Genomic DNA, 71,474 nt, shown 5'->3' with positions numbered 1-71,474 from the left:
ACTTTGGATCAGCTGTGAACTCTTGGATTCCTGGACTGTTCTGGCCTGCTGTTTTCCCCACACCTGGATTGGCCTCCTGTATATTCTCTGAGGCTGCAGCATCTGGGACACTCTGGGCAGCGCCATCCCATCGGCTGGATCTCACCTCTTTAAAAGAAGATGGACTGAACTGTCAAACCAGGTAAGTGGCTCACTCTGATAATCACCTCTTGTCAGATGATTGCGGTCACTTACCTGTGTTTCTTTCCTCCAGAGAGTGTCAGTGAATGGGCTGTGCCCTTCCCATGCTGCAGCCGCCGTGAGTCAAAGATCCACAGCAGCGTCCTTCTGTTCTTTCTGTTTATGTTTTTATTTTAATAAACATTTTGAACTTTCCTACTGACTGTCTCACCTTGAATACTGGGTCCATCTGCCCCACTTTATGACAAGTTGCCTGTACAGTTAAATAAAAAAAAAATATTCTACTTTTACTTGTAGTAGTTTAAGCTAACTTTAAAATGATTAAGGCTTCAAACAGAAGTTCAAGTCACCTTTCAGCCACCCATAGAAGTTGCCTTTCACAACATCTTCTTCCTTCTCCCTCTTTTGTTTCCTGTCATGAGCTTCTTACAGCTTCCTTTTATAAGAATCCATCTTTAGCACAAGACATGTAAAAACATGGTCCAGCTCAAACAGTTGCGCACACTCGAGGGAGTGCATGCTGGATCATCCTGAGGAAGGCAGATAGAGGTTGAAAGACGGAGAAGTGGGGTGTGTGTGTTAGTGTGTAATGTGACAGGCACCTCTTACATTTTGTATTGGTGCCTGCCATAGCAATGCATAGCATTGCTTCACAATGGCATCCTATGCCCCAAGCAATGCATGGAGACATATATTGTTGCCAAAAGAACTCACTCTTTGTTTATCAAGTGAAAATGCATTAAAGGAAAACGCCGTTTTTTTTACATTGGGCCCTTGATTTTACGTTATTACATCATGTTCTACTGACTCATATGATTTTTTTGTCATTTTGAGCTGTTCTGAAGATATTCGGTTAGGTTATATCCAAGTAACGTCTTCCTATGGGCAAACGATTTGAAGGCACAAACTAAACTGTTCTTCCTATGTAGGTTATCTTTGAGTCGCAAGACCCTAGGAACGGCTGTGCTTGCATCTAACTCTCTTTGCGACATAAGACAGGATATTTAGCCTCATGACCAAAGATTTCTAAACAGTTTCTAAACAGCTGTGGTATTTTGTCTGTGACAGCCAAAGAATTGCAGTGTGTACCTAGCATTAAGGGCTGAAGAGTTGACAAGAAGACGTCACTGGTTGTTGTGCAGGTGAGAAGCAGGTTGTTACAAAAGGAGCCTTCTCATACAGACACCCCTCTGGAGGATATAAGTCACAAAATGAGTCCAATACGGGTATTGCACTTTCTATAAGTTTTATAGGAGCCCCATCTGGAGGCCTTTAAAAGCTCAATGTGGAGGTTGTAAGTTGGCACTTTGGAAATAATACAGAAGCCATCTGGATGTTTTACAGTAGTGGTCTGTATATGATTACATCATCCTCACAAAGGAGGTCATAAATGAGCTAAAGGCTAAGTAGGGGAGGGAGGTTCAATACAATCAATTATTGAAGGATTTCAACAATCACAAACCATGAAAGGCACAAACAATACCGCAAAACAAAACAAAAACTGACTATGAGGGACTTTTGAGGATGTGGCATTCAGAGAGAAACATGCCCAGCAGAAGATCGTTTTATGGACTTAAGGTTCCCTTTAGAACAGAACATGGCACTGAAATGGATATCTTTATTACTTTCACTGGTTTCAATTAGGATTGAGCTGATGTTTCTTGTCTGTGGTCTGTTGTTCCTGACTAAAAAGAGAACAAGTTGGTTCTCTAGAAACTGGTACTATTTTTTGTCTTTATACTGATAACCATGCATCCCGTGGGAGATGAGTACTTTCGCCGATGATGTTGTAAAACCTTCCATGATTTTCTCAGTGTTAGCAGCTAGCTTGAGGATAGGAAAAATGTGACTTGTTTTGTCAGTGAACAGGTTAACAAGCTGCTGGTGTGGATGAAAGCAGGTGCTGAAAGCCTCCTATCCTCATTGTTAACCCTTTCAAAGAGGCTTTGTGTATGTGTCATACAACCATAGGCTGAGTCTGCACTATAATAAACAAAGCCATCAACCTCACTCAGGTGTATAAAAGCTGGTAACTCACAGGTATGACTGCATTGAGCCTCCTCCAGCTGCACACCGACAACATGGCCCCCACTGACATGAACATGATGAGCAGGGTAAGTCCACACAGGTGTCAGCCCTAGTAATTTTTTAGGTTTTAGGGTTGATAAGAGCACCAATGATTCTAGATCAGTCCAAAAATATTGTTAAAATATATTCTAAAATCTTAAATGTGAAAAAATACAGACCAGTGTCTCTGTACCAAAAAATCTGGTTGAGCAAAACCATTAAGCCAGATTTGTGTCAGTAGTTTGTATTACACTATTCCAATCAATAGTTTTAATGATTGTTTCCCAAGATTTGTTATTGACAAAATTTATTATGAGACATTTCCTGTGTTTCTCAGGATAAAGTCGTTATTTTCCCTATAGAAAGAGCTAAACTATATACACAGTCGAATCTTTTGGTCCAGAAACTGCATTACATAAAGTCAGCAGAAACAATTTCATTTCAGTAAATTGGAGCGGCATCTTAAGTTTAGACAACCTTAACTTTGCCTAATTTCTGCTCAGATCACCTTCTACGAGGACAGGAACTTCCAGGGACGTTCCTATGACTGCAGCAGTGACTGTGCCGATTTGTCCACCTACCTGAGCAGGTGTCACTCCTGCAGAGTGGAGAGAGGTTGTGTCATGGTCTACGATCGCACCAACTACATGGGTAACCAGTTCTTCATGAGGAGGGGAGAGTACGCCGACTACATGAGCATGATGGGAATGAGCGATGGCATCAGGTCCTGCCGTATGATCCCTATGGTAACCATGCATTTTACCAACATACACTATCCTCAAACTAATGAATTGGACTAATCTCATATTAAAGCGATCTTGGTTAGAATTAGACAACTTCCTGATCTTTAACTGAACACTGTACAAACATAAACTGATAGATTATTATCTGTATCTTCTAGTACCGTGGCTCCTACAGGATGAGGATCTATGAGAGGGAGAACTTTGGAGGCCAGATGTATGAGCTGATGGACGACTGTGACAACATCATGGATCGTTACCGCATGTCCAGCTGCATGTCCTGTCACGTGATGGATGGACACTGGCTGATGTACGAGCACCCCCACTATAGAGGCAGGATGATGTACATGAGGCCTGGAGAGTACAGGAACTTCATGAACATGGGCATGAGCAACATGAGGTTCATGAGCATGAGGCGCATCATGGACTCCTACTACTGAAAAAATTCACAAAACAAAGCTGAGAAACATTAAAGATCTGTTAGTTTCTTTAAAAATGTGTCTGTTTTTCTTTAATATGTGTACTTAACATGATTTAGCCAAGAAGGGGTCAATATAACAAACATGATTTATTCAGAAACACCTGCCAACCTATTTTTTTAAACATAGCTGTTCAGTCAAAGCAGATCATCAAATAATATCCTGTACTGTCTAAATATACAACTCCAGAAACATTTCAAGACATATTTAGCAAATCACGGGAGTAAAACTAATAGTTCTTTCACAGTAATTCTTATAATGTAATAAAGATCTATAGTTACTTCAAACATTACAGGACCAGATAATTTTGTGCTGCACAAAATAAATGAAAAAGTATTTTTATCATTATCTTTCAGGCATCCTGAAAATTAAGAAATTCAGGAGAAGAGATAAAGCCTGACTTAGCCGGGTCCTTTGTTTCATTGTGAAAGCCATCAGCTATCATGCTTGGACATTGCTTGTGGTGTCCCCCAGGGGTCAGCATTTGAACAGACACTGTTTATTCACTAAATTATTGAAATATGTAAAGTCTAAAAAGTATTTAAGTTTGTTTTGTTTCCAGATGCTGAAAAATATTTTCTGCATGAATAGGTGCCTACAGCACCGATTATATGATATCATACTAGAAAAGAATGAGGTATGAATGAGCTAAAAAAAACAAAAAAACAAAACAAAAAAAAGTCTGAAAAAAAGTTAATTTTACTAAGTAATGAAAAAGGAAATGTAGATAGGAAAATCTAAATAGATGGGGTAAACGTGGGACAAGTGTGATTTTTGACTGCATGATCTGCCGAAAACCTCATATAATGTTCAGTATGAAGTATAAGCATGGAAATTTTTAGTACATTAAAAAATGTTCTGAATTACCATACCTAGCCTATTGTTTATGAGGGAACACTCAAACCATCATGCTCAAAACAGAAAAGAGTCATCAGGGTCATTCATATGGCTGGCTAAATGGAACATATTAATTCATTAAACATTCATTCCTGCTTGCTAAAATTCTCTGATCTAATAAATATAAACTAATTCATTTGCACACTTAATGGACTCTTACAGTAGTATGGACTCATAAGTTAAGTAGGAATTGGGGAGATTATTGGTGTTAAGGACCAAATAAAAGGAGAAAGGGTATGATTATATGTTATATGTGTAATGCTTTACATGTGTTAAATTTGTAATTTCATTGGATTGTCTGAAATAAAGGTATTTATTTATTTGCATGTGGTCACTGCAGCCACTGTTATAAGGTAAATGTCTAAAAACAGTGTTCTATATTTTATTCTGACTTCCTAGTTTGAAGGGAACACACCATGACACCATCTCACTTAGAAATTGGCCCCTGTACACTTGGAAATTAAAGCATTAATTAATAGTTTTTCTAGATTAATGTTTTTTTGTTTTTTTTACTTGCTCTTGATGGAGAACTCCTTTTTTTCTAAGGTTTGTGTTATGTCTTCTTTTTGAAGCCTGTTTACTAAACTATAAATTATGGATCTGGTCAGCTGGTCCCTCAGTGCAATTGATCAAATTCTCTCGACGGGAAGACAGGATAAGGGGGAACCCTACTGTCCTGACAGGACATTTTTCTCTGGATGGATTCCTGGCAGAAATGAAAGATTGTCTGTCTGACGGTCAGTCTTGGGCAAGTTACTTAAAAAAAAAAATCATTATTGTTACTAGTTACTTCTCAAAAAACAAAACAAAAAAACAACTGCGTTAGTAACACAGTTATTGCTGTAAAAGTAAGTCATTACTAGCCAAAGTAAGTATCCAGTTATTTTCTATGGTCTAAAGTGTCCAAGAATTAGTAAAGCCTTTCTGTTAAGCTCAGGTCTGGCAGAGAGGACCAGGAATCTGTCTTTTTGGATTTGCGATTCTGAGTCAACTTGGGCATGCCCCTCAGTGTTTTTCAACATTGCCCTATTTGATGGATGTTTCTAAGACTTGTCATGAGCGAAGTTATACTTTCACATTGGGTTTAGTTAGAATTATTATTATTGACACTTAATGCATCTGGAAAATTCTATCTTATAAAAAGGGAAGATATATATTGGTATAAAACATATAGCAATGATTGTGTTTAATTCTTCATTTTGTTATCATTGCCTAGATCATTATTACTAAAAAAAACAAAACAAAAAAAACCTTAGAATGTTAAAAATAGCGTGGAAACGTGCTTTATCAATTGCTTTACCCCATGTCTGCTTCTGATTGACTGACCAGCACATAGAAATATTAAGAACCCAGAGTTAAGCCTAATTAGGACTGATCAACTGTCAGATTTGGCTGTGATAAATGCTTGCATCATAAGCTCATCTAATCTGTTTGTTTGTGTTGTACAACGCTGCGCAAAATAAAAACTTTTTCAAAACGTCCTTGACATAAACCCAGTTAAGCATAGTAATGCCCCTTAATTCTTTCGGTGTGGGGACCATCTTGGTATTACGAGGAGCATGTCCTATGAAGTGAATGACTCGATAGAATCAGCTGGTTTTTCTTAGAAAACTTTTTACAAGTCAGACTGTATGATCTGATTGAATGGGCTCTGTAAAGGGCCTTGAGAGGACATGTGGTGAATTGTTGCTATATAAATAAACTGAATTTAATTGAATATTGTAGGGCAGACCTTTCACCTCAGATCAAGGCCCATGTCCAAAGCTCAATCCAAATAGAAGATCAGTAAAGACAATTAAGCAAAGTGAATGTACGTCAAAATTTGTCATTATCTTCGCGACCACTGATGGTCTGAATAGTGCTGCTGTCCAAATAATGATGACAGAAGGTAGGGAAATGAATCTGAATTTGTTCTATCAATAGTTCATATAGCATAGGGACTTCACAACCTTCATATCCGCTACTTACTTACAGTTTCTCCTAATTCTTTGGGTAACGTATAGGCACAGCCCAACTGACATAGTTAAACATAAAAAAACATTATTACTTTTCAAAAACTTTGCGGCACATGTTAATGTGTACATCTTTGTTTTTCTCTTTGTTTTTGGAAAATCTTCTACTATAAACTGTATTTTTTTCATGCTAAGATTTCCAGGGTAGTTGAGAACACAAGGGGCAGATTCCTTGTGGGGGAGGGGTGGGGGGGGGGGGGGGGAATATTGAAGAATATTGAATTTATATACAAATTATGTGGAATTATAACATGTTTGTGTCTTGAGCTAAACACATAACAAAGTGAAGACTCACTGATTCATTTTTCTTCCTTTACTAAAAGTGGCTTTACGGACAAACAATAGAATATGTGTAATAATTTCATTGGTTTTTTTCTCCAGATGTTTGTTCCAGAAAGTTTTTTTTTCCCACAATTGAGCGAAGGAAACACACAGCTGTTGTTCATGGCCTTTTTGTTGTATTTTCTAAGAGAAATGCCGAATGCTGAGCATCTCTTTTTTTATACACTGCTGGCTCAGGCTGTTAGAACAAAAGGCTTCAGCTGCTCAGGTGCTATAAAGAGCCGCTGCCGCTCGCTCCACAGGTAGCATTATCACTCAGTGCAGGACCTCCAGCAGCAAACAGCTCAACATTCTGACCGACAAAATGAAGTCCAGCAACATGAACATGATGAGCAAGGTAGGATTGGGCACCCCTCCCATCTAATGCACATATATCTGCAACTTTAACAATTTTAAGACATATAGCATCCCTCTAAGCTGTTCTAAAAATGTTTAACAAACTTTTATTTTATTTGTGGGTTTTTTCTGAAAACTAATTAGGTGATAAACAGAAAATGTGCCCATTTGACAGTATAACCAATAAACAAAGTAATCTACAACATGTTCTAATATTTAGAATGTTTCCCTCTTTCAGATCATCTTCTATGAGGACAGGAACTTCCAGGGACGTTCCTACCAGTGTGACAGCGACTGTGCTGACATGTCCTCCTTCCTGAGCAGGTGTCACTCCTGTAGGGTCGAGAGAGGCTGTGTCATGGTCTACGACCGCACCAACTACATGGGTAACCAGTACTTCATGAAGAGGGGGGAGTACGCCGACTACATGAGCATGATGGGAATGAGCGATGGCATCAGGTCCTGCCGCATGATCCCCATGGTAAGTAGCCACTCATAAAACAGCATCATATCTTCCTCATGGTAACGAGACATATATGTTACAATATTGCCGTGTGCATGGGTGAACAGCCACATTATAGCACCTTATTCTGCCAATGGTAAAGGGCTACTTATAACATTACTCTGTGGTAACCAGCTTATTAGGTTAAAGTACTAACACATCCAAGATTTCACTTTATATCAGTTATATTATCTGCAGTCCATGTTAAGAACTTACATTACATCACTCAACATTTTCACCATAGCCAGCCAGTAACATTAAAGTTATCTCTGTGATACCCTTAAATCGCAATGGGAGCCATTCACAAACAAGGTCCATTTCATCTCAAGTCAAATTCGAGTGCAACAGCTATTCCAAGACAGCCAATCACATAACAACAATCAATATCTCCATGGTAACCAGGTCCATTATAAAATACAACTCCCCTGTAATCAGTATAAAAAAGCTTGTGTCCTTAGTAACAAATTAGACATACAGGTTTCTTCATCAGTTTCTGAGTGTCTCCATGTATATGGCTTAAGGTATCTACTTGCTGATGTGTGGCTAAACACTACACAGATTAACTGAAAAATTGTTGATTATCTGTATCTTCTAGTACCGTGGCTCCTACAGGATGAGGATCTATGAGAGGGAGAACTTTGGAGGCCAGATGTATGAGCTGATGGACGACTGTGACAACATCATGGATCGTTACCGCATGTCCAGCTGCATGTCCTGCCACGTGATGGATGGACACTGGCTGATGTACGAGCACCCCCACTATAGAGGCAGGATGATGTACATGAGGCCTGGAGAGTACAGGAACTTTATGAACATGGGCATGAGCAACATGAGGTTCATGAGCATGAGGCGCATCATGGACTCCTACTATTAAAGACCCTAAAGTGTATATTTCATTATTTCAATAAAAGTATGGTATTTTAAAGTCTGTTAAACTTTCAGATTCGTTTTTTCTTTCTAGAACTTTCTTTTTAGAATTTCATAAGAACATTTTTTTACATAAAACAGCTGTTTAACACCATCATGTTAGGCGAGTGTTGGCCTAAAGGTTGGAGAGTGCGCTGGTGCTCTGAGAAGGTTGCAAGTATCCGGTTCGATCCCTACAGCCTCCACTCTGGGTTCCTGAGCAAGACCCTTAACCCCCTTTTGCTCCCCAGGTGCCGCACAGTGGCAGCCCACTGCTCCCCAAGGGGACGGGTTAAGATGCAGAAGTGAATTTCTCCATTGTGAAATCCAAGATGTTCAATTATTATTATGTTGAACTGGTTGACTTTTGACTTTTATGCATAAACAGTGGTTTGATCTATTTTTTGTTGTTTTGTTTTTTTTATCATTTTGACTTCCGTCATTAGTTTAAACACACACAATGGCCAACACAACATGTTACACAGAGTTAGGTAAAAATAACAAATTAATTCATATTTATATGAAAATTAGTTGTCTCAGGCTGTGTCCTAATGTCTGCCCTAACCCCTGAATGCCACAATCACTATATATAGTGGGAAATATATAGTATATAGTGAACTCAGTTCATTTACTGTTCTATCACTGCTTTTCAGTCCCTGTTGGTCACATGACTCTGCCTCCCTGCGTGATGCATGCGGCATTTTTGTTATTTGTAGCTGATGTCGGGTAGCGACAGCGGGTGTGACAACAAATCCCATAATGGTTTATAAGTGGGTTTTAAATAAAATGATATTGTTTTGAAACTTAACTCTAATTTTTACCCAGATTTACCAATTAAAGGATAAAGGTATTAAATAAGCCAAACATCAGTGTTTCAATTATAGCTGAATAAGTTACATGTGTAGCATCAATCCAGTATTTTAACGCAGAGGTAAGTTCAATACCTGGGACATGGGAAAAAGCCACCTTCTCCAAAAGAGGGTTGTCAGACCACCCTATTGTCAGACAGCTGACAAGGCGAGTTGGCGCAGAGAAACACCAAGCCTCTTTTTTAAATTAAGTGATATCCTAATAAACCACATAGATATTTGAGTTTAACAAACCTGTATTCTTGCCTCAAATCAACTGAAAATGTAGTTTGTGTTATAGACAGCTTTTTATCTAAGTTTATATTCTCAATTTCTGTCATAATTGTCCGGCATTATTACAAAAGCTTGATCAATCTTTTTCTATCAACACCTGATTATGGTAAATGTTTGGCCTCAAAGGATATGCAGTCGAAAAGTTTCCTCATTTGTTTAAGTGCATGTGCACTGTACTTTGATGTGTAACAATGATCATACATTGTCCATGAAGAGATGCATTCTCCAGACCATATGCATTCGTGCTCTAAATGCATGCCTAGGTCACAAGGTCCTACTTTGTACTGGTCAGCCTCTTTCTCTGGCATTGGAGTTCTGTTCCTGCGGAGAACAGTAGATACAGAGTGATTCATAGGTAAGCTTTGCTTCTTCAAAAATCTGATAAGACCGAATGAGATGGAGTTGTGGTTTTTCTAGAATACACCTCCCTTTTTTATTGTGCCCACTGGGATGTATAAATGTTTGTGAAACCCTCCCCCCTGGGAGCCTGTTTTCACTCTGCAATAAGAGACAGAGTCTTCAAATGCTTTATTTATACATTTGAATACATTTGTAAGGACAAAAAAATCCATCTTTCTTTATTTTACTGAGTGGTATTCCCTCTGTCTTTGATAAAGAAAAATCCACAAAAGGTACTCCAGATGCATCCTTTAAATCAGCCGAAGAGAGTAAGCATTTGTTGGATGGATTAGAAAGTGCTCAGAGGATTCATCGATTGGGACCGCCTGTGGGCACATTGTCATTGGTCCACAAATGCGGTCTCTGCAGGGTTCAGCCCAATGAATTTGGATACACCCATAATTTGTCTTTTTCAAACATAAAATGCTGCACTGTTTTGGAGACCCTAAGAACTACTACATGATTGCTGGTGAAGATTCTCATTCATCCAAGTCAAAGTCATTCCAAAAAAGTAAAAAAAAAAACAATCCACTGGACTTTGTTTCCAAGTTTAAAGATGCTTTTGCTTCCCATCCATGAAGCAATTCAATTCAAAATGTCAGAATCAGGGTTGAGTTTTTTTTTGTTTAGAAAACATGCACATTGGTAAGATTGATTCAGCAGCCAAGTAGAAAACACAGGCTATACATACTGTAGCAAGGAAGTAGTTCTGGACCATGACCTTAAGGTTTAAAAAGAAAAACTTGACTAAGATGCTGTTCATGGAAAGGAGCAATTGTTTAAAGGGAATGTTACTTTTATCCCAGCTTACAAATAATAAACAATTTTGGTTAATGTTAGAGTGAAGATTTTTCTCCTTTAAACATGGAATAGACATTAGCTTTTATATCTCAACCAACGGAACTAAACAATGGGGGAGGGTTAGCCAACTGGTTAGAGAAGCTTGCTCGTGCTCTGGTAAGGTTGCAAGTACCCAGTTCGATCCCCACAGCCCACCTCAACCCCACACAATGGCATCCCACTGCTCCCCAAGGGGTCAAACAGAGAACGAATTTCCCAATTGTGAGACAATAAAGGGATTTACATTTATTAATATCTGTAGCTCATTTTCCACATTATCTGTTATTAACAACAAACTGAAAGCTAAATTTAGACCAGAAATGCTACAACTTAAAAGATTTTGACTCCATTAACACATCCATTAACTATTTACAGCTCTTATCATTACTGCGCAAGGGGTGGTGTACAGCGTGGATAGGTTAACAATCAACCACAAGGCAACACAGAGACATAGGGTATACTGTTAAACATACATTAAGATGTGTAAGTATTAGTGCACGCATATTACAGTATGAATTTTCAGTATGTTTTTATTAAATCTTTTTATTTATAAAGTTTCTTTTCATAGGGACAGAGACACAAAAATAGACAAACTGAATAAAGAAGAAGTCCTATGCATGTGTCATGGTGTTTATAGTGCAAATGTTCAGCACTTGTCCCGAGATTGGCTTTTATACAAAGTACATATAAAAACTATGAACTTAAATGATATTTCAAAATAATAAAACATGATATAGAAAACAATCATACATATAAACCAAACAAAAAAAATGACAGGAAAAAAGAAACCAAAGTGGTTCTTCATAAGCAGAACTTTCCGTGTCCTTTAAACCACTCAGGTAGAACTGTTCTTGTTTTGCAGTTCTTGCATACAATTACTTAATGGTCTCCCTCTACTTAGGGAGATCGGTTTACCTAAGAGTACCTGTAGAGAACAGAAACATGCATGGTGAGAGCATGAAAACTCCAAGGCCGGGATTCAAACCCGAACCTTCTTCCTGCCAAAGCTACTGCAGTACCACAAAGTCATAGAGATTTAATAATATTTTATTCTGACTGATCTAGATGTTTGTTGATAAAATAACATAAAACCTCACAGAATAGTAAGGAAAGAGGAAAATAAAGATGTTGTAAAGATTACAGTTTTAGTAACTTTGGCCCGCAGCAGCACCCTGGGGGCTACACATGAAGGGTGAAAATCTTTACACAAAAAATCTATGAGAATTTTCATATTCATGTTATTAATGTCTATTTTTTTAAACAGCATTAAAATTAGAGAAATGTATATTCGGTAAAGATGAAGGGTTAATAGACTTTTTTAATGTCAAAATAAAACTGCAGTTTATTCTTGTTTCTTTAGGATCAATACAAATATCTCCACAGAAACCCCCTCTTGACCAGTGGTTGTGGAGACAACAGGTTTATGTCTGACTGGTTACTACATTTCAAGAGAGAAGTTCAGGTTAGCTGAGAGTTAGTCTAATGCTAACTATTGTGCTGATTAGTTCTTTAGTCTACAACATACAGAAACAAGATTATGCAAGAAGGTTCTGTGAACGTGGAGTCATTTAATTTCCTGCACACATTGTTAATAACATTATCACCTGAACCTGGATCAGGGGGATTCTAATCAGAACAGTAACCCTGAGGGAACAAATGCTTCAGGTGAAAAATATCCAGATTCTGAAACCAGTGATCAATGGGAAGACACCAACACATCTGTGGTTTCTCCCACAGCCTGGTCTGGAGTTTCATCAGCTCTATTTTGCACCTGGTGTTTCCTGAAGGCTCTTTGGATCACTGCTGCTGCCACTTGTTCCTGTTTTCTCTTCAGGGTGCTGCTGACTGGTTCACGAGACACCTGCAGAGCAGAAGGGGGGTGAAGATTTAGAATACACTAATAAAAGATCAGTTTATCATGCCGAATGCACAACTGTCAAACTCATAGTGACGTGATAACATTGGCCTAGAGTTCCAAGAAACTGCAACCCAACAAGCATTTTCAACTTTTCTGGAGCAGCTCAGACAACTTAACCAGCCTATATTTTGGTTACTTAAGGAGGTAATAAATGTGAGGTTGTCCTGATTTATATATCACCAGAAAATTATATTTTGGATCAAGTTTTAAATTTTTTTGAACTTTAACGGAATGATCAAGTTTTAATTTTGTTCATTTTTTTCATTGTTGTTTTTTGTGTAGTATGAAAATAATATCAAACATTCAGGTGTGAAATTAAATTGTTCTGATTGGTACCGGTCCATCCATCCGTCCGTCCGTCCATCCATCCATCCATCCATCCATCCATCCATCCATCCATCCATCCATCCATCCATCCATCCATCCATCCATCCATCCATCCATCCATCCATCCATCCATATCTACTGTGTAATTCCCATATATATACTGTATAATTCACACTAAATGTAAAATACCATATTGAAACATATTTGAATAGAATAGAATAGAACCTTTTCTGCGTTGTTGAACTTTTCTTTCAGTCTGGCTTGAAGAGCTTCAGTCTCTGCTGATTCACCAAATGCCTACGCAAACAATGAATATAATAATAATCCTCATAACAATTATAAAACAGAGTTTATTCAAGTCCGACAGTGTTACCTGTGTCATGAGTGCTCGTAGAACGTCAAAGCAGCAGATCTGGTCTCCTGCAAGAAGAGGCAGATCCATGTGGTTCAGTTGGATACTGTTTGGTTTGGGTATCCTCAGTGGAGCCGGAAGAGCATCGCAAAAATCAGACAGCTCACTGCGGAAAACAAGAGTTGGTCAGAATCCAACAGACAGTACCAGTGTCTGTATGTTTCCAGACTTTGCTTCTAAGGGTGTGGTTTTCCACAGCAAAATCAGAAGGAAACTCACGTGTACTGTATAACCTGTAAGGCATTAGGATCAAACTTCCTCCAGGTTTTGTAAAACATTTGCAGTAAATTAGAGTCCTCAGATTTGATGCTGTTGAAGCTTTCCATGACAACTGCAATGAAGAGGTGGATAACAAGCAGCAGGTACAGCAGCATGTAGGATGAGAAAAAGAAAATGCCTGTGTATGGGCGGCCAAAGTCTGAAGATGAGTCAGGTGTCTTCAAGTCACATTCTACAAGCTCTTCCATGATGGAATACAGAAAACGGTTCCAATGAGAGGAGGTTGTGACGGTAATCATACTGATCATGCTGTTCCCAAATGTGTCAAAGTTGTAAAGCCAAGACTCCATCTCCACAGTGCAAAAAGTACACATCCCAACGAAGGAATAGGTGTACACCACAAGGAAGATGACTAGGCCAATGTTGAGGAGGGCAGGAATAGACATTATAAAGCCAATGATCAGCTTCTGCAACCGTTTGGTCCAGGGGATCAATGGGAGAACTCTGCTGATTCGAAGCAGTCGAAGAATAAAGATATCTATTATGAGATACTTCTCAAAGATATCATGAAAGAAGAATCCTAGAAAAACACACAATAATTAAAACAGATAGCTCTACTGAAACTGCAAATGTATATTTAAAGAGTTTTAATACCTAATTAATATTCATTATTTCATTTTTATCTATTTCAAGGTTTGAGGATTTTCCTTTGGAGTAAAAATTTGTGATGGTGATCTACCCTGGTAACATGAAGAGCGGTTTTATGAAGAATCTCCCATGCCTGATGAAGGAACTAGGAATTTTTTAATATCTAAATAATAGTTCTCATAAACTCTAACATTTGAAAGAAGCCTTGATTTAGCTGAACTTAAAGTAAAGCATCACCAGTCTTTTACTTAACAAAACCACACCTACATCAAATAGACATTTCTCTACAAACAACTAAAAACAATTAGACATTTAAACTTTTTACAACCTGTCGAGGTGATGCACCCCCACAACTTCAAAACTGCTTTCTGCAGACAGACTGGGCATTAGGAAATGGAGATTTTCACAGGAACGGTTGTGGACTATATTCAGTTCTGCATTGGAAATGTGTCTGAACAGGGCTGCCTGTGGAGCTGGTTTACAGTTGCCTTTTGTATCTCTGCTCTTTTCTGTGTGTCTACTTCTGTCTCCTTGAACCCGAGTCTGGTTCTGCTGGAGGTCTCACCCTGTTAAAAGGGAGTTTTTCCTGTCCTCTGTCGCTGCAAGCATGCTCAGTGTGAGGGATTGCCTTTGAAATCAACTGCCAGCCTAAAAGATTATCACCCAGAGATCCTCACACCAGTAAGCATGAAGTGTTTTGATAGTCTGATTCTTTAGCACATCAAGGACAATCTCCCCCCAGGTTATAACCCCCACAAATTTGCATACCAGGTTAATAGATTGAAAGAGGATGGCATCACCGTAGCCCACCACTATGCAATGAAAAAGCCTTTAATACAATAATCCTGACAGTCTGGTTTGCAGAAAACAACATCTCTCTGACCAAGGAAAATCGATTTCATCATCCACTTTGGGAAGCACAGCACCGAACCAGTCCCTCTACACCTCAACGGTGAACACATATAAAGGGTTAACACATTCAGGTATCTTGGCACGCTCATCTCTGACCACATGTCATAGTCAGTAAACATCACCTCCATCATTAAAAAGGCTCAGCAGCAACTGCACTTCATGGGAGTCCTCAGGAAGCACCAACTCAGCTCCAACCAGTTCTGAGCTTCTACCATTCATCCATGACCAGCCTGCTGATATTATACATCACATTATATAGTACAATGTATATATAATCTTTTTCTTCTATGCTTTTGCACTGATATTGTTTTTTTCTTTCTTAATATGCTACATATAATAACAATAAAACCCCACAAGTTATCTTTTATATCACTTGATATCTGGCAAACAGATAAGCGATACAACAATTTGTTTTGATATTTCTTTGTCATTTGAAATTTAAGAATAATTTTGTTCCCTTTAAGCAGACCCTGTGTTGTGCTCAGTAGCATCCCAGTTAGTTTTTTCTTTTTTTGAACAACTCTTAGACATGTTTTAAATCATGTTATGGCTTTACTGATTTAAGAAATCAGTAAAGCCATTATATTTGGTCAGCCAGACAGGGGTGGAGACTGGAAGCTTATTCTGAATTATTTTTTCTTAATGATTTTTTTCTTGTTCAGTGGGTGGATCACAATCACATATTTCACAGTACAAGAAATCATCACAATAAAGCATTATTTTCAATGATCTACAGGGCTGTCTAAAGTCAGTCCACTATGGCTGGTACCCTGCATGTTTGAGACAGTTTACCTGCTTCAGCATACTTGATTTTCCCTGATGGTTGAATAACTACAATTACTCAATAAAGGGTTTTAAAGCAGGGAAACTTCTAAGATATTTTGGCCCTAGGCTGATTGTGCAAGTTGCTACAGAAAACAAACACAACTACAAAGCCTAAAGATCTATATCAACATGTTATAATTACACCATTTGAGGAATACTCACCAAAAATCGCATAGATCAGGACTACAAAGTCCAAGATGTTGAGGCCAAAGCTGAAGTAGTGCTGTCTTAGTGCAATGATTTTCAGGATGAACTCGATGAGGAAAAGAATCATGATGATGAAGTGGAACCACATCATTACGGTGTATGCCAGCATAGACTGATCATCCCTTTCCATCATCATCGACAACACTTTCACACAAATTACTACCACAACCAGGATTTCAAATGTTGGGGCAGTCACCAGATCAAACAGGCGAGCAATGCACCGGTTCTGGAGACAAACAGGAAACATATCAGTCACTTCTCATTAATGTTGAAAATCTACAGAATTTAGTAATCTTGAAAGAAAAGAAAGCCTAGAACAAGAAGTCCTATCATAAACCTTTTAACTGTATTGATCATTTCTGGTCCCCCTGTGATCTGTTCCGTTCAGTGCTATAACTAATTAGATAGATCAATCTAATGGAGTCAGATTCAGGTCTGATGACCAATCAGCTGATTGGTCAACATGTTCTTGTCTTTGAGAGGAGCTAGTTGAACTGAAGCTAGAGTGATCCACACTAAACCTTAACTAAACTATAAAGACACAAATGGTGTATGAAAAGAAAAAAAATAAAAAGATTTATAAAACCATTGACATGTTCACCAGCATGCAATTTTTATTGTATGAACCACAGCTGAAGGTCAATGTTTGCATACAAGGTTTCACCTAATGATCCGGTCCCTACATCAAAAACAAAACCCAACTGTAAACCGAAAAACCCAGCTATGTAATCTGTGCAGACAAACATATGTGACATATAGGGTTGCAAATAATGGGTATTTTATTAGTCAGTTGAGTTTTTTCCTTTTTTTATAAGTTAGATTTAAAAGATAACAATTTCCACCTCTTTGTTCCAAAATACAGATTTAGAATAAAGTGTACCTGCAAAACTGTGATATCAAATGCAGCCTCAGTATACCACACTTTTGTGCTGATGTACCAAGGGAAATAGGTGGGTGCAACAGAGCACAGAGAGCGGAAACACCCCTGTGGACAATCAAGTGAACCACCAGACCATTCCATAGAGTGTTTCACGAGCTGCAGTTTATGTGAATATTACAGTCTACATTTGTAAGTCTGTATTTTTCTTCCAATGATGTTTACATCTTTTACAAGTATTTTTATTTTTTTCCCTCCCAGATTTGAAAAGGATGTTTATTCATCAAACACTCATAAGTGTTTTTTGTCTGCATAATATATGTATATTCTAAGCATGAATATCGACTTCTATACCGTTATGTAATGACAATAAAAAGAAGTGGTAATTTACATTAATCTAGATTTTTTTTTTTTTTATCTAGATTCTGACTCATATGAGCAGCACAGCGCTTTGAGAAATGAAAGTCATGTGTAACCCAAAAACTTACTGAATTACCCTTTGAGGGACCAATAAAATATAACTGAATTTAATTGAAAAAGAATTGCCAAGCCTTGGTGCACAGAACAATCTGAAAAAAGAGACCTTGTGCGTCTGTTGTCAGAAGCAATCTTTGCAAGAAACGAACAAGCAAGTGAATATGTACATTCCCTGAGTAAATATTCTGGCAACAAACTCTACATTTCTCACTAGAAATGTAATCAAAACTCATTTTAATGCAAAAACAAACTCAAGTCATTAATCTTTCCACAAAAAAATTAGCGAATGTCGGCCATATATATATATTTTTTTCTTCTCCCAGCTGGAATCTTGAAAGTCACGTGACTAGGACGTAAAACAATAGAAAGCGTATAGGCAGAAGAAATGTAACAGTACCACAAAAAAATGGCCATTAATTTACCTCCACTACGTTTTGCAGTGTGGACCAACGTAGTGGGGGTACATTTTCCCATGAGACTGGGTTGCATATAATAACTATTGTAGGGACTCACCCTGCAGTTGACCTCCCTCCACCCCCAAACAGGCCCCCTGTGTTCTTTCAGCTGTTGCATAATCACCACAGGGCTTTTGTGCTATGCCAAATAACTTTTCACAGCTTGTACATTTCCCATTTCATAAAATGTTCTAATCTCCCAGGTTTATGAACTTAAAAGTAGGACATTATAAGGTAATCATTAACTGCTTTGCAGCTGCATGCATGATAGTTTTAGGATTCCCTACACCGATCAGTAAAAAACATTTATGTTTATACACAGAGCAGATATTCTTTACCAACACTTTTAAACAATGATTCTATCAACATCTTGTAGCAGCCTGTTAAAGCAAATCTAAAGCAAAAGGCTAGTGAAAATAAGAATAAGTTTATCTTAAATATTAAAGGTATAGAGGACTATTTTTTTTTTCAGTTGGATCATCTTAATAAGTGGTCCTCAAAATTGTCAATTATTCTGGTGATATGTTTACGTAAGGTCATCCTACATGCTCGTCCTGTTAGCAGAGATGGGAAGTAACGAAATAAAAATACTTTGTTACTGTACTCAAGTAGATTTTTCTGATATTTTTACTTTACTTTACTACTTATTTTTATGGCGACTTTTTACTTCTACTCCTTACATTTTTACACAAATATCTGTACTTTCTACTCCTTACATTTTTAAAAATTGGCTCGTTACTTTAGTTTTGAATCATTTCAATGGAGTTACCGTTATCATTTTTCATGTCATCAATACCAAATTCAATCTAATTGGATGGGAATCTACGTTGCATTTGATGCACCACTACAAGATGAATCGACAGATTCGGTGGTATTCATTCCCGGCAAATCATTGCAGCTTGGTGGCGGTGGCATTAGCTGTTGGGATCCAAAGGTTTGCCCTCCAGAGGGCTGTGTGGATCCCTTCCTGTGGGCTTCTGTTTCTGTTGGGATCCAGAGGTTGCCCACCAGAGGGCGCTGTGGATCCTCTCCTGGGAGCTGGTTCTCAGCCCTCAGCTGATTCCCATCAGCTCTGCTGATTAACCTCTCCCTATATAAACCGTTTGATAGCTTCACTCTGAGCCGGATCGTTGCCATGTGCTGCCTTGCCTTGCCTTGGCATGCTCTGCCATTGCCATGCCTGCCTGAATCTGCTTATCTGTGCCTGTTAAACCCAGCCTGTCTAACCAGCGAACCTGTGAGTTTAAGCTTGTTAATCTGTCCCTGAGTTTAACCTGTGCTCTGTCTTCTCTGACTTCCAGGGCAGAACCCTGTGTTGAATCCATTAAATATTGGACTTTAATCCTGCCTGTCTGTCCTGTGAGTTCTGCATCTTGGGCTAGCAAACCAACTACATCATGACAGAACGATCCGGCCAACAGACTAGCCCAGCAGACTCTTTCCACGCTCACCTGGTGAGGCCCGCTCAGCACCGTCCGCTGCCTCCCAGGTGGGAGGCGCTGCTTCGACACTATTATGAGATAGTGGCCTCCTTTGCCCCTGAGCCCGCTTCTTGCTGTCCAGAGACCCCTGAGCAGAACTTAAGGGAGGGGCTGCGCCGGCGTTTTGGGAATTTGGCTCGAGAGTTGGAGATGGAGCTGCGTCGAAAAGAAGAGGAGTGGAATCGCAGATGTCGGGAGATTTGGGGCCGTTGGGTAAGCCCTGAGCCTGCTCTGTCTCTTCCAGAGACTCCTGAATCGGCGGCCTCTTCACTTCCTGATCCGGAGTCGCAACTGGCAGCCTCCTGTGTGCCTGTGGAGCCACAGTCGGTGGTTTCCTCTGCTCCTGATGCGAAGCCGCAATGGGCGGCCTCTTCTGTTCCTGATCTGGGGCTGCAATCGGCAGCCTCCTGTGTGCCTGTGGAGCCACAGTCGGTGGTCTCCTCTGCTCCTGGGGTGGAGCTGCAGTCGACTGTTTCCTCTGAGCCCCCTCCTGAGCCGCAGTCGGCGGTTTCCTCAGAGCCTCCTCCTGAACCGCAGTCGGCGGTTTCCTCTGAGCCTCCTCCTGAGCCACAGTCGGCGGTTGCTGCTGAGCCTGTTGCTGTGCTGCAGAAGCAGAGACGGTGTCCTCCTCGGAGCTTCCTGCAGCAGCGGAGACGGCGTCCTCCTCGGAGCTTCCTGCAGCAGCGGAGACGGCGTCCTCCTCGGAGCTTCCTGCAGCAGCGGAGACGACGTCTTCCTCGGTACTTCCTGCAGCAGCAGAAACGGCGTCTTCCTCGGTGCTTCCTGCAGAAGCAGAGACGGCGTCTTCCTCGGTGCTTCCTACAGCAGCAGAGACGGCGTCCTCCTCGGAGCTTCCTGCAGCAGCAGAGACTGCGTCTTCCTCGGTGCATCCTGCTGCAGCAGAGAAGGCGTCCTCTTCCAAGGCCCCTGCAGCTTCTGAGACGCCGGTCCCTCGGCCGGCCACCTGAGACTCTGCCCTGCTGCCGGTCCCTCGGCCGGCCACCTGAGACTCTGCCCTGCTGCCGGTCCCTCGGCCGGTTGTCTGAGACTCTGCCTTGTCCCCGGCCCCACGGCCGGCCACCCGAGACTCAATCCTGCTGCCGGCCCCACGGCAGGCCACCTGAGACTTAGCCCTGCTGCCGGCCCCTCGGCCGGTCACCTGAGACTTTCCCTGTCCTCGCCCACCCTGGGTGGGTTGTTTTGAGTTCTGGACCCTGTTTTTGTTTCTTTGTCTGGCCCTCCATGCCTGTTTCCCCCTCTGCTCGCCCAAGGTGGGTTGTTTTGTTTTCTGTTTTTTTTGTTTTTGGGCGTCTGGTATCCGCCCTTAAGGGGGGGGTACTGTTGGGATCCAAAGGTTTGCCCTCCAGAGGGCTGTGTGGATCCCTTCCTGTGGGCTTCTGTTTCTGTTGGGATCCAGAGGTTGCCCACCAGAGGGCGCTGTGGATCCTCTCCTGGGAGCTGGTTCTCAGCGCTCAGCTGATTCCCATCAGCTCTGCTGATTAACCTCTCCCTATATAAACTGTTTGATAGCTTCAGTCTGAGCCGGATCGTTGCCATGTGCTGCCTTGCCCTGCCTTGCCATGCTCTGCCATTGCCATGCCTGCCTGAATCTGCTTATCTGTGCCTGTTAAACCCAGCCTGTCTAACCAGCGAACCTGTGAGTTTGAGCTTGTTAATCTGTCCCTGAGTTTAACCTGTGCTCTGTCTTCTCTGACTTCCAGGGCAGAACCCTGTGTTGAATCCATTAAATATTGGACTTTAATCCTGCCTGTCTGTTCTGTGAGTTCTGCATCTTGGGCTAGCAAACCAACCACATCATGACATTAGCATAGTAGCATGGACGACGAGATGATTGAAAATGAACACAACAGAGATCTAGTCCTATTGGCAGACATCCATTTAAAATGTAGGCAACGGCATGAAAAAGTGGCTTCTACTTTTACTTTTATACTTTAAGTAAATTTACAAGCCTGTACTTTGTTACTTTTACTTGAGTAAAGAAGTTTAATCAGTACTTCCACTTTTACCAGAGTATTTTTTAACAAAAGTATCTGTACTTTTACTCAAGTACGGAAAGTGAGTACTTTTGCCATCTCTGCCCGTTAGCTATCTTTTTCTGCGCATGCGCACTTTCAGGCGTAAATGTTTGGTGAGCTACGGTTTCAGCTAGTCATTGAAGCTCACCTTTTTCTAAACGGTTCTTTGAAAATGGTCAAGGATCATAAGAGAAAAAGTGTCTGTGAAGTGTATGAGAAAAAAAGAAGGGATTCAGAAGAGGCAGATATATCCCGGAATGTTTTGCGCAGAGAGCTCTCCTCCCAAAGCATTATTGGATTTGCGGTGACAGTGGCCCGCTATTGCCATAGGCGCTTCCCGACAGCGGCGACTAATAACAAAGATGGCGCAGGTATAGCGCGGTGGAGGAGGGGTTAAGTGACCAACGGGGAGTAAAAGTATTGATCATCTATCCGAACGGTCAGTTAACAGAATTCGCTATAGTCCCTGCTCTACGTATATAGTGATTGAGGAATTTAGGGGTTAGGGCAGACGTCCAGTTACTGGGATGTGCATTTTGTGGAGAGGAGAGGGCAGGTCTTTTCAAAAATCCTCCACTATAATTTTAAAGGGGAACACCTGTTTTTTTTTACATTGGGCCCTTGATTTGACATTATTACATCATGTTCTACTCACCCATATTAGTTTTGTGTCATTTGGAGCCATTCTGAAGATATTCCGTTATGTTATATCCAGGTAACGTCTTCCTATGGGCAACGAGTTGAAGGCACAAACTAAACTGTTCATAATCTATTCTTTATGGTACGCCAACATTCATAACATGTAGGCGAATGACTGTCCCCCAGACATCCACGGTTATATTTTTTATATGTATACTTTTAAAAAAAAGCGGCGTGTGTGTGACGTCATCCGTAGGCTTAAGTAATTATACATGTAACTGTATATTACCCTTGAAATTTAGTATGTTTATAATATTTTGGCAAAGAAGTAATTTTTAAAATGATTCAAACGTTAAACAGAGTTTTTTAACTCCTTCCCATTTCTAGCAATGACTATGATATTTGCCTATCAACAGGACCAAAATAACTGAGTCTGACATATGCATTTCTAGAGTTTAAATGTAAAGTTTATGTTATGTTATAAATTTTAGGTGATAACTATTCCTGTAAGTGTGACCAGAATTTTTTGGAAGAAAAACAAAATACATATAAAATAAATATAAAATACATTTGTTTCCTCTGTAATTTTAGAAAAAATTATTTTGCACATGCATTTAGTTCAAAATTTGAATCTCATTAATGGGTTATATTTGGGCCAGTATTTTAATTAGTTTCTTAATGGTAACCATTGATTTAATTTAATGATGAATCTATTACATACAGCTTTAGTCTACATTGCCCTGACCAGAATTTGAGCATACTTGTGGGCGTGGAGCAGCCTTCTCAGGTGACTTGGGGAAAATCTTTCCTACAGTTACATGAAACTTTAGCTGCTGCTCCGTCCTGAGGACATGTTTCCCTCCAGCGTGCTGAAACAAAGGGAATCAAATTAATCGATGGGCAAAGGAAAAAAGCAACAGTTTCTCGGTAGCTGACAAAAAACAGGTGAACACGGCAACCAGTGTCAGAAAACCTATCTTGTTATTCTGCTTATGGAGAGCATCAATACAGGCCCTGATGAGGAGGTTGGAGCAGAAGAAGCAGCCGAAGATGATGAAAAGGACAAAGTACAGATACATGTTCAGTCTGTACTCAAACTGTGGCTGGTCCTCCACCTACAAACAACCACAGACCAGTTACTATCTTTAGCTTTACTGGTACTAAAAACCAGTTCCAATAGCAGGCTATGTTTTATATTATGGTACATTCAACACAGCATGTGCCCCCCATTATATCGCCCTAAAATGTTTGCATTCTTATTGAGTGCTTCCATCCTTGACCAATTATCGTAAAACTATTTCCAATTCCGAATTTAGTTTTTGTGAACTCATTCTTAATTAAAACTCTAGCCACTTCTGTATTATGTATCATCAGAGCGTGGACTGAGGGCGCCATGGAGAAACTTCAGGACTGTTTTGAATGCTCTGACTGGAACATGTTCAAAGCTGTAGCTACATATGACAATAAGATCAATATAGATGAGTATGCCATGACTGTGTCAGCCTACGTCAACAAATGTACTGAGGGCACCAGCACAACAAAGGGCCACCACCCAGGCCACCAATGACCCTGGATGAATAGGGAGGTTGGGAAATTGCGAAAAGCATGGAACTCAGCTTTCAAGTCTGTTGATAGAGAGGCACTGGTGACAGTACGTGCATACTTGAACTGTGCCATGACCGCTGCTCATTTACTGTCTGAAAGCTGTACAAAACAAAATTTTGTCTTGTATACACTATATGTATACATAATGGCAATAAAAGTTGTCTCAGTCTAATCAGACAAATTTAAAGTGGCTTCTCTCTAATCCTTTGTACCATGTAAATAAAATATTAGTTCTTTTTAGCTCTCTACATAATTATTTTGGTCAAGATCATTGTTTGATTTTGTAATAACAAAAGTTGGAGGACTTAGATTTGTGTCTTCTGAGTCTCTTCTACAGTAAGTAGTTATAGGCCCTGGAACCTAAAGAGGAGTAACTAAATGTACTAAAAAGTTTCAAATACTCCACTGATTTCCTGCAGACGTTTATCAAACTCTTATTTTTCTTGCTTTTTTTCTTTCTTTTTTTTTTTTTAAGAAAATTAGATTTTCTTAAAGGAATAGTACACCCAAAACATGATTAGCCTTCATTTTCTACTCACCCCCATGCTGAACAACACTCTGGAGTACTTTTTTGATATCTCAAATGCATCTGGAGATCTGGGAGGCTTCTTGCTGTCTGCTGACATTCAAATAATGGAGGCCTATGGCGCCCGAGGCAGGAAGGTCCATAAAAGTCCACAAAAAACGTGTTAATATTCCTCCATACTGCTCGTCCAATGTATTCCAAGTGTCCTGAGTGGGTAGCATCCAGAATTCCTGAAAGCGCGCACATGCGCGTTCACGACGCTACGGAAGCCGGCAGACCAAACCAGATGAAAGTGCGCATTCAGCGTCTGCTCTGCCAATAATGCAAGCGTAGAAGAAGAAATGTGCTGTTTACCTGTGCAAAGAAAGAAACAACGAAAGAAAAATGTCTGAGGACTTCAGTGTTGAGGAAGAGCATGAGTTCTTTGCCGAGCTGAATGTGCTGGTTTGGTGTGCCGGCTTCCGTAGCGTCGTGAACGCGCATGTGCGCGCTTTCAGGAAATCCTATACACTATTGTTTATGCTCTAAAAACATTCTAAATGACTTCGTTTCGAGTAAATTCTGGATGCTACCCACTCAGGACACTTGGAATACATTGGACGAGCAGTATGGAGGAATATTAACACGTTTTTTGTGGACTTTTATGGACCTTTCTGCCTCGGGCGCCATAGACCTCCATTATTTGAATGTCAGCAGACAGCAAGAAGCCTCCCAGATCTCCAGATGCATTTGAGATATCAAAAAAGTACTCCAGAGTGTTGTTCAGCATGGGGGAGAGTAGAAAATGAAGGCTAATCATGTTTTGGGTGTACTATTCCTTTAAAACTAAAACTGTTTGAGATGTTTTGAGAATATATATTGTATTCATGTGACCTGCAACTACTCTCAGTTTGAGGATTTTGGCTTTATTAGCAAAATGTTTGGACTAATGATCTAGAGACTCCCTGCACATTAAGTACTGCACTATTCTCTCTTTTTAATTGGAACCTCGACTTTCTGGAATTGCCTGTCAATTTTAAATATTTTAAAGTAGTAATTTACATAAATAGCAATACTTGCAATTAATCAAATATTGCAATAATCATCAACCAAACTGTTATTCAGATGGAAATTTTAACTCCAACATATAGACTCTAATGTGTTTTTTTGTACAACAAAAGCGTAAAAAATATAAACATTTTCCATTTAGGATGAAAAGTCTTTGTAAATATGCTCTATCCAGGGGATCTTAATGAATTGTAATGTCATGAGCACTGGATTTATCTATTTTGTATATGTTTCTTCCATTTGAAATTAATTTTAAATGTTAAAATAGATGTTTCCTTAAGTTCAAAAGATTTGTTTATTATGGTATTCTACTTTACTCAGACTAATTGAATTGATTCATTCTTAGAATAATGTTAGCACCAGCACTAATAGATGATTCAGAGGACAACAAAGTGTTGGATGCACCACAAACGTATTGTGCAACACCTCAGAACACCCTGCAGGGCCTTAACATGGTGTCACTCACATGGTAGCTGCAGGTGGAGATGTTGGGACTTGTTTCAAAAAGCCAATACCAATGAGTGCACTGACCTGTGTGGAGTCCACAGCATCATGCATGATATCTTTCCAGCCTGCTGATGTTGCCTGCATCAAAGCACAGAGTTTCATTAGAACAATCTGGATTCATTCACTGTAAAATGTTCTCCTTAATCAATCAAGTATAAACATGTTTGAAACATTAATGTTTACCCTTGATTTAGACATTAATGTTTCAGTGATATTTTACACTTTTCAAGTAGAGCAAAATTTTAGAAAGTAAAAAAAAAAACCATATACAAATACTATACATTCCTCATAGTGAGTATTTTTTTAAGCTATACTTAAGCATGACTGCTGGTTTGTAAACAGCACAGTGATCTTGCTTTCATGTTCCTAATCTTGTTATCTAGTGTTATGTTTGGGGGTTTAAATCCATGAATTCCATACTGACCATAACCAGCAGTGAAAGGAAAGCCATGCCCACGTTGTCAAAGTTGAAATGTTCATTCCTCCAGCAGATATCAGTGTTGTTTTCCTGAATGTAAAGACAGTCTGTCTTGTTTGCGATATGATCCCAATCCATTCTTTCTTTTGTGGTCATATTAAAACAGGAGTAAAACTTTCCTGCAAACAGATTTACTCCCATGATGCTGAAGTTCAACCACACGAACAGAACAACCAGCAGTGCGCTGCACATGGAGGGGACACTTGCTGCTATGCTCTGAAGCACCACCTGCATGGAAGGTAAAGAAGAGAAAGGACAAGGAAAAATCATCCAACACTGACCAATCGTAGATACTTTTTGTCAAGTCAGATGCACCTGTGAGTCATTATATTAGAAGATATTTCTGCTCTGTTTTCTCCCTTGTGTCTATTTCCATCAGCCTTTCTTCCATCTTCCAGATGGTCGTGTCAAATAGGTTGTTTCCAAGGTCTTTACATTTTTCATTCAGACAATTGTCTATCCTGTCACATCTGATTTGTTCACATGTCTATGAATCTGACTCTAGTCTGTGCCCAACTTTTTCAGGCTGTTCATTTGTCTCAATTTGTTTATGATATTTGCTTGTCTGTGAAAAGGTCTTACATCAATTTGTGTTTTGCAGTATTAGGTTAGGAACTAGAAAAGCACTCAGAGAGCACAGATCTCCACCAAGCAGCAAATTTTGCCCCAACTTGAGACTTACACCCATAGTTAAAAGTGGCACATGATCTGGAGCATTATTAAATTAGAGTGTATTGTTCCTTGGCATGAGATACACCTTTGTCCTTAAAATCTTCTCATAAATTTGTAAATGATGCAGCCTGTGTCTTCAGCCTCTGGTGTTTGTTCTGCGCTCACCTTCTTCATTCACTCTGGGCTCTTGTTAGATCAGCAGATTGAGACTTTTAGTGAGGACTGGCTACCTACCCTGTGTTTTTGTCTTCACTATAGTACTTCTTGACTTTTTTTAGAACAATGCTGAAGCTGTCAAGAGTCACCACTTCCACTCAATGCTTTAGGACAGAACTGCTTTTTCTACCAAATAATGTTAAATAATCATTTAAAAAATCTCTTCATCCGGATTACGATGACTGAGGTGCACCTTTGATTAAAAAAAAAACATGAAAATCCATTCATAACTTTTCAAACACATAACTTGACTGAAAACATACCCTCCTTGGTGAAGGTACTGACAGACTTAGGAACAGCACAAACAAATACTTTGTCAGAAACACACAAACATAATCCCACACAGACACAAACAGCCCTGCTGATAATCAAACAGACCATTACCCTATTTCATTGAATGGTCAGGCACCTGCTGCACTTTATGTACACACAAAATTCCTATGTACATGCTTTGTACTATATGTCTCAATACTATGTATCCCTTTTCTAAGGGTGTTTTTTTGTATTCTTCTGGGAATTAATATTGTTTTATATCTTCAAAAGGTAACCACGTGTTTATTGCAAGGGATTTTTCTTTAGCTGTTTTCCTCCTAAGTATTTTTTATCTTAGACAAAGGTTTGTAAGTTTTTTTCTGTGTATCATTATAATTCAGAGTCTCTGCAAAGTTCCATGTGATTTGATAATAAAAATAAAGATTATTGATTCATAGTGCTTGAATCTCTTACCCTCATGCCTTTGAAGCGGGATGGTACCCTCAAGGTCCTCAGGGCCCTCAGGGTCTTTAGCGAATTGCTGGAGTATCCCAGTGTTTTACCAATCAAACCGAACATAGAGACCTGAAGGATAAAACATACCTGCTGGTGATATAATAATACAGGTGCGCAGGAAACAGCAGGCTAAGTTAAGCGTGACAGCGATAAAGCTGCAAAGGCCCCTCAGTTATTTAAATAATCTTTTATTGATCATTTAAAAATAATCTGCAGGATCCTTTATCTTAATGAACTGTCCACCCTGACTTTCATTTTCTTTGATGAATTAAGGCTACTACTCCACACAGACCCAAAATCATATGAATCTTCACAAGACGTTATATTTTAGGATTCTTGTTTGAGTTGTAATAGGTTCCTGAAATAATCACTTTAATCTTAGTCACTTCTTGCAATTTGAAGAGAATCAGGGCCTAGCTGATTCCTACTGTGTGTTTGTGTATGTACATATATATACTGAGATGCTTTTAAGCTTAAAACCCTCAAAGGACAAACCCCTGTGATGCTGCTTGTATGACAGAACTTACGTATGTATAAAAAAATACACGATAAAATCGATAAAAATCGACTTTTAAAAGCGCTGGCAACGATTTTCATCATTGATTAGTTGTGTCTCGCGATTAATGAGTCATCCGCCGCCGTCGTCATCACATCCACTTGACTGAAACGGGGGAAGAAAAAAAAATACGGCAGCACCGCAGGTGCAGTTTTGCCAACTCAGCGACTTTTCAGACCCCTCCAGCGACTATTTTTCAAAAAAGCGACTAGCGACAAATCTGGCAACTTTTTACGGTGTCACTGGCGGCTTTTGGAGACTCTTACGTGAAAGCATGTATCGTTCCTACTCTTGTCCTCCAGCGGCAGCTGCTGCCGTGGGGCGCCTCCCCCATCCCAACCCCGTTCTCCCGCTCCCGCAGGAGTCACTCTCAGCGCTGCAGTCAGAGCTGCAGGATGTGTACCCTCAGCGTCCAGACTGCAAATGAAGCGCGCATGCGCCGGGATTGACGGCCCCAGTTTATCACCATAATTAAAATAGCCTGCGCTATGTAAAGCGAAAAAAGTCGTAACATGCAACTTTTGTAAAAACAAATTAACATGGCACGGAAGCACCACTGTTATGATGTAGCACCTGAAAAGAAAACACGTTGGAGCCTTCGATGGCAGTGAAGAGAGCTGATCAGCAGGGTGAGCGACCATGTTTGTTTCGTTTTAAAGTGGGGAAACGTAACGTTAGTTTCTCAGATAGCTCATCTGATGCTTTCCTTACCGTGTTAGTAGGTTACAGACAGTGATAAGGTTGGCTACTTATTTTACTTTTAATTTAATTTGAATTAGCTTAAGCAGCATTTATATTTTCTTTATAAATAAATTAACTTGCAAATTATGAAGGCAAGGCTTTTAAAGTTTAAATCTTCCGGCAAAGATAAAGTAAAGAAGATTCTGCAATTTATGGAAGTAAAGCAGAATAAAATCCAGGAAGATCAGTAATATGTCAATTAATTATATGCCACATTCCCATGTAAATATCTGTCTTTGGAGGGTGTTTTTTTAGCACCCCTAGTTCTCTCATTTTTATTTCAAATACAATTTATAATTTAAATCACAGGGCTATTTTTTTTTTTTTTTTATATATTGAAATTTTTATTTGGAAAGGCAGGTTACAATTACTTTGTACATTCAACCTTCCACCACAGTGGAAATATGGAAAAGAACAACATCAGCCGATCCAGAGTTTTTGTATAATAACCAAACATCTATAACTTAAAAAAGCGAGCGGGTGGGAACATGAGGTCTGATTCAAATCTTCCTTATTTTTGGGGAAAAGCACAATTCAGGACATAGGCCTGCCAAAAGGGAACAATACACAGCACAACAGTATTTGCATGTGGTAAGAAAAGTTTAGATCACAGGGATTACTGGTTTTACATAGTTTGTCCACTTAGACCAAATCCTGAAAAAAGATTCCCTACGTCCTTGGACAGAGAAAGTTAGCTTCTCCAGCATGTAAATGTCCTGCACTATGTCAAACCAGTCCTCAACTGTAGGTGCTTGAGGTTTTAACCATTTTCTGGTGATTGTCTTTTTACTTGCAGCCAGCAGCATTAACAGCAGTTTTTTATCTTCCAGAGTCCAGTTGTCAGATGGAATGTTTCCTAAGTACAGAATTTCACATTTACACGGGAGATTTTTAGTGAAGATGTTGTTTATGTGGGTACACGTTTGCTCCCAAAAATCTTTAATCACCGGACATCCCCAAAAGATCTGGTGGTGATTTGCTCCGTTTTTTCCACAGAGTCTCCAACAGGCATCTCCGCTGCCATGATGTTTTTTCTGAGCTGGAGTTACAAAATATCGAACAGAGTTTTTCCAACAGAACAGTCTCCATGTGTTGGAGCTTGAAGTCATCCAGTGTAATTTATTAATCTGTTCCCAGACTTTAGTTGAGATAGATACGTTTCCTTCTTTTTCCCACCTGTTCCTTATATAGTCGTATCACCTTGTTTAGAAGATAAAATAGCATTGTAAAGTATGGAAACAAGTTTCTTGCATGAAGCGGACTTCAACAAAGACAAAAACACATCAACCAATTTTGATTTGGCTGTTTCCCAATCATTACGTATGTTTTGATTGAAATAGGCCCTCACTTGTAAATATCTGAAGAAGTCGTCCCTCTCTAGCCCATTAGATCTCTGAAGCTCCTCAAAACTCTGAAATACCCCTTTTTTGGTAAATGTATAGTAGGTGGTTATTCCTTTTTGGATCCATCCTCTAAATCTCTCATCCATCTTATTCGGTTTAAAAGCAGAGTCAAAGGCACACCATCTGAGTATTTTTATCTGGTTGCCCAATTTACAGATTTTAATCACCTTTCTCCAGGAATCCAGCATTGGGTGTAGCATTGAACCATGTGGTATATTCAGCCCATCTTGTAATTCCGTATCCATTAATACTGATATTAGGGGTATTCCCTCCACTTTTCTACCTTCCATATCTTTCCACCTGGCATCGTATGATGGAGAGCATAGAAAGAACACTGGTCTTAACTGAGCTGCAAGGTAATAAACTTGCAAATTGGGAAGACCCAGTCCACCTTTCTCTTTCTTTAATTGCAGCGTCCTATACCTCACCCTTGCCTTTTTTCCCTGCCAAATATACTGAGATATCATTCTTTCCCATTCTATAAAACGTCTTTCTGATATCTGGATAGGTAAACATTGAAATAGATAAAGGAAGCGTGGGAGAATGTTCATTCTGACCGATTCCACTCTGGAGTATAAATTTCAAAAAGGGGTCAGGTTCCATCTCTGTATGTCTGATTTCAGGTTTGAGATTAGGGGCCCATAGTTGGCATAAAAAATCTTAGAAGAGTCCTTGGGCAATGTGACCCCTAACACAGGGCTATTTTTATCTCTATGGTTCAGTATTTTGTCAAGTAGCAACTTTAACTGCTATACTTTCCTGTCTTAAAAGGCAGAACTCTTCTAGTCTAAAAAAACTAATTTGTTGAAATGGGGGGACCTATTGTTTGAACCCCTTAGGGGCTTTTAAAAACAAAAATGCCTGTCTTTTTTTGCGCTTTATGAAACAAAGTACCCTATATTTTGTGGATGTACAGCTACATTTCTCATGTAAGTTTGCGTAGTTTTAACACAAACATTTATTTTTCATATTGCACCAGGACAGTTAATGAGCAACCTGTACTTGTGTGCTTGTTTGTTCTGTCTAAAATGTTTATTTTGGAATAAAGAGGTTAATATAAAAAAGACTTTTTGTCCGATTCATCGATTAATCGAAAAAATAATCGGCCGATTCATTGATCTTTAAAATAATCGTTAGTTGCAGCCCTAATATATATATATATAGTTTTGCTGTTTGTGTATTTTTTAAAGGAAAGTCCGGTCACATTCAGAATAAAAACTTCTGAAAGTACTTTAAGTATGAAATTATTACACAATTTTCTTAAATGATGAGTGTTTTTAATTAAGAGTAATCTTATATGAATTAGCATTACCGGAGACATCCATGTTTTTTTAAAGAGCAGTACTGCCACCTACGGATTTGTGACGTCACGGTGCGGTATCGGCTGTTGAGCAAGTCCCAGTGCTGTATCTGGTGTTTGTCACAGCGCGCTATTATCCTTGATGGTCAGGACTAGTGCACTAACAGAGACTAATGCAGAGACTGCAGAGACTAATGAATCAATGACGTGTTTTTTTCTCTGGCCAGAAGTTCAATGGCAAATCCTCCCTCTTCAAGTTTGTAATCTAACGTCGAACCTGTGGTGGATCATTAATTGGAAAGGTTGAAATATATTTTTTTCCAATTTTACCCAATGTATTACAAGATCCAACTGCAATGGACGTAAGCATTGTCAGTTTAACTATAGATCTCATGAATTACAATGGTGAAGACCTCTCGAAATCTTACATAATTGTTTTTGATTGCAGGTCTGTCTAGTAGCTCCCATTGATTTTGCGTCTAAAGTGGGGAGAACAGCGCTGGACTAACCGCACCCTGACGTCACTGCCGGAAGATGTCAGGAGTGAGGTGTTACTATATTTGGGCAAAAATGCCCAGGTCCCGGACTCTGTGATCGCAATGAAAAATATTGTTTTTATTTTTTTACTGATTCACGCTAAATTCATTAAATCATGTATTAGTTTTAGGTATAAATAATGACCCATTGGTTATTCCTTACTGACTGGACTTTTCCTTTTATTGCTTTTGTTTTTATAGGACAGCCATCCTCTCTTTTGGAATCTTGGCCTGCCTCTGTTTGCAAATTAACTCAAAAGTTAGGGCTGTTGCTATGATTATTAATTAAATATAGCAAAAACTGACCAATCGTGTGTGTTAATGCTCATGCTCTTACATCTAAGACAAGGAAGTCAAGCCAGCACCAGAAGCTAGTGAAGTATTGCTTGAATCCCAAGGCGATCCACTTCAGCAGCATTTCTGTCAGGAACAGGCAGGTGAACACCAGGTCTGCTTTGTCTAGCACCTCCTGCATGACTTCGTTGGGTTCTATGAGTGTGTCTTCTAGGACCTGAATGCAAACACACTTTTTGTTGTAGACTCCAGGCTGCTCACTGTGTCATCACATCATTAGTTTATCTGAATTTGCAATCTTTTAATAAAGAATTGAAATAAAAAATACACCCTAAATTGGACCAGGTGCAACATGAGGCAAGAAATGTGGGTGGATTCTAAAGGTACAACATGGAGATATAAAATATGTCTACCACTTCGCTATAAGAGATGGGTATACAAAAACTGGGGTAAAACATAGGATGTAAAAAGGGTGCAAGATTTGGGGTTACAATGTGGGGTAATGTAAGTTGTAAAAGTAAGACACTAGTTATTGTATTAAGCCACATACCTGATCATTTGCTCAAGATCAGTAATGTCAAAATAGTTTTATTTTTCTAGACAAGAGTTCAAGTTTAAGTACTGGTGATGAAACAGTCATATATGAGAATGACAGCAGGGTGGGAAGTAACCTAGGGTTATTCGGACAATGACTCAGCGTCGTATGTGGATGTGTAATGTTTTTTTTGTTTACCAAAGCAGCGCTGCTAAGCAGGATGATGAAGATCATAAAGACTTCAAACACTCTGTGTTGAACGATGAGGAGACATGCCTTCCTGAACTTAAACCACACCTTCCCAGAACCCTGGGATGTGTCTATATCCTGGATCGAAAAGCAGTTGTAACAAACTGAAATGCAAAGGTATTGATCAGCTCATGCTTCCATATTATTTCACAAAAAAATTGTAACAGATGATATTACATTTTTGAGTAATGAAGAAAGAAGATTAAACTGCAAAATAAAAGAGGGATTTTTACTCAGAACCCCTGATCGCTCTGTACATACCTGAACAGCAGCAGTCTCCAGGTGTGTTTTTTGTCAGATTTCTGTTGTCCAGAGACTTCTGCACCCCATCACACTGTAGAAACAGACACACTTCTGTTTAACTTTAAGTTTAAAACAAAAAATGTATTGCGCTGAAACATATAGTAATGAACACACAGTCCTAAATGACAAATGTGCTCTATTTTAAATATTCATTATTATTCGCATGGGCATTATTCTTTGAATTCATTTTTAAAAGTTATGTTTATCAGACTAAATAAACTATTATCAAAACCATACCTATATGTATCTTTTTAGGTTGGCTAATGTATACAAATACACAGAAAATAAATAGTACAAAATCATTAAATAGAATATCCCCCTTAATGTGATGGAGGGATTTATCTTCCCCATGCTCCTGGGAGCCATGCTTTCTAGCACTTTAATCCTTGCTATTGTCAACCATGGCAAAATGATCTTACAGGAGCATCTGTTGGTGTATATCATGTGATATATGGAGACTAAGGCTCGTAGAGCTCAAAGAGAGCAATTTTACAGTTCATAGCCTTGACCTCTTGGGTTAAAAAACAAGCAGGAAGCCACTTTAACTATGACATAAACATGGAAAAGCAAAGGGGGTTTGAAGAACAAACTGCGTAATAAAGGGAGGGTTGGGATGCAGCTTTTGCTCATAACAGTCTCACAGTCTTGAATGCTGCATTGCTGCAACTAAAGCCAGAGGTTCCTCTTGAGTTTTAACAATATTGCTAGATATGAATGGTCTCCCACTCCATATACTGAGCTCAGGCTCTGAAACATGTTTGCTTTGTTGATAAACCTGAGCACCATTTGCTTTGTATGTATGTGTTTTCTACTCTGCTTTGCTCTGTTTGGATGCTGGGCAGAGTAGGCTGGCTGTGTCAAACTCTACAAGGCAAGTAAGAATAATAAATACTTTAACTGTTATTTTATGGCTACGTTAAAATTACTTTTTCACAACCACCCACAAACCTCTTAAGAGCATTCCTTCCTTCATCCTATGTCAACAATTTTTTTCTATCCTCCAATTTCATTAAAAGAAAGCATTGTCTTGGCTGCACTCCTTCACCCTCTGTCATAGCCACATCCAGTCGTTATTTGGTTTTGCAATGGACATTACACAAAAGTGTAGATTTTTCATCTAAAGGGACCTTCACATCACATCCACTGCACGTCTCCAGTCTAGCTAGAATCAGCAAATTCATGCCGGTGGCATCTCTAAAAAAACGTGTCTGTTGCATTACCTGTAAGTGTTGGGATCCTGAGGCTTGCCCACCCAGGAAGGATCCCTTCCTGGGTATTTTCTGTTACTGTTGGGATCTGGGGTTTTCTGTCTACCTTTCTCCACCAGAGGGCGTACTGGATCTCCTGAGGCTGGAGCTGACCTCACCAGCTGTTCTTCATCTGCTCATCAGGAGACCAGTATTTAAGTGGGCTGAGGACCACACTCCGGCGCCAGAGTGTTAGTCAATCATGGTACACCAAACCCTGAGCCAACCAGTCAGTCCTGTCTCCTGACCACAAGACCTGAACCTGATCCCTATGTTTTCTCTGCTTCTCAGGTTGAACCTGCCTGCAACCCAAACCCCCGGAAGAGTTTTGCTGTTGAAGATCGGTCTGTCCGATCTCAGCAGAACCCTGGAGAACCAAGCCGCAACCCTCAGCCTGCCGTCTGCCTCTGAACCCTCCTGGTTCCCTCCTTCAGCCTGCTCAGCTCAAACCTCAGCCCTTAGTCTGCCGTCTGCCTCTGAACCCTAGACCCGAAGATCACAAGCCCCAGCCAAGCCAAGTCTCCTCCAAGCCCTCAGTCTGCCGCCAACCTCAGAACCTTCCTAGGATTTATCCCCTCTGCTGCTCTGCTCAGTTCCAGGTCAGCAACCCAGCCGTGACCAGCCCTGAACCTGATGACATCCTGACCTGCTTGTTCTGTAATCAATAAACCTTTGAACTTTTTCCCTGCCTCCTGAGTGTATTCTGCATATGGGCTAGAATCCTATACCCATCATGACAGTAAGTAACATAAGTATTTGAACACCCTGCTATTTTGCAAGTTCTCCCATTTAGAAATCATGGAGGGGTCTAAAGTTGCATCGTAGGTTCATTTCCACTGTGAGAAAAAAACAATCCAGAAATCAAAATGTATGATTTACTATGTATTTACTATGTACTATTTTTTTGTATGATATAGCTGCAAATAAGCATTTGAACACCTGTCTATCAGCTAGAATTCTGTTAGTCTGCCTTCAAAATGCCTACCTCCACTCCATTTATTATCCTAAAATATGATGCACCTGTTTGAGGTCCTTAGCTGCATAAAGACACCTGTCCACTCCATACAATTAGTAATAATCCAACTACTAACATGGCCAAAATCAAAGACCTGTCCAAAGACACTAGAGACCAAACTGTACACCCCCATTAGGCTGGAAAGGGCTACATGGAATTTGCCAAGCAGCTTGGTAGAAAAATCATTATAAAAAGGAAGAAGCTAAAAATGACTGTCAATCTCCCTCAGACTGGAGCTCTATGCAAGATCTCACCTCGTGATGTTTCAATGATCCTAAGAAAGGTGAGAAATCAGCCCAGAACTACACTGGAGGAACTGGTCAATGACCTGAAAAGAGCTGGGACCACTGTTTCCAAGGTTACAGTGGGTAATACACTAAGACATCATTGATTGAAACCATGCATGGCACGGAAGGTTCCCCTGCTTAAACCAGCACATGTTTAGGCGCGTCTCAAGTTTGCAAATGATCCAGGAAGTCATAGGAGAAAGTCATGTGGTCAGATGAGACAAAAGTAGAACTTTTTTTATCGTAATTCCACTAACCGTTTGGAGGAAGAAGAATGATGAGTACCATCCCAAGAACACCATCCCTACTGTGAAACATGGGGTTGATAGATTCATGTTTCGGGGGTGTTTTTCTGCACATGGGACAGGGCAACTGCACTTTACTAAGGAGAGGATAACCGGGGCCATTTACTGTGAGATTCTGGGGAACAATCTCCTTCCCTCAGTTAGAGCATTGAAGATTGGTTGAGGCTGGGTCCTCTAACATGACAATGAACCGAAGCACACAGGCAGGATAACCAAGGAGTGGCCCTGTAAAATCCATATCAAGGTTCTGGTGTGGCCTAGCCAGTCTCTAGACCTAAACCCAATAGAGAATCTTTGGAGGGAGCTCAAACTCTATGTTTCTCAGCAACAGTTCAGAAACCTGACTGATCTGGAGAAGATCCGTGTGGAGGAGAGGGCCTAAATCCCTCCTGAAATGTATGCAAACCTGGTGAAAAACTACAGCAAACATTTGACCTCTGTACTTGCAAACAAGGGCTACTGTACTAAATATTAACATAACACAAATAAATACTTTTTAAAAAATCATATATAGAGATTTCCGGATTTTTTTTCTTAGATTATGTCTCTCAAAGTTGACATGCACCTACATTGTAAATGTCAGATTCGTCCATGATTTCTAAGTGGGAGAAGTGGCAAAATAGAAGGGTGTTAAAATACTTATTTTCCTGACTGTAGGCACAAAATGTGAATCTGTTGCTCCTGTAACCATAAATGGCACATTCAATGTGAATTAACCTTTAGACTGTAAGTTTATTATTAGATTTGCCTTTAGAATTGGAGGTAAATTGTTAATGAATCACATTCATGTCTCATTAAACCCGCTCTTTATTTTTGTATACAAAGTAGACATCTTTAATATATTTTATAACTAATATCCAGTTTAAAATAGTATCTGTTTATATTATCTTTAATCAGGCTCACTTACAGAAAAAAAGGCATAGATGTTTTACTTACTTCCTGCTTATTCTCTTTGTTATTTGCTGCTGTTTGGATTTTGGTTGAATCATTACTTGGGTCTCTAAGGGATGGCTGTTCTGACGTAACAACTGTTAATGCCAGATAGTCTTCCTTGCCGTTGGTCTTAGACGTGGCTGCTTGGAAATTACACAGATAACCCTCAGTGCCAGAACATAGATCTCAGAAACAAAGGTTTAATATGACAGACAGCAAAAGTTGGGAACCCTTGAGGAAAATAAGACACTTACCTTTCTGATCTATGTCAACACACAGATTTTTTCCTATCAAAGTCCTGAAAAACTCTGGGACCCATGGTCGACTCTGACTTTTATTTGTTTCTTGTCCCTCTGCACCTCCTGATGCTTTAGCATACAATGGGCTCAACAAGAGAGAAAGAAACAGACACAGCACCTAAAAAAACAGGAACACAGACACAGTTGAAAATGTAACAGGAAGCAGATAAACTTAGAAGCAAGTAGGGTTGGCAGCAGAGCCTCTGAACTGTTTCTTTGATTTGCTTGTGCATTTCAAGATCTTTATAAGCCACATTGACCATTGGTACTGACTTGTTAGGAAAGACACTCACCAGCAGGTTTCCAATGAACACAACCACCATGAAGTAGACGACACATAGGCCATCATTGGAAACCAGCATGCAGTCCCACATGGTCTCAATCCACTCTCCGCAGAGGATTCTGAAGACAAGCAAGATGGAGTGCACAAAGTCGTCCATGTGCCATTCTGGAAGCTCACGATAGTAGTCGTCCTTAAAGAGCTTCATGCCAACCATTGCAAACATGAAGAATGCCCAAAATAGAACGCGACTGAGATTCCCAAATGAAAACCAGGTGATCTTCATCAGCAGGCTCAAGGTGTGCCACCAACGTCCCAACCTCAGTGATACCAGCTGGACAGAGATGGAGCAGATGAGGAAAGTTGAAAATAAGCAAAGAAAAGGTGAGGACAGACTGGAACATATAAGAACAGACAAAAAAATTATATTAAGTTAAAACAGGCATAAGGACAGGGAACTATGCAAGGAAAGGAAGTAAAAGATAAAGGTAGATAAACCCAGACAAATTTGGGTGGTAAAAGATGGCAGCGGGTTGAGACAGGCAAGAACATGTTGCAAGGGATTAGAAAGAGTAGGTACAGAAGGTGGGTGGGGGTGGGGGTTGTGTTCAATTTGTCACAGCCATTTGAGGGGTTTTCACATAGGTAGTAGCATCGGACAGGGAGTTATGGACTGGTTATACTCCAGCAGCAGTGTGTCACAGTGTGCTTGTCGCAGATATTTTTGACTCATGCCCAATATTGAAGCGTGGTCTGCGTTATGTTATTCCACAGCACAATGTTGGAGGTACAATCACGAACTAGTTGTGGGTCTCGATACGGCCGAGGCGGTGAAGAAGTGGGGGGAAGTTTGTGCAACAACGGAGGGAAATGAGGGCAAAACAGAGCGAGGATCCAGGTGGACAAAGGGTCCCAGCGTTCTCCCAATCCTCGCTCTTCTAGCTGGTCCAACTTCACGAGTTGTTTTCATCAAGCCGGCAAGGTACCAAACAGGAAATACGCATAGTGTAGAGCAGATGTACGTAGATTTGACCAATCAGAGGCCTCCTGTCTGCCGCACTGTCTGCGGTCACCTATAATTTTGGAGAGGTGCACCAGAGTGTCTGCGGCAGGGGCGGAGGCCCATTTGCATTCACTGCGACTCACACGAAGACAACCTGGTTTCTGAGTATAAATCAGCATTTAAGGTGCCAGTGACAAGGATTTAACCTGTTAATTCACAGTTATCAGGTCTTATTGAAAACCTATAGTGCCTGTGTAAAAGAAAAAAAGGAAAAAAAATATGATTTAATCCCCCCCCCCCCCTCTGCTAGAGCATCTCGGGATAGGTGAGGCAGGTTAAAAAAAATATTTTATTAGATTAGAACAGGTGAGAACAGATAGCGAAGGGTATGGGAAACATAGGCCAGATTAGGTTGATGAGGAAAGGTAATAACAGATGAGAATGTATTTGGACAGGTGATATTTGGTCAGTAGGTAGCAGACAGAGTTGGGAAAGAACATGAATGATTTACACTAATCAAGGTGGTGATGTCAACATCTTACTGACCAATTGTACTGATCTCAGCACCCATAGTCCCTGCACATCCGCGATCATAAGAAGCAACAGGCCAGAGAGGACAATGATGAAGTCAAATATGTGCCATCTCACCTGTAACCAAAGGAAGACAATCAAGAGCAAGAAAATAGTTACCTAAATTGACTGGCAGGCTCAATTTGTCTGGCCAGCCAGACTCATTTACACGATGTTCACAGCATATTTGTCATAATCCTGGCACTGATGGTTGGGTTTTTACCTCTGCTCCTGCTCACCTGCCTAATTGTTCCCTGTGGCTGATTACTGCCAATCTGATTCACCTGGTCCCTGCAGCTATTTAGGCTGTTTGCTTTCCTGCCATCAGCGTCAGATTATTCAACCTGTCTCTGTTTTGGTTTTTGGCCTGACTGCCTGGATTTAGCCTGTTATCGAACTTGGACTGTTTTTCTGACCTCGGCTTGGATTTCCCCTGGATACCTCTTCGGCTCTCGGATCTCATGGTTTCTGACACTGCTCTGGACTGGATATCGGCTTCGCATAATCCCTCATGGACACTTCAGCTCGCTTGCCGTTGGCTGGCGCCGGCTCCCCCACGCACTGTTCTTTGAAGCGGTAACGACCGCAAGCGGTGGACTGTCTCCCCCTGGGTTTCTCCTCTCTGAGCTTCGAACTGAACTCTCAACCAGAGAATCAGAGAACCCGCTCTGAGGAGTTTCCATCGTCCTCTTTCAGTTATTTTTGAAATAAACCTGTTTTGAAACATTCTGTTGTGGTCCAACTTTCAGTTCCCGTTACAGAATAATCTGACCAAATAATGGACCCATCAGCAGACAACTCCTGGCGCGAAGTAATAGACCAGAAGGTGTCTCAGCTGGAGGCAGGGGTCACTGAGATCCTCGCTCACCTTCGCAGCCAGGCTTCAGCTCCTGCAGCTGCATCCCCTTCAGTCGCGCCTCAGTCTACGCCCCCACCTGCGGCCTTGCCCTATCGGGAACCGCGTCTATCCCCCCCAGAGCTTTACAGGGGCGATCCAGAACAGTGTAGAGCCTTTCTCACCCAGTGTGAAATTCAGTTCGAGCTGCAGCCCTCCGCTTTCCCTTCAGAACGAGCCAAGGTGGCATATGTAATTTAGCTTCTGGCTGGTAAAGCAAAGTTATGGGGGACGTCGGAGTGGCAAAACAACTCATTCCACTGTGAATCTTATGAGGGGTTCTCTGAGGAGCTAGTCCGTGTTTTCAGCCCAATTCTGCCCAGCAGAGAGGCCTCTAGAGGACTATTGATTCTGAAGCAGGGTAACCGATCTGTGTCTGAGTACATAATTGACTTCCACCTGTTAGCTGCAGAGAGTCCATGGAATGAGGCTGCTCTGATGGACATCTTCATCTCGGGTCTTGGAGATCGGATCAAGGACGAGCTCTCCACCCGGGACTATCCTTACTCTCTGAAGGAGCTCGAGGAGTTAGCGTCCAGGATTGACCTTCGCCTTCAGGAGCGACGCAGGGAGCGGGCCCCTCCTGCCCGCCGCTTCCCTTCTACAGCAGTTTTGGAGGATCGTGGAGGAGCTTCGGAACCCCCTCGCTCCTCTGGTCCGGAGCCCATGCAGTTGGGTCGTTCACGCCTCTCCCAGGAGGAGAAGCGCCGCTACAGGTTCCGGCTCTGTCTCTACTGCGGAGGAGAAGGACATTGGTCAGATCGCTGCCCGGTAAAAGGTCAGGCTAAGTAGGGGAGGGAAGGATCCTGCTGAGTCGAGCCAGACTATCTGCCTCCCCAGTGTTTTTGCTACCTGTTACCCTGTCTGTTGGTGCACTCACCCACAGTCTTTCAGCCTTCCTGGACTCCGGAGCAGATACTGAATTCATGGACGGGGACCTGGCCAGGAGACTCGGCATCAAGCTGCTCCCCACACCAGACTCTCATAAGGTAGTTGCTCTTGATGGGCACCAGCTTAATAATTCATCCCTCGTGACTGAACCTTTAGAGCTGGTGGTGGGTGGTAACCATGTAGAGCTTATAACTTTTCTCATTATAGACTCTCCTCAGGTTCCTGTTATTTTAGGTTCTACCTGGTTATCTAGGCACAACCCACACATTGATTGGCGTAGGGTGGAAGTGTTGGGTTGGTCTACTTCCTGTTCTGCATCTTGCTTATGCTCGGCTAGGTCTGAGACGCCTGTACACAGCAAGGACTCTGAGTGTTACCCGGATCTGTCTAGAGTCCCAGTGGAGTATCATGATCTCAGAGAGGTATTTAATAAGGGTAAGGCCACAGCCCTACCTCCCCACAGACCCTTTGATTGTGGGATTGATTTCCTGTCCGGTTCCACACCCCCTAGGGGCAGGCTATACTCTTTGTCAGCCCCTGAATCCCAGGCCATGGAGAGGTACATCTCAGAGTCCCTCAGGGCTGGTATCATCCGTCCTTCCTCCTCACCAGCTGGGGCGGGTTTCTTTTTTGTCGGGAAGAAGGATGGATCCCTCAGGCCCTGCATTGATTACAGGGGGCTCAATGACGTCACGATTAAGAATCGGTACCCCATTCCCCTCCTTAACACAGCTTTTGATCAGATCCAGGGGGCCAGGGTTTTCACCAAGCTAGATCTCCGTAATGCTTACTATTTGGTTCGTATCCGGGAGGGGGATGAATGGAAGACCGCATTCAACACTCCCACCGGCCACTATGAGTATCTGGTGATGCCTTTTGGGCTCACCAATGCACCAGCGGTTTTTCAAAACCTTGTAAAAGACGTACTCAGGGACATGGTGGGACACTTCGTCTTTGTTTACATAGACGATATCTTCATTTATTCCCGGGATTTGGAGTCCCACAAGCAACATGTTAGAGCGGTTCTTCTTCGCCTCTTACAAAACCAGTTGTTTGTTAAGGCCGAGAAGTGTGAGTTCCATGTGAACTCCATTTCTTTTCTGGGTTTTGTCGTCTCCCCTGACCAGATTTCCATGGACCCCTTGAAGGTTCGTGCAGTCACCGACTGGCCGGTTCCTAGAGACAGGAAGCAACTCCAGAGGTTTTAAGGGTTTGCCAACTTCTACCGCCGGTTCATCCGGAATTTTAGTCAGGTTGCAGCACCCCTCCATACATTAACGTCTGCCAAGGTCAGTTTTTGTTGGTCAGATCAGGCAGATCTAGCTTTTCAGAAGCTCAAGGCCGCTTTCACCTCTGCACCCGTTCTGGTTTCCCCCGATCCTGAGAGGCAATTTATTGTCGAGGTGGATGCCTCTAGTTCTGGGGTTGGGGCAGTTCTTAGTCAGGTAGCCAGGGATGGGAGGATTCACCCCTGTGCTTTTTTCTCCAAGAAGCTATCACCTGCTGAAACGAACTATGATGTCGGGGACAGGGAGTTATTAGCAGTCAAGTTGGCTTTGGAGGAGTGGAGACACTGGCTAGAGGGTTCCAGTACTCCATTTCTGGTTTGGACCGATCATAAGAACCTGGAGTATCTGAAGTCTGCCAAAAGACTTAATCCCAGGCAGGCAAGATGGGCACTGTTTTTTGGTCGGTTCAATTTCTCCCTTTCTTACCGACCTGGATCCAAGAATGTTAAGCCTGATGCTCTGTCTAGGGTGTTTGAGGTGGAAGGGGATGGTTCCAGTGGTGCTGAGGAATTTGTCCTACCAGATTCGGTGAGGTTTGCAGTTACGAAGGTCAGCATTGAGAAGGAGGTCAGACAGGCTCTCCTCAACCAGCCTTCCCCCAGTGACTGCCCTACTGACCGTTTGTTTGTTCCTGCTGCTCTTAGAGGGAGGGTCTTGGATTTCTGTCATTGTTCCCACTTGTTTTGTCACCCAGGTATTTCCAAGACCATTAACATTGTTCGGACTCAGTTTTGGTGGCCTTCTCTGTCTGCAGATGTGCGGGAGTTCGTGGCAGCCTGTGCTCTTTGCAACCAATCCAAGGCCTCTAAAAGACCCCCCTCAGGTTATCTCCGGCCTTTGCCTATCCCGTCCCGGCCTTGGTCCCACATTGCTATGGACTTTGTCACCAGGTTGCCCTGCTCTGATGGTTTCATTGTCATTCTCACTGTTATAGACAGGTTCTCCAAGATGGTCCACTTGGTCCCCTTACAAAAACTGCCCTCAGCCAAGCAAATGGGCAAGCTCCTCATTCGTGAGGTTTTTCGGCTCCACGGTCTCCCCACTGACATTGTCTCTGACAGGGGCCCCCAGTTTGTCTCCCGGTTCTGGAGGGAGTTCTGCTCATTGTTAGGGGTCTCTGTCAGTCTCTCATCTGGTTTTCACCCCCAAACAGATGGTCAGACAGAGAGGGACAACCAGGAAATTGAAACTAAGATCCGCATCCTCTGTGAATCAGATCCCTCCAAGTGGGCTAGCCAACTTCCCTGGATTGAGCATGCCATCAACTCTACTCCCTCTAGCACCACTGGACTCTCCCCATTCTATGAAGTGTTTGGTTTTCAGCCACCGGTGTTCACCATACAGGAGAGGGAGTCTAGGGTTCCCTCCGCCCACCTTTCTGCACTTAGGTGTCAGCGGGCTTGGCGTAGGGCCTGGAGGGCCATCACTAAGGCGCTGGTTGGACAAGCTAGGGCTGCCAACCGCCGGAGGGTTACGGCGCCCACTTACCAGGTGGGGCAGAGGGTTTGGCTATCCACTAAGGATCTGCCCCTCAAGGTAGATTGTAAGAAGCTGGCTCCCCGCTTTATTGGGCCTTTCCCCAGTACCAAAGTCGTGAACCCGGTGGCAGTCCGCCTCAACCTCCCTAGATCTTTGAGAATCCATCCCACTTTTCATGTGTCAAGGGTTAAACCCGTTAAGACCTCCAGGTTTTTTCCCACCTCCAGGTCACCACCTCCAGCTCGATTCATTGATGGTGACCCGGTTTACACTGTCCATCGGCTTCTTAGGTCTAGGCGGAGAGGCAGAGGCCTCCAGTATTTGGTCGATTGGGAGGGTTACGGGCCTGAGGAAAGGTCCTGGGTCCCAGCCCGTTTTATCTTGGACAGGGATCTGGTCAGGGCCTTCCACAGAGATCACCCAGACCAGCCCGTTGGGGCGTCTGGAATCCGCCCTCGAGGGGGGGGTTCTGTCATAATCCTGGCACTGATGGTTGGGTTTTTTTCCTCTGCTCCTGCTCACCTGCCTAATTGTTCCCTGTGGCTGATTACTGCCAATCTGATTCACCTGGTCCCTGCAGCTATTTAGGCTGTTTGCTTTCCTGCCATCAGCGTCAGATTATTCAACCTGTCTCTGTTTTGGTTTTTGGCCTGACTGCCTGGATTTAGCCTGTTATCGAACTTGGACTGTTTTTCTGACCTCGGCTTGGATTTCCCCTGGATACCTCTTCGGCTCTGGGATCTCATGGTTTCTGACACTGCTCTGGACTGGATATCGGCTTCGCATAATCCCTCACGGACACTTCAGCTCGCTTGCCGTTGGCTGGCGCTGGCTCCCCCACGCACTGTTCTTTGAAGCGGTAAGAACCGCAAGCGGTGGACTGTCTCCCCCTGGGTTTCTCCTCTCTGAGCTTCGAACTGAACTCTCAACCAGAGAATCAGAGAACCCGCTCTGAGGAGTTTCCATCGTCCTCTTTCAGTTATTTTTGAAATAAACCTGTTTTGAAACATTCTGTTGTCTGCTGAATATTGGGTCCAACTTTCAGTTCCCGTTACAATATTAGTCTTGAAAGAATTGAGGAGACCCTGATTTTAATGTTGGGACAAACCGAGTCAGTGTAAACAGTTTAGCACCAATCAGATAAGTAAGGATGTGACACTCTTTGAGCAGTTAGTTGTTGAAATTTGAACAATTTTAAAATTGCAATTTTGCAGCTGCAATTTTGACTTTAATGGATGATTGGTCCGGTCTGTTTTAGACCAGAGTATTGAACTTAACCAGACATTCAAGTCCTTTACCAGTCAATTTGACTCTTGTCATCAAATATCCATATTGTTGAAACCTTTCAGTGATCCAACGAACCTTTTACCGTTTGATGATGAGAACGGAAAAGGATTGGGTTGGGTGAATAAATCCCTGAATGTAAATTTATGTATGCAAGTAGCCTGAAGCTCTGAGGGGTCAAAAACTACAAAACCTGATCAGCATATGCAGGAATATAGTGTAAAAATCTTTATGAACAACACAAAGTTCAGAGTCATTGAAGATTAAAGCCTAGCTTAATCTGCTGGCTTTAAACATCAGAGGTTTCAGTAGCAGACACGGTAAGGAGGGCTGCAGACAAAGTCAAGCTGATACTCAAGAAGAAGATTTTATGTTAATCCATTTTCTCACCTGGAAGTAGCCTTTAACACCCAGGGCCAAAAGCTTAAGTAGAAATTCTGCTACGTAGATTGCAAGAAACACCTGTAGGTCAGAGGTCAAAGGTCAGCTGACTCCTGCTTGCCCATTAGTCTTTTTATCTAACCTGTAAATAAACTGTAATAAAATTAGGTTGAATTGAAACTGAATAATTAAGAGACTAAACAGATAGTGGTCAAACTTCTGACAGGCTGAAAAAACACTTACTGGTACAAGCAAGAACACTTGAAAATGGACTGAAACCTTACAGTCATTGAACTGACACATAACCGAAAGGGTGCTGATACTAAAACCAGGGTGTGAGAAAGGGGCTTCTCCACCCCCAGCTCATGTCAGGACTGGCCCTCACCAATAAAGGTTAAAGAAGACGGAAACTAGGCAACTGAAAATATCGTGAAGACGGGTGCGTATTTATTTACAGTGCGGAAGTGAGCATACAAAAATATGAGAAACAAAAAAACTGAATAAACGCAAAAGAAAACCGGCCTCAATCAGGCAACACAAAATATAAACTATAACAAAGACTTTAAATACAAACTTCCTTGCACTTACTTTTCCCTTAAACACAGCCTCGCAGCAAGCGTGTGTTCAGCTCACCCTCTCTCTCTAGAATGAAAAAGCCCTGCCCTTTTAAAAGGCTTACAATCTCCAACTTACATCTAATTGGCTCAGAAATCAACCAATAGGAAAATAATGTTACAAAAAGTATTAAAAACACACTTTTAAATCCCCATACAAAATATCATAATATTCCCAAACCAACAATATAAATACTAGAAATGACACAGACAATATTTACACTCATACATGTTTGCAATCCAGCAATACAATAATATTTTCCCCAAAACATTCAACTTCCGGGTGCCAAAAGCTCTCTCCACTGCCAGATCAGTGTATAAGAACTTTGGTTCCGAGAGGCTCTGGTTTCCTCCCGGACCTGATTGTTGACGCACCAGAATGTGAGTAGAGCGGAATGTTTGAATGTAACGTGGGGGTTATTGCAATGCGTATGGATTACGGTGTCGAGAACACGGGTACCGCGCTGCTCGCTAAGATGGTGAGTAACTGAATGTTCGGACCAAATGTACATACTATTTTGCGTGTGTGTCATCTCGCGCTAGCCGCGGTAAAGAGGAAACTTGTAATAAACGAATGTTTGGCAGGTGCAGGTGCTACGTGCACATGCGCATGTGTGTGTGTGTGAATGAGAGTGTCTGTGAGTGTCGGCGAGTTCTGTGAGTGTAGGCGAGTGTAGGTAGTGGCGTTTCTGTGAAAAATGTAGTTACTATGTAATTACCATCCCTGGTCATTTTTCACACAGGGTGAAACTGGATTGTCAGAAAGCCTGAAGAAAACTAAGAGAAAAAAGTGGAAAAAAATAGGACAAAACTAAACTCAAAACCAAAGCTTCATAGAAACCTTTAGCAGACTCAGGACAATAGATATTAATATGTCTTGTCATTACAATGATTGGCAAACTATATGGACAACAATCATCAGAGTATTCCCTTTAAATGTATTCATAGGTCTTATTCAACTACTCACAAACCAAAACATATGAAATTTAGGGATCATTCATATTGTAACTTCTGTCCAGGCAATACCATTACTACCTATTATCATTTGGTTTGGCACCGCCCTGAGGTTAACAGAGTTTGGAACAATGTCTCAAACACCTTGTCATTCTTAACAAGAAAGACCATCCCTCATTCTCAGTGTTTGCTATTACTTAATGAAACTTAATCTTTAAAATTAACTAAGTGACAAACGCTCACTGTTTGCTGGCCTAACAGCCGCTAAAAGAGTGATAGTTTGCTGTCAGGGACCACCACATACACTATCAATGAAGGAATAAATTCTATCTTACTAGGACATTGCACAAATGGATCTCTTGACAGCTTGCCTACATCATGTAAAAATATGTAATCTTAATTATTGGTCTAAACCAGGGGTAACCAATTATAAAATCAGCGGGGTCCGAATAAAGAAAATCATCAACCAGTAAAGGTCAATTTTAATCTGTTACTCTAAACAGAATTTAACACTGAAATAAAATGAGATTTTTATACCACTGTGTTATACATTTAATTTTTAAATAAAGATATATATATAAAATAAAATGTTTCCCTTTTAAAATCTAAAGTGTTTTTTGAAGTAGAAAACAATAATTGTTAAATTTGGTATATAGACAATTTCATGATTCTCATATTTTAAAAAACACCTGAACTGACTGTTATTTATTTTTTTGTTTCTTTTTTATGTCTTAATGAGAGCAGTTGTCATGGTCTTGGTTCTGCTGTTCTTTACTTTGCTCCTTGTTTTCTAGATTTATTGGTTTAATTCCAGTTTTGCTGTATTTCTAGATTTATATTAGTTCTCATGTTTTTCTGTTGTCCTCTTTTGCCCTCTTGTGTGTGTGTGTTCCTTTCCCCTTGGCTCCCTCATTGTCTCCTCTCACACCTGCTCCTTGTCTGCTCGTTAGCCCTCCCTTTGTCTCTCTCTGCTATATATGCTCTCCCTCTGCTCTCACTCTTTGTTGGTTCCTTGTCTTTGCTGTCCTCCCGTGCTGTTGTCCACGTTCCTCGTCTCTCCCTGGCTCCTTGTGTTTGGTTTCCCCCAGATGTCTCCATAGTTCTGGTTTGCTTTGATTATTAGTTGGATTTTTGCATTCCTGCCTTTGTTACTGTTTTTGCCCCATTAAACTCCCAAGAAATCTCCTCAGCCTCTCTGCCTCTGCATTTGGGTCCTCTACCACAACCAAACCCTGACAATAGGAACCAACCACAATGGACCCAGCAGAGCCCAGTCTGGACACCCTGAGGGACTTTTTCCTCAATCTAGGCAATACTCTGGACTCAATATCCAACCTTACACCGCCTTGGAAGAGGGTGAGTGCAACTAGCCAACTTAAACAGATTCTCCTCTCAAACTCCACACTCATTTCTCCCCAGTATTATCTGAACTGTTTGAAGAGTTGGAGTGGAACCACCAAGCAGCCAGCGCCCAACTCTTCAGCAGACCTCCACCACCCAAACCATCTCTTCATCTCCTCCCTACCTTGCTGTCAATCGCCTCCGGTCCTGTTCCACCACCTTCACCAGCTGTTGGTCCCCCCATGCCGTCTGCCTCCTCCAGGCGTAAGCGCCGCCGGGGGAAGAAATCCACTCCCTCTCCGGCGGGTCAGCTTGACGCCACCACTCCCTCTCCGGCGAGTCAGCTTGGCGCCTCCAGTCCCTCTCCGGCGGGTCAGCCTCACGCCTCCACTCCCTCTCCGGCGGTTCAGCCTCACGCCTCCACTCCCATGGGTCAGCCAGCTGCCAGCCTTAGCTCCCCTCATAACCAGGTCAGTTTCTCCCTAAATCTCAGTCGTCACCTCCATGACCAACAGCTAGCCCCATCCTTAAAGAAACTCATTATTACACCCTCTACAGTCAGAGCTCCCCATATTGAGGAGTCTCAATTATGGACCTTCTTTTATGGGGAGAGGGAGGATCTTTTCCTTTTCCTGCCACCTCCATTAGCTCCAGTGCCCAGTAGAGGGCCAGATTCCCTAGCTCCAGTGCCCAGTAGAGGGCCAGATTCCCTAGCTCCAGTGCCCAGTAGAGGGCCAGATTCCCTAGCTCCAGTGCCCAGTAGAGGGCCAGATCCCCTAGCTCCAGTGCCCAGTAGAGGGCCAGATCCCCTAGCTCCAGTGCCCAGTAGAGGGCCAGATCCCCTAGCTCCAGTGCCCAGTAGAGGGCCAGATCCCCTAGCTCCGGTGCCCATTAGTGGGGCGGTTTCTCCAGCGCCAGAGACTCCTGAACCCATTAGCGGGCCGTTTAGCCTAGGGACAGAGACTCCTGAGCCCATTAGCGGGCCGTTTAGCCTAGCGCCAGAGACTCCTGAGCCCATTAGCGGGCCGTTTAGCCTAGCGCCAGAGACTCCTGAGCCCATTAGCGGGCCGTTTAGCCTAGCGCCTGAGACTCCTGAGCCCATTAGCGGGCCGTTTAGCCTAGCGCCTGAGACCCCTGAGCAAGCCCTGAGCCATCTTGAGTCGGCTCTGTGCCTTTTAGAAACCCCTGAGTCAGCTCTGTACCGTTTAGAGACCCCTGAACCAGCTCTGAGCAGTCTAGAGACCCTTGAGCCGGTTCTGAGCCGTCTAAAGACCCCGGAGTTAGTTTGGTGCCGTCCAGAGACCCCCGGGTTAGCTTTGTGCCGTCCAGAGACCCCTGAGCAGAACTTAAAGGAGGTGTCTGAATTCGAGGTATGTGGCTTTACGCCTCCTAGGACCTCTCTGCAGGCGCTCCAGACTGCCAAGAGCCCTCTGCGGGCATCACAAGCCACTTCAGAGACTGAACCTTTGCCGCCATGGGCGGTTTCTTCCATGCTGGATTTGGAGCCACAGTCGGTGGTCTTCTCTGTTCCTGTCCAGGGGCCGCAATCGGCGGGCCCCTCTGTTCCTGAGCCGCAGTCGGCGGTAGCCTCTGGGGGTGTTCCTGAGCCGCAGTCGGCGGTAGCCTGTGGGGGTGTTCCTGAGCCGCAGTCGGCGGTAGCCTCTGGGGGTGTTCCTTAGCCGCAGTCGGCGATCCCTCCTGCTCCGGTTCCTGAGCCGCAGTCGGCGATCCCTCCTGCTCCGGTTCCTGAGCCGCAGTCGGCGATCCCTCCTGCTCCGGTTCCTGAGCCGCAGTCGGCGATCCCTCCTGCTCCGGTTCCTGAGCCGCAGTCGGCGATCCCTCCTGCTCCGGTTCCTGAGCCGCAGTCGGCGATCCCTCCTGCTCCGGTTCCTGAGCCGCAGTCGGCGATCCCTCCTGCTCCGGTTCCAGAGCCGCAGTCGGCGATCCCTCCTGCTCCCGTTCCAGAGCCGCAGTCGGCGATCCCTCCTGCTCCGGTTCCAGAGCTGCAGTCGGCGATCCCTCCTGCTCCGGTTCCAAAGCTGCAGTCCGCGGTCCCCTCAGAGACTGTTGCTGAGCTCCTGAAATGCAGACGTCGTCCTCCAAGGTTCCTGCGGCTGCGTCTGAGGCGTCGTCCTCCAGGGTTCCTGCGGCTGCGTCTGAGGCGGCGCCCTCCAGGGTTCCTGCGGCTGCGTCTGAGGCGGCGCCCTCCAGGGTTCCTGCGGCTGCGTCTGGGGCAGCGCCCTCCAGGGTTCCTGCGGCTGCTTCTGGGGCGGCGTCCTTCTCCAAAGGTTCTCCTTCGTCAGTGACGGCGTCGCCGCCGGCGTCCTCCAGAGACCCTCCTTCGTCAGTGACGGCGTCGCCGCCGGCGTCCTCCAGAGACCCTCCTTCGTCAGTGACGGCGTCGCCGCCGGCGTCCTCCTGAGCTTCTGCCTCGCCTCGGGCCCCGCCCGGCCTCCTGAGCTTCTGCCTCGCCTCGGGCCCCGCGGCCGGCCTCCTGAGCTTCTGCCTCGCCTCGGGCCCCGCGGCCGGCCTCCTGAGCGACTCTTCCTGGCCTCGGGCCACACGGCCGCCCTCCAGAGAGACTCTTCCTGGCCTCGGGCCACACGGCCGCCCTCCAGAGAGACTCTTCCTGGCCTCGGGCCACACGGCCGCCCTCCAGAGACTCTTCCTGGCCTCTGGCCACACGGCCGCCCTCCAGAGACTCTTCCTGGCCTCTGGCCACACGGCCGCCCTCCAGAGACTCTTCCTGGTCTCGGGCCACACGGCCGCCCTCCAGAGACTCTTCCTGGCCTCGGGCCACACGGCCGCCCTCCAGAGACTCTTCCTGGCCTCGGGCCCCGCGGCCGCCCTCCAGAGAGACTCTTCCTGGCCTCGGGCCACACGGCCGCCCTCCAGAGAGACTCTTCCTGGCCTCTGGCCACACGGCCGACCTCCAGAGACTCTTCCTGGCCTCGGGCCACACGGCCGCCCTCCAGAGAGACTCTTCCTGGCCTCTGGCCACACGGCCGCCCTCCAGAGACTCTTCCTGGCCTCTGGCCACACGGCCGCCCTCCAGAGGCTCTTCCTGGTCTCGGGCCACACGGCCGCCCTCCAGAGACTCTTCCTGGCCTCGGGCCACACGGCCGCCCTCCAGAGACTCTTCCTGGCCTCGGGCCACACGGCCGCCCTCCAGAGACTTTGTTTGCCCTCGCCCACCTTGGGTGGGTTGTTTTGGTTTTTGTTTGGACTCTGCGTTTGGTTTTGTATTTCGTGCCCTCCTTCCTGGTTCCCCCTCCGCCCACCCAGGGTGGGTTATTTTTTTGTTTCTGGACATTTTAGGGCGTCTGGGATCCGCCCTTAAGTGGGGGGCACTGTCATGGTCTTGGTTCTGCTGTTCTTTACTTTGCTCCTTGTTTTCTAGATTTATTGGTTTAATTCCAGTTTTGTTGTATTTCTAGATTTATATTAGTTCTCATGTTTTTCTGTTGTCCTCTTTTGCCCTCGTGTGTATGTTCCTTTCCCCTTGGCTCCCTCATTGTCTCCTCTCACACCTGCTCCTTGTCTGCTCGTTAGCCCTCCCTTTGTCTCTCTCTGCTATATATGCTCTCCCTCTGCTCTCACTCTTTGTTGGTTCCTTGTCTTTGCTGTCTCTCCCTGGCTCCTTGTGTTTGGTTTCCCCCAGATGTCTCCATAGTTCTGGTTTGCTTTGATTATTAGTTGGATTTTTGCATTCCTGCCTTTGTTACTGTTTTTGCCCCATTAAACTCCCAAGAAATCTCCTCAGCCTCTCTGCCTCTGCATTTGGGTCCTCTACCACAACCAAACCCTGACAGCAGTGGGCATTACGCTGCCCTGCAAGGCTTTAAGCCTGGGTTTGAATGGCGACACAGCCATTCTCAAGCACATATCAAGGTGCTCCTCTTGAGCCTGCTCGATATTTCTTTTTGATTATGGTCATTGTGGGGAATCCTGCTTTACAGCACTAGGTTGAGCCACACATTCTCAAAATGTGTAGGGTCATCTTTGAGCACGCCATTGCACTTTTCTTTCACCAGTTCACTACGGTTCTTCCAGGAGTCTACACTTTCTCTGCTTTCCTTGTTACATATCTTTTCTATGTACAAACTTAATATATCAATGAAATAAAAAATGTATCACAAAAAGGAAACAGAATGAGACTGAGTAAAACTTTGAAAAAAAGTTCATACCTGATTAAACCACAGTGAAACTGGACTAAAATTGGACTAAAACGGAAATGGAAATTAAGAAAAACCTGACTAAATATAAAATAAAACCTTTAATTTATCCAAATCACTTACCTCGTTTAGCAAGAACAGATTTTCAAATTCAGGTGTCATTGGATAATGTTCCATGGCCATAAGGATAGTGTTTAAGATGATGCAAATTATTATTCCTAGTTCAAAAAAACGATTCATCACAATCGGACGGAGCTTTTGTTTAAGCCATTGTGAGCAACTGCAGCAGTCATTCTCCAGGACTCTGTTCCAATGAGAGCTGCACAAAGGCTTGACTTTATCCGCATCATCTGAAATACAAAGGGTACAGTAATGCCTACAAGAGCAGTTCATAGACAGCCTACCACCATTAGTTTATCACCTAGATGTCCTGCCTCGACAAATGATGGCACTCAACTTTAGCATTGGCAGCACAGCCCTCACAAACAATAATCGTCACATACCTTCCCCAGTGAGAGGTTCCTGTTCCTTAGTATTTGCTGCTGGTTTCTTCTTATGTGCTGAATCAAGATCTTCCAAGAGCTCTGTCCCATCTGTGGCCTGTTGACCAAGTAAAATGTCAGCTCTAGGGTCAGGGTAAGCCATTAACACCAAAAACTTTCCTATCCTCTCTTATTTGTGCCCGCAATTATTAACCATAAATACCTGAAATACTTTAATAAGTATATATTTAATAAGCAATACAGCTGAAGGCTGTCTTCCAGCCACTGTGGCAAGGTAACTAATAAATATTGTTTAAAACAAGAAAACCTAAAACCTATATCAAATATTTTAACATTTGTTATCTAATGTTAAGATCATATCTACCACATTAAATTATTTTATTAGAAATAGAATATGTTGAAATACATGAACTTACCTTTCAGTAAAGCTATTTTTGTTGCTTTTATCGGCTGATGCAAACTGCATGACCTGAAAAAATTGAGGAGCGTTCCTATTTTGGACCACCTGTCCCCAGAAACATCTCAGATTATAACATCTGATAATGTTAATGAAAAAAAAAACATTTCATATAATCTCTTACTAAGGTAGTCGTGTAAGAGAGAGTGTGTTTCTCATAACAGCTGTTAAAGTAGTGATTTATGATGGCTGACCATGCTGCAAAGGATAAAAGAGCAGTCCGACTTGACATTACCTGTCCTGTCATATATTGAGGTAATCAGAAGTGGGCAGAACCTTCATCAGCCTGTAACTAATAAGTGAAAACAGCAGGAAGCTGGGCTGTTTTTAAAACATTTTTGCTATGAGTTGGATAAACAAACTCAAATCCTTAAAAAATCTGTTAAAATATCAGTAAGACCACTTTTGGTTGATGCTCTATGGTCATATTAGTTTTTAGCCAATTGTAAATTTTGATTTGCGATAAACAGGACATTTTGCCAGTCACTCTTAATTTGCAGGACTTGTAATCTTAATATGTTTAAAGTAGCCAATGCTTCTGTTTTTTTAATTATTTAAATAATAAGCTTCAGATAGATATTTACAGATCATTAGGTGTGTGTGTGTGTGTGTGTGTGTGTGTGTGTGTGTGTGTGTGTGTGTGTGTGTGTGTGTGTGTGTGTGTGTGTGTGTGTGTGTGTGTGTGTGTGTGTGTGTGTGTGTGTGATAACATCTTTGGAATCGAAGATGCAATTGTCTGTTTTTGGAATATTAAAATGTTATTATAATTTCGGGTGATGCTTGGAAAATAGACAACAATCTGAAGAAAATAAGCGTTTTATTCCTTTCTCCTCTTATCCATCACTTGTCATCTCATTCTTTCTCTTTTATTCCAGCCTTAAAAACATAGGTACATAATGCATGCTGCACAAAGATGTATTAATATGATGGAGAGGTAGACAGTTTTGTAGTATTAATAAGTTACCCTTTTTGGAAGAAGTTAATGTGTAGTTGCACTAATTTTTTTGGACTCATTAGTTGGCTTGACTTGACACCTTTGTCAGAATACATCTCTAGACAGGTTAAATTAAATACTCTAGTCTAATTTGAGAGATTTTTTAGCCAGTCACAGCATGGGAAGTATGATCATAATGCAAAAGTGTTTTCCTGTAACCATAACAGATAAGATTGCACCTGCATTGTTTTACTAATTGTAAACTGATTGTTTTTAAAATGTTTCCAATGACTGTGCTAGATCTTTGTTTCAGAACTGGCTCTACCAAGAATAATTTGCCACGCACAGACATAAGTCAGTGTGGTTGCCCAGGCTGGCAAAATACTACTCACTGCTTCTGGAAGGGTTACATGGACAGAGCGAGTCCAATCAACACACACCAACAAAGATTCAAACGTTTTCTATCGGAAAAACATCAGATTTAATAATTGACTTGCAGAAGTTAAATCTGGATGGTTATGGAGGCACAGAAGCTTTCATTAGCTTTTTTCAGCAATACCTCATATCGAGCCTGAATTCAGCAACATTTGAAGGAAAGATATCTTTTAATTCAACAAAGCTAATCTTCATCTGCCATGACTAGCCAGAAGTTTGAAGGGACAGGGCATGCACACACTTGATATTGAATTTAAAATGTGTTAATCCGGTTCGGGTGATTTAAGAAGGTGAAGTTTGCCAGAAGAATCATTCATGCACGAACTGCCACTGAAAAAAGAAACTCACCTCCTTCTCCTCTCTCTTTTTTAGCACCTTTACAATTCGAGTGAACTCTTTTTCAGCTTTTTTGGCTTCAGCAGCCTCAGCCTCCTCTTGTTTCACCAGCAATATCGCAACTGCTGCCACAATGAGGCTTACCACCACAAAACATCCGGGAAAGAATATGAGCACATAGGCACTCACATAGGGTTTACCTATTACTTCCAAAGTCTGGGGGGGGGAAAGTGCATGTATAAAGATGTGACAAGGAGAAAAGATCATCAGCACCAAGAAGCTAAGGGTACCAAAACCAGTTTCTTTACTGGGACCAGTTTGGTCCTTACCATTTTCATAAGCCTATCGAAGAAGTCCTGAGTCAATATTCTCAACACAGACAGCAGAGACCAACCAAATGTGCCAAAGCTGGTGAATCCATGGTCTGGGTTCTTCCCAAGTCTTAAACAAAGGGAATCTGGACACTCCCTGAAGACATAACCACATGCTGTTATTTTTGTTGATGTCTCTTAAAGAACCTGTTTAAAGTGTTTACATACCTAGCATATGAGCTGTTCCCACATAAAAAGTCTCCAAAAGCAAACTCTGTCAGAAAGAGAAATATATGAGCTTTCATTTGTGTAGTGTACTGTTAGCTAATTACATTTCCTCAATTGACCTTGAAATTAAGAACAATTTTAGGTGAAAATTGTTCTTAATTCTCACCTAAAAAAATCAGATGATGTCTTTATCATACCTTCAGAAGAGTTGGGGTTTGCATAGGGCCAAGGGGTTGGTGTGTCATTCATTCCAGATGGTGAGCTCATAACACACCTATTGCTCAACTGACCCATGAAAAGCTGCATGCCAAGCACAGTTAAGATACTCAGGACAAATACCCCAAGGACCATGACATCAGCCAGCTCCTTGAGTGAATGCACAAGCTTTTCGACCGTCTTCTTCAGACCTGAGGGGACGCATAAAACCCAATGAGAGATAAAAAATGCCTTGACAAATGTTGACAAACACTATGACCTAGCACTCATTTTGGGAAATCCTCACCTATTTTGCCTACCCAAAAGGAAAAGCATATAACTTAGGAAATGTAAGCCCAAATTACATGTGCAATACATTATTTGAAAGCTAACACCTTCTAGTTTCTGAATATATAAAAATTGGGTGAGTAGAACACAGACCAAGCTGCATCAGTTCAAACATGACTCAAAGTTGTTTTTTTTATGCTTGAAAATGATAGGTCTTTTTTGTACAGAACTAATAAAGACATACTTGAGAAAAGGCAGGTCTCATTGTATCACATTTGTTGTTATACATCACGTAAACCAAAAATGCAAAAAATTTCAGACCTCTACCTACAACAGCTCCAGAGCTGTGGGGCTTTTGACTTTTGGTATTAACCAGCAAATCCATATCTTTCCAAATGTGCCAATTTGTGCCAAATGCATTTACTATGCTTGGCTTTACTATTTTGCTTTACTATTACTATTATCAGTGAAGCATTTTGATGACCGCAAAACATTTATGAAGCAAGTATTTTCCAGTTTTTTCAGAATCAGTGTACATAACAAAATGTAAAAGCTTGGAGCCGGGCGCACTGATGCACCCACAGTTATGTGTTTCAGTCTTAACGCAAGCCAGTAAAATGGATGTGCCTTTTATAAACTTGCCATGTGTAGGCTTGTTTGAAACCTTATTTAATTGGCTACAAAACCCAACAGCCCACATGGTCTTAACCAATAACAGCGGGACTCTATGAGGCGTAATATCGCGCTACTCGGTGCATCACTGGCTGACAGGAAGTGACCGGAAGTGAGATTTCATTGACTGCTCAAATCGCGTCATAAAAAGATGCGGACACTTTTGTCTTGTATGTAAGATAACGATGTAAAGAACCATACCAAACATCGCAGGCTAACAACTGATATCAACAACCGGATGTTATGGCCGATTTTCCTTTTCTCATCATAGAATAATTGTATTACGAATATGCTGGATTACTTTTCATCTATGGACCCTTATGGAGTAATGGAGTATAAACAATTGAACATTGGATTTATAAAACGGCTTCTGGATGCCTTCAAAGTAATATAGTTGTGATTTTTTTGTCATGTTTACATTTTGACATGCTGCTATATCTGTGTTAAATATGCTTTTGGCTGGCTATGTACTTAAAATATACTTGGTGGTTAAATTGTGGAGAATTTAAGCTTTCCAATGATGTTTAACATGTCTTTATCGGTAAACCTTTTACTTGTGGAATTTTCATGCATTCTAAGTTATTAGTTGTAAATGCTTTAAAACGGGTCACAGGTGACCCGTTGGGTTTAAAGAGGCTAGATGACTGAGAATCTTCACCAGCAACCTTATTTAAACCATTTCATACTGACTCATACTACAGTAACTGACTGTCCTACACTGACTGACAATCTTGACTACTGACTAAAACTGACCATACTAACGCATACTGAATGACAACCTCCCAGACCAACCCCCAGACTTTCTCTCACTGACAATTGCTTACATTGACATACTCTGACACAGACAAACTCAAACTGACTCAGACTGACACAGTCATTAACAGTAACTTAAACTAACATATCAGCTTGCCACTGTTGGCATGTGAAGGTGTGGATTAATGGTTGAATGACTGAATATAGAGTAAGTTACTTATGGGTTGCTGGACTAGACGAACCAATATATAAGTACAGGCCATTTACCACTTACCGTCAACATACATTGTCTCACACAGACTAAGTGACTCACACAGGCTAAAACTTAAATAACCACAGATAAAGGCTGATACAAATTCATGATGATACTGATGAAGTGGTGTCAAAAGTACACACATTAGTTTCTTAAGTAGAAGTATAGATACTGCAGTTTAAAAACACTCTGGTAAAAGTTGAAGTATCAACTTGACCTCAAGTAAAAGTGAAAAACTATGTGCTCCAAAAACTACTTAAATTATAAAAGTATAAAGTAACCTTTAAAAAAAACTGTTTGATGCCACTATATGAATTGAAAGCTCAATTTTTTTGACTATTTCGAAAAATTCTTTGAGATAGGGCCAAGGATGAGGAAGGTCTTGTTGGTCTCCGTCTCCATCTCCCAATATGCTTTCGCCTGTGTCCGACCTTTCAGACATTTCAACATCTTTTTTCTGGATCCAACATTGTAGCGTGGCATTGACAATTCACACTTGCGGTTTGAAGAGCACCTGCTTTAGTTAACCAATGAGTGTTTGCATTATATGACTGTCGTGGGAAAAAAGTATTCAACTATTCATCCTAGTTAAATAAACGGAGATCGATGGATTTCACTCAGTCGGCACATTTATTAATATCTTTGCAAAGAGAGAACAGTCATCATGGCACAGCATTCTGCTCTGTTCTGATCTGGGCAGGGTTCGTTCCCCCCTAGTTACAACAATCGAAAGCAGTAAAGAATCTGGATTGTTATGGGAAGAAGCTATGTCTGGTCTACAAACAACATTCTGCAGGGAATGGTGTGGCCTTGAGAGAGAAACAGACTGAGTGAAAACTTTTATAGTGAGTAAATATGAATATTAATATATAATGAGAGAAAGATATAAATTTTCCCACAACAATGACTCATCCAATTACATTAGTTTTCACTAGATGTGGATGGCACCAATAATCTGCATTGGATGGCGTACATGACGTGAAATAAATATTTATAAACACTGAACGAAGCCAAGAGTAACGAGTAACGTTTGTTTTAAAAATGTAAGGAATAGAAAGTACAGATACTTCTGTGAAAATGTAATGAGTAGAAGTCAGAAGTAGGAAGAAAAATAAGTAATGGAGTAAAGTATAGATACCTAAAAAGTGTACTTAAGTACAGTAACGAAGTATTTGTACTTCGTTACTTGATACCTCTGCACTGATGTCATGTACAAAAACAACAACAAAAAATTGACATTTATATTCAGACACAATTATCATTGTTTGTTTTTCAGTCACACAAACAAAAGCTTTTGACTTCAACTGATTTGTGCAATCTAACCCAAAACTTAACCCAACCATCAGTAGTATATACAGGTGCTGGTCATAAAATTAGAATATCATGAAAAAGTAGATTGATTTCAGTAATTCCATTTAAAAAGTGAAACTTGTATATTATATTCATACATTACATACAAACTCATATATTTCAGATGTTTATTTTGTTTAATTTTGATGATTACAAATGACAACAAATGAAAATCTCAAATTCATCATATCAGAAAATTAGAATATTACTGAAGACCAATAAAAACAAAGGATTTATAGAAATGTTGGCCAACTGAAAAGTATGAACATGAAAAGTATGAGCATGTACAGCACTCAGTATTTAGTTGGGCCTCCTTTGGCCTGTATTACTGCAGCAATGCGGCGTGGCATGGAGTCGATCAGTCTGTGGCACTGCTCAGGTGTTATGATAGCCCAGGTTGCTGTAATAGTGGCTTTTAGCTCTTCTGAATTGTTGGGTCTGGTGTATTGCATCTTCTTCTTCACAATACCCCATAGATTTTCTATGTGGTTAAGGTCAGGAGAGTTTGCTGGCCAATTAAGAACAGGGATACCATGGTCCTTCAACCAGGTACTGGTAGCTTTGGCACTGTGTGCAGGTGCCAAGTCCTGTTGGAAAATGAAATCTGCATCTCCAAAAAGTTGGTCAGCTGCAGGAAGCATGAAGTGCTCTAAAACTTCCTGGTATGTGGCTGCGTTGACCCTGGACCTCAGAAAACACAATGGACCAACACCAGCAGATGACATGGCACCCCAAACCATCACTGACTGTGGAAACTTTACACTGGACTTCAAGCAACGTGGATGAAGTGCCTCTCTTCTTTTCCTCCAGACTCTGGGACCTTGATTTCCAAAGGAAATGCAAAATTTACTTTCATCAGAGAACATGACTTTGGACCACTCACCAGCAGTCCAGTCCTGTTTCTCTTTAGCCCAGGCAAGACGCTTCTGACGCTGTCTGTGGTTCAAGAGTGGCTTGACACAAGGAATGCGACAGCAGAAACCCATGTCTTTCATACGTCTGTGTGTGGTGGTTCTTGAAGCACTCACTCCAGCTGCAGTCCACTCTTTGTGAATCTCCCCCACATTTTTGAATGGGTTTTGTTTCACAATCCTCTCCAGGGTGCGGTTATCTCTCTTGCTTGTACACTTTTTTCGACCACATCTTTTCCTTCCCTTCGCCTCTCTATTAATGTGCTTGGACACTGAGCTCTGTGAACAGCCAGCCTCTTTAGCGATGACCTTTTGTGTCTTGCCCTCCTTGTGCAAGGTGTCGATGGTCGTCTTTTGGACAACTGTCAAGTCAGCAGTCTTCCCCATGATTGTGTAGCCTATAGAACTAGACTGAAAGACCATTTAAAGGCTTTTGCAGGTGGTTTGAGTTAATTAGCTGATTAGAGTGTGGCACCAGGGGCCATCAATTTTGAACCTTTTCACAATATTCTAATTTTCTGATATGATGAATTTGAGATTTTCATTTGTTGTCATTTGTAATCATCAAAATTAAACAAAATAAACATCTGAAATATATGAGTTTGTATGTAATGTATGAATATAATATACAAGTTTCACTTTTTAAATGGAATTACTGAAATCAATCTACTTTTTCATGATATTCTAATTTTATGACCAGCACCTGTATATTAACTTTAGTTTAACTAGATTCACTCTTTAGTCGTCAATTCACTTTGCATCACACAAATATATGAGGAAAACCAACGATTTTTGTGATAGCTAAACAGATGTAATGAGGTAATTTTTAAGTACATCTCACATAAAAAGGTCCAACACATTTAATAAAATGGACCAACACACCAACCTGGTCTGTAGCTGAAGAGCTTCAATACACGAGAAATCGTTCTCAAAGCATCTAATTCATTAAAAGGATCACATAGAAAGAAAACAGTCCTGAAACAAAAAAAATAACCCATCATTACACAATCAGTATAGTCAACAAACAAATGACTGTTCACCAGGCCTGTATTCCATTTCCCCATTCTATTCATCGAGTGTGGGTGTTGTGTGCATATCAGGTGAGTGAATATCAACTGGTTTTCAGATGTGTGCCTATATTAGGTTAGTACCAGGTACGACGATCTGTCTTTGTGTTAGACAAATATCAGTTGAGGCTTTATGATTTTGCGCTGCTGGAAAAAACAAAACGTAGATTTGTTTAAGAAAATTATCAGGGATTGATGTATTTTCTTCACGAGACCTCGTCTTATCAAAAAAGATCCTGATTTTATTTTCTTTGTTTGTTATATAAAGCCTTTGGTCAAATAAAACCTGTGATAAAATCAACTGTAAAAAGATGATCCCAGAAAGCTGAAATTGGTTTGCTGGGTTACTTTGAGGTTTTAGACTGGGAGGTATCCTACAAGCCCCATTATGAACCAGTCTGCTGTGGATAAATCCAGATGATAGAGGTTGTGGACCCCTTTCCTGCAGAATGGTAAAAATCACATCTTGAATTAAAAGAAAAAAAAATAGATGATTAAAGATTTTCATACAAAAAGGAAAGTACCAAGTACAAATTCCTATCCTAGTAGAAGAAATATCTTAGTATTTATCTGGACAACAGCTTGGAGTCAGATGCCACAGTTAGAAGGAACATAGCAAACTCTACTTTTGAAAAAAAATTATTTAGGGTTAGTTAGATTATGTAGATACTTTACCAATCTCTTTTCGCAGTGCACAATTGCTCTTGCAATCACATGTGGAGGTAGCCAAGGGTCTAAAAAAGTTCAACAAGCTGAATATAAAATGTCTGGTTTCATCGAACGGAGCCAGTTGAGGTGGCTCGGACATCTATTCCGGATGTTCAATCAAATAATTCCCTATAAAACTGCTGAGAAAGAGACTTCTTCCAGTCTATATACATGAGTTCTGATATCTAATATCCCTTAAGGGTTAAAGAATGATGTTTTAAGAGAACTGATTATGATTATCTGTGAGTCACGTAGGTTTATCAGGTGTCACTATATCGGGTGTTTATCATTTGTGTTTCTCAGTTGTGTGTTTGGGTGTTTTTTGTATTTACACGGTGATGTTGAGGATATCCAGCCAGTTCCAGGGATCCCTGAGGGAGGTGAATTGTCCAAAGCCCACGCCTCTGGACAAAAACTTCAGGAGGAGCTCAAGGGTGAAGATACTTAACAACACACACCTGTCCACACACAGTTGATATTAAAATTATATAAATATGTATAGATATATATAAATAATCTAACTGTAATGTTTAAATGATGTAGTATCTAAACTATTGATAGTATTAGAAAAGATTTTATAAGACTGTTAAGAACCCTAACAGAGCTAGTTACATATTTTCTCTTATCTCAGAGGAAAACAATGTCAATTGCAGTAGCAGCAACGGCCCATTCTCACAAAGAATCACAAGATAAAAAATGTATCTTTCTCACTGAGCAAAAACTCGTTCAAAAGACATTAAAAAGACAATGTTATTTATGCCCAAACAATGTCTACATTTGGTTGAAAAGCCTTCATTTTCAGATTGTTGAAAACAAGTTAAAAGTGGGTTTGTGACCAAACAGCCCAAGTTTCAACAACATTTTTTTGATTACATCAAGGCTATGATGGACCGACCAGATTTAGCCTGAAAAAAAAGTCTAATTGATGTCTGGTGTTTGGGGGGGATGTGATCATTTGAGAAGAATCTTGCAATTTCCTGAAATCTAAGATTTTTCTTAAAATTGTACCTCCCTAAAATAAAAAATTCTTCACAAATCACCCTAGATCCAAAGGTAGCTTCTGAAGTGATAAAATGTGAGGAGTAGTGAAGAAAGTTTTGAATGAACCTAAAAAAAGAGAGAGCTGTTTGGCCAATGCAACCCCTAAACATTGGATTTATTGAGGATATAATCCCCTTAAAAATCATTAATTTATTAATATGGAATTAAGATCCACTTTATCGTCCACATAAGGAGATATTGATGAGCTTTAGCAGTTGGATGGGTTAAACGTGAGCTACTAAACAGAATTTTGTGGAGGATTGATAAATGGTACATTACCTGTACTTATATTGTGTCTTTCAAGTCAAGAGATTCCAAAAAGCTTTACATTCAGTCATTTACACACTGATGGTGGCAGGCTACACTGTAGCCACAGCTGCCCTGGGGCACACTGACAAAAAGGCTACTGTACACAAGTGCAAACAGGTCTCTAACTGCCGCAGGAAATGTGTGTAATGTGTCTTGCCCAACAACACAATGACTAAGAAATTAAGCTGGACTTCAAACCTCCAACCCTCCAGTTGCAGAATGGACTCCTTTATCCTATGCCACTGTTGCCCCTATAATGTTACAAATATTAAATAACTATCAATAAAAAGTGGGGAAATGTAAAAAATAATATAGTACAGATAATATCAGTACTGTTTGATTAAAAGTGGAAAAATGTTACAGAGTAATATATATATGTTTGGACAGTCCAGACAAGATTAAAAAAAAACAAAGATATACACCCTGTATGCACAGAACAAAGATGGAAAAGAGCTGATATAGTATCTTATGTATCGTACGTCATGATAATGTCAGTATCAATTGCCAAAATTGCCATTTACAAATTTGCTTGTGATGCCACCTTATTTCTCTGGCTTTTAAATGAGGCAAATAGCATTTCTAAATTTCCAGGTTGGTGCATAAATGTTGAGAAAAAAAGGATGCGAAGAGAAGGGGACAAATTGGTCTGCTTGAAAAAAGTCTGCCTCTTTGGATCACAATCCCAGGTCCAGTTTCCCTTCAACTCTTCTGTGTTCTCCTCCAAGAACTGTGCTGACACAATTACTCCTCCCTTGTCCACTTCAGTTTTTTTCCTACTTTTTTTTTTTTAAGTGTATTGTTGTTTTGCCAAATCAACATGCTTTATACAAGCAGGTAATCCAGTGACAGATCTAAAATATATTTTCATTGGAGGCAAAGGAGGTGCAAAAGATCCAGACAGTGTAGCAATGCTGGAACTCTAAGAAACATAACATAAGAAATCTCTAAATATAATAGTTTAGCTTTAAAGAAACAGCTTTAAAGAAAATTTGACTGAGTGGTCAATTCTAGGAGAACTTAAGATGAAAATTGTTGTGCTTGGACACCTGAACATCTCACAAAGAGATCCAAATCTCTTTGTCAGCTAATTTAGTATTTTCACAGTCTGACAGAAGGGAAGTAATATTGTTTAATTTTGCTGGATATTGATCATATAGAGCAGTGAGGACTAAAAAATCTTGGTGAAAATGGGCCCAGAGCAAGGTGCATAAGGAAACCATTAAATCTGTTAAAACCTCAATAATGAATTCCAAATTATTTTACAGTTTCCTTTGGTTTTAAATACACTTAAAGTAGTAGTTTGCATTTAAAACACGCTTTTCCTTTAATACACTCATGCAGTACAACTTTTGAATAGCCTATGATTGGAATAGCAACTGACTAAAATAGTACTTTTTTTCTCTGATGTGGTGCCGTTGTTCAGGGAGAACAACAACATACGTGTGTGTGTGTGGTGTGTTTGTGTCATGTCTACTTACTCAACTACCATTCCCATCAATGGCTGCTCGACCAGCATAAACACACAGCCAGTCAAAATCGTCAAGATGAGAAACCAACTGAACACAGTGTTTATGTTAAGGAAATTAAAACCTATCTGCAAAACAGCACAAATACACAAAAACACATGGCAAAGTGCAGATACGTAGGACAAAAACAAACAAAAGACATCAGAAAAAGCACCAACAACGACACCAAACAAATCAAATCACCAGCCCTGAAATCAACAAAAAAGCCATTGTGGCTGTAAAGGATATGGGTGGAGGAGGATCTTGATGGCAGTGGTCCTCAGAGGGTTGAAAGGACTAAACAGGTAACAGGCCGACTCAGCATTAAACCTGTGTATTATCTTTTCCTTACACACTACAACAAAGGTCTGAGGAGAAAACAAGTTCAGGCAACTTCAGAGTGAGACACCTGTGTTACTTTTAAATTAGTCATATTATTAGCAGATAATACAGCTAAAACTCTCTAGTCCTCTCTAGTGCGTTCCTCTAATGCACTATTAGACCAGTAATTGCTCAGTTGGCACACATTCAAAAATAAACACTAATCTCTAACTTTTTTTTATAATTGGGGAAACATTTCACTTAAACACCAGGGAATGTATCCCTTCGAAAGTCATGTTTGTAGACATTTCTATAGGCCCTTCAAAATCTGACTCTGGAACAAGCTACCAGAATAAAATACATGTTCAGTCAAGAATTTTGCTTGAAACATCAGGAATTGACTTAGAATTAACAAAAGAAGCTGGAGAGGGAAATCAAAATTGTCAACAAACACAAATCATTGGATATCTCCTGAGGGATCTCCAGAGATGCTTTAGTCCATAGCTGGACTAAAGCATCTGCCAACTCCTGAACAGTCTGTGGTGCTACTAGACCAGGGGTTGGCAACCCAAACTGTTCAAAGAGCCATATTGGAACAAAGAAACAACAAAAAACTGTGTAAGTGTATTAGCCCACTATAAAAAAGGGCTACATGGGCTTAAATATATAATAAGAATTCATAATTAAATGTTTATCATGGAGCAAATGTTACATCCTGTGACTACTCTGCTGTACGATATTCTGTGCTTTAAGTTTAAATTCCAAAGTAGCACGAGGACCATTGAACGCTTTTACCGTGTGGAAGTAACTGCTCGCCGCTTCACCGCCCTTCACAGTGTGTTTTGTATGTATTAGGTGTTGTTGCATTGATGAGATTATACAAATACGATAAAGGAATCTTTCTATGGTGATGCATGTGGTCATCGGAGCACTACGGGTAGTAACCCCTACACTGGGAAAAGTGTCTCTGACAGATACATGGAGAAACGTAAGACATCTCAGTCCAGAAATACACAGCTCCAGGGACAGCTAAGGTACTGAGAAGAACCCTCAAGCTCCCGATCCACCTGTAGAGGACTTGAGCTTGAGATGAAAAAGCCACCATTCCCACCCAGTAGCATTAAGTTTGGGTGAGAGCAGTCTGTATATACAGCGGGTCACGTAACTACTGAATGTGCCACTATTTATCCAAGTAAATATATATTTCTAGGAGTGCTGTTTACATGACATTTTTTATCAGATGTTGGTAATAATCCATGCAATCCACACATTAAAAAAATCAAGAAATAGATGTCATAAAATAAAGTTTTGTGCAATAATGTGGAATGGAGCAGGGGAAAAGTATTGAACATTTGAAGAAAGGGAGGTGGAAAAAGGCATGGAAAGCCAAGACAACAGCCAAACTCTCCCAGTAATTAGAAAGTAATCCTGCCTATCCTTCTGAATGTTCCAGTGAGCACTGTTGGGGCAGGAGCTTCAGAAAGAACTGGAATTAGCAGGAACAATTGTTTAAAAGAAAACAATTAATGCCCTCAATCGACATGGCCTGTATGCACGCTCACCTAGCAAGAATCTATTGCAGAAGAAAAAGCATGTTGAAGCTCTTTTCAAGTTTTCTACACAACATTTAGACAATCATGTGAAATGCTGGGAAAACATAGTCTGGTCAGATGGATGGATGGATACATCTTCTAAATTCAGAAAGATCGCGACAGTTTTATTAAAATTTGTATTTTTTCAACAAAATTTTACTTGCTGACACAAAAAGTGAGACTAACCTTCTGAGTTTCATAGAAGGGATCCAAATCCTCCAGAGGGGTTCTGCAAAATTCTGGGGGCAAGTCCCCGTAAATAAAAGGAAGGGGTCTCCCAGCCTTCAGGTGACTGGCTGGTTTGGTTTTGTTCTTTTTTGGTTTCTGGAACAAATTACGCACAGTAACTGAGTTGGAACCATTATCTGACGACTGATTTGTTTAAACTGACAGCTAAATGTCTTAACCTGTTTTTTCTTCTCATCTTCCTGTTGTAGTTGGATCTTCTCCAGTGACGCTGGTGTAAAGCGTCTGAAGACTTCCACGCCAATTGGGGGCAACAGAGATGTCATCCTCTCTTTCTGTAGCTCTACCCGGACTTCATAGTTGCCATGTAACAGGTTTCTGATTTGTAAGAAATTATACATCCATGAGATTAAGTTCATATGTTAAATGAAACATCAACACTTGGTAACACCCTCCTTCCCTTTGAACTTAGCGTGAGCCTTATCATTCTCTTAAAGAAAAGACAATTATTTAAAATCTACAGTCACACAGGATGACATTTTTCACACTCTCCCATTTGGCAAGAGGTTTAGATCCATCAGGATCTCCACCTACTGCCAAAAAATAAAAAAGTTAAAACACCAATATTTCCCAAAAAGATTGCACTGCATGTATATAATATTTTATATATTTTGATATCACAGTGGTTGAATATTTCAGTCCTGCCATGGTGCTTTTCCTCTGTAAAATGTTGCCCTTTTTTATCTTTTCTCTAAGCATTCTAATACAAAGGGATGTAATTCAAATTATATTTTTCCAAAGTTTTGTAATTCAGCTGCGTGTTTGGCCATGTAGGCCCCTTATTACCTAATGATTTCTCTCCTTTGTTTGGAAATGCACTTGGCAACAAAGTTTTACTGATTCTGTTGCTTGAATTCTTATGACCTTGTGATATTTCTTTTTTGTTTTCAAAAAGATTAGCAGAAATTTAAACTGTCTTTGAAACATCAGTATTTTATAGGGTCATTATAAAGCTAGATTGGTCATTTAAACCCCTTACACTTGGCACCCACAGAAGTCACAGCTGCAGGTAGGGAACCAAGGAGGAGTAAAACTCTTATTTTTTTTTTTTTTTTTTTTTTTTACAGTGTCCTGTCTGGCAATGTGGCAGTACGAATAATTGTCTTGATGCCAAAAAGAGCCCAACAGATTTTACTTTCACAAGTGGAGCAGTTCGGCAATTGCCATATTGCTCCACTTGTTTCATGCATTTAAATTGCTTTATTATAATTATGCACAGAGTTTTAGTTTATATGGACACTGCAATGTAAATAGAGCAGCAAAACAGAAGAAAAAAAGGATAAAAGAAAAAGAGAAAAGATGAAAGAAAGAAGAGATAGAAAGGAGACAATGACAAAACATTTTCAGTCTGCTTCTTCACCTGTAACGAGATGAAAAAAGAACAGTACAACCGAAAGACTTGGTACAAGATATACAATAAAGCAACACCTTGAAACTATCGCTAAAGTAGTATTATTAAGACTGACATGTACTCTGTGTTAGATGAAGATATGAATGTGGGCTTTCTGTATGGAAGTGAATCTCTGAGTACCTGGAGCCAAGCACCTGTAATTGTTTGTGAGGGTGAACTTGTGCATGTAAAGTTTATCCATAGAAAAAATGCTCAATAGTGGTTGTGGAGAGCTGAAGAGGCACACCCCCCAGAGCACTGAGTGCAGCGCCGGGAGACCCAAAGCCCCAGGCGCCCAAAGGGACCCAAAGAGCGAAGGCAGAAACCTTCTGAGGGAAGGAGGGGCCAGCCCCGGAAATCAGCCCCCCACCAAGGGAGGAGGAGAGACAGCCCCGAGGAAGCCCCCGAGCCACCGCCATGCCGGCGCCCTGGGGAGCCGCGGGGACGAGTCCGCGGGCCCCGCCGGCAGCCGGCCGCCCTGAAATGGATCCGGTCCTGGGCCCCAGGGGCGCCCAACTCCCAGACAGGAGCCCCAGCAAGGCCCCGGCCGGCCGGGGCCCGCGGAGAGGCCGCCAGGAATGAGCCAGCAGCCACCCGGGCATCCACCCCCAGACCCCGAACTCCACCAGTGCACCGGCGAGCCCCGATGCCAGCCAGCGGAGGGAGAGCAGGGCGGGGGGAATGGGCTCCGCACTTAGCGGAGACTTGACATTAGTTTGGGAGGGGGGCAGTTCAGACCCCAACCTGGGAGAGAAAAAAAAAAAAAAAAACACTGCCGGGGCCCACCCATCCCGCGCAGGCCACCCAACCAGATACGCCCCCCCACCCCACACAAACACAAACACACACACACACACCCCTCAGCCACTACATGCCCCTCCTTAGTAAAACTCTTATTGACACAGTGAATATGAGTCTTTTGAAGCAGACAGTCTGAGTAAAATGGTTAAGAACCGATAATAGGGGAAGGAACACAGGCTTTATTCAGCCCATAGGTCAGATTGTCAAGTTTTACAGACCTAAACATAGCTTTGTGAGTCTCTTCTGCAGGCAGACTTACCTCTGAGAGGGGTTCAGCTGAGGAGTTCTCATCTGATGCTCTGTTTGCTGCATCCTCCTGCTCCAGAACTCAAACCAGGACATTTTCCACAGCTTCCTTCCAGGCACTATATGTCTCTCTTTCCTAACTTCAGTCTTTGCTCAGTTTCTGCAGCTGTTCTTCTCCGTGCACAAAGTAGATGCACTTTTTTAAGTCACTCGTTTTTGTCCCTCTCTTGGTTTGGATGGGAGGAGTTTCTATAAGACAATCACTAGAGACATTAACCCTTAAATGGGTGGTTATTAGTGATTATGAAGATGGGTGTGGTAGTGGACAGAAAAGTGGACAAAGTAGGAAGACAGGCCAATATAAGTCCTTTTTTTTCTTTTGATGTTTTTATTTAGAATGAATTAGCTCCTAATATTTGGGGTCATAGTTCAATCAAATATATTGATAGCATCAACTGAGAGAAATGACTTTACTTACAGTCAACATAACATATTGGACATCCTAGGGATCCCATGTAGGAGGTGCAAAATGGTTTAGTCTGCTTAACAACAACTGGTGATAAGTGTAACATCAGCGAGAGACCAGACTGGGGCTATCCAAAAATAATAAATCAGAGTATCAAAAGAAAAGACAGAAGGCAGAATGAGGGGAGGCAGCAGTTTACTACTTTTTTCATAAAGACAAACTGAGTTTACTTGTTATAAAAATTTCAAAAAAGTAAAAATAAAATAAAAAAAAACCCACTGCAATTTGTTTTCCTTGTTATGAATAGTCCAATTAACGTTAATGAGGTCCATTCCAGACAGCTCCTGCTGATTTTTGTATGCTAAATAAATTCTGTAGCTTAGCTTAGGTTATTTGATGTAGGTATAAAGACAATAATGGGCCAGCTAACATTAGTTGATTATCAGTAACCAGTTTCAGAATCAAAAAGTGCAGGATCAGGCTGCAGGTTAGCAAATAAAAACATATCCTTCAAATGTAGGTCAGACCAGCAGAAGTCTATAAAAAGGACTGGACTATAGCATGTATGGAAATCAATACATGCCACAAATCCAACTAATTTCAAAAGAAAATAATACCATTTCAAAAATAATAATAATAATAAATGAGACTTCAAATTAATGAAACCAGCTTAATCTTTAATACATTTATAATCCATTCCATCCATTTGCCATCATGCTGATCCCTGCTGAGGGTTGTTGGGGTCTATCACCAGCTGTCAATGGAAGAGAGGCAGGGTACACCCTGGACAGGTTGCCAGTCTATCAGAGTGCAATACAGGTAAAAAGAGGACAAACAACCATTCACGCACAAACTCACACCTAAGAGTATTAATAGAAATCAAGAGAACCCACGAATGCTCAG

General features: G+C 41.5%; 3 protein-coding genes and 1 long non-coding RNA gene across 4 annotated transcripts in view; 3 read left to right on the top strand and 1 right to left on the bottom strand.

The window, feature by feature from the left end:
• Positions 1–375, top strand: part of LOC119787229 — a 382-nt gene extending 7 nt beyond the window's left edge. Inside the window, exons 1-2 of the long non-coding RNA XR_005281306.1 lie at positions 1–181; positions 254–375. The exon at positions 1–181 is cut by the window's left edge and continues 7 nt beyond it. This is a non-coding gene — a long non-coding RNA (uncharacterized LOC119787229). The remainder of the gene's footprint in view (positions 182–253) is intronic.
• Positions 376–2,188: 1,813 nt separating this feature from the next.
• Positions 2,189–3,478, top strand: LOC119787227 (gamma-crystallin M3-like). Its single transcript, XM_038290962.1, has 3 exons — positions 2,189–2,294; positions 2,751–2,993; positions 3,149–3,478. The coding sequence occupies exons 1-3, from the start codon at positions 2,223–2,225 to the stop codon at positions 3,425–3,427; spliced, it is 594 nt and encodes a 197-aa protein (XP_038146890.1). The 5' UTR covers positions 2,189–2,222; the 3' UTR covers positions 3,428–3,478.
• Positions 3,479–6,913: 3,435 nt separating this feature from the next.
• On the top strand, positions 6,914–8,490 carry LOC119787234 (gamma-crystallin M3-like). Its single transcript, XM_038290975.1, has 3 exons — positions 6,914–7,054; positions 7,292–7,534; positions 8,151–8,490. Exons 1-3 carry the CDS (start codon positions 7,022–7,024, stop codon positions 8,427–8,429), a joined length of 555 nt encoding a protein of 184 aa, XP_038146903.1. The 5' UTR covers positions 6,914–7,021; the 3' UTR covers positions 8,430–8,490.
• Positions 8,491–11,065: 2,575 nt separating this feature from the next.
• On the bottom strand, positions 11,066–70,311 carry LOC119787235 (sodium channel protein type 3 subunit alpha-like). Its single transcript, XM_038290976.1, has 31 exons — positions 70,119–70,311; positions 67,830–67,986; positions 67,609–67,746; positions 65,759–65,877; positions 65,483–65,569; positions 62,987–63,112; positions 61,766–61,854; positions 56,655–56,864; positions 56,458–56,503; positions 56,248–56,386; positions 55,931–56,134; positions 53,757–53,853; positions 53,377–53,603; positions 46,179–46,250; positions 39,927–40,028; positions 38,391–38,711; positions 38,053–38,215; positions 37,802–37,941; positions 33,970–34,042; positions 33,658–33,812; positions 32,968–33,141; positions 28,053–28,163; positions 26,385–26,666; positions 25,985–26,038; positions 23,253–23,390; positions 23,037–23,141; positions 16,266–16,536; positions 13,719–14,298; positions 13,461–13,605; positions 13,313–13,384; positions 11,066–12,703 (listed from the first exon to the last, which is right to left on the bottom strand). The coding sequence occupies exons 1-31, from the start codon at positions 70,199–70,201 to the stop codon at positions 12,539–12,541; spliced, it is 4,845 nt and encodes a 1,614-aa protein (XP_038146904.1). The 5' UTR covers positions 70,202–70,311; the 3' UTR covers positions 11,066–12,538.
• Positions 70,312–71,474: the final 1,163 nt, after the last annotated feature.

The sequence above is a fragment of the Cyprinodon tularosa genome, unplaced genomic scaffold (genome assembly GCF_016077235.1).
Source record: "Cyprinodon tularosa strain WSP-4 unplaced genomic scaffold, ASM1607723v1 ctg290, whole genome shotgun sequence".
NCBI lineage: Eukaryota > Metazoa > Chordata > Actinopteri > Cyprinodontiformes > Cyprinodontidae > Cyprinodon > Cyprinodon tularosa.
The sequence above is the reverse complement of the archived record's forward strand: the minus strand, read 5'-3'. Positions and strand labels throughout refer to the sequence as shown.

What these genes read in the sequence shown, in the direction of transcription:
- LOC119787227 (XM_038290962.1), top strand. Translation starts at nt 2,223, where the DNA reads ATGACTGCATTGAGCCTCCTCCAGCTGCACACCGACAACATGGCCCCC. An exon ending in ACATGAACATGATGAGCAGG is followed by an intron (nt 2,295 to 2,750) that starts GTAAGTCCACAC and finishes ATTTCTGCTCAG; the next exon opens with ATCACCTTCTACGAGGACAG. An exon ending in CCTGCCGTATGATCCCTATG is followed by an intron (nt 2,994 to 3,148) that starts GTAACCATGCAT and finishes TGTATCTTCTAG; the next exon opens with TACCGTGGCTCCTACAGGAT.
- LOC119787234 (XM_038290975.1), top strand. Translation starts at nt 7,022, where the DNA reads ATGAAGTCCAGCAACATGAACATGATGAGCAAG. An exon ending in ACATGAACATGATGAGCAAG is followed by an intron (nt 7,055 to 7,291) that starts GTAGGATTGGGC and finishes TCCCTCTTTCAG; the next exon opens with ATCATCTTCTATGAGGACAG. An exon ending in CCTGCCGCATGATCCCCATG is followed by an intron (nt 7,535 to 8,150) that starts GTAAGTAGCCAC and finishes TGTATCTTCTAG; the next exon opens with TACCGTGGCTCCTACAGGAT.
- LOC119787235 (XM_038290976.1), bottom strand. Translation starts at nt 70,201, where the DNA reads ATGTCCTGGTTTGAGTTCTGGAGCAGGAGGATGCAGCAAACAGAGCAT. An exon ending in GCTCTTCAGCTACAGACCAG is followed by an intron (nt 56,865 to 61,765) that starts GTTGGTGTGTTG and finishes GCGTCCCCTCAG; the next exon opens with GTCTGAAGAAGACGGTCGAA. An exon ending in CCTGATCTATGCGATTTTTG is followed by an intron (nt 14,299 to 16,265) that starts GTGAGTATTCCT and finishes GTGTTTTTCTAG; the next exon opens with GATTCTTCTTTCATGATATC.